Below are 72,089 nucleotides of genomic sequence, written 5' to 3'. Positions count from 1 at the left end.
CCTGCCCTGTGTCTCATCCGTGCCCGCCTGCCCTGTATCTCAGCTGTGCCTGCCTAGGTACCAGCCGTGCCTGCCGTGCCCACCTGCCTGCTTGACGAAGTGTCCTGTCCCCGAGTGGGATCAGCAGTCACAGCCAGACACCACCCTGGAGTGGCACCTGGCAGCTGCCTGCAGCACAACCATGACCTCACCATTGGAGGCTCCAGAGAAGACCAAGGCAGCTGTCTTAGTCACGCCCCTTCCAGGGTAGTCCGGTCTGTGGCACAGTGGGGCCACAACCTCCCAGCTCGCGCCAACCCACCAAGGCATGAGAGTGACAGGTATTTTCTGTTATATTGACCCCTCAAACTCACTTCAAATGCGAGGTGGTCCCAAAAAAATGGTTTTGTAAATTTTGTTGGAAAAATAAGAAATCACTGGTCAAATTTTAACCCTTATAACGTTCTAACAAAAAAATTATGTTTCCAAAATTCTGCTGATGTAAAGTAGACCTGTCATGATCCAGTGTTGGATCTGGCGGTATTAAAAGCACAAAGTGAACTTTTTTTACTTTGGTTAAGTTCAAAGGTGTTTTGACTGTCCCCGGTGGTGGTTGTGGTATTGCACTTTGGGTTTTTGTGCACTTAATTAGGTATCAGGTGTGACACCCTATAAAGGTGTGCTAGAGGTGTGCAATCACTGCCTGTGATATTGTGAGTTTGTTTTCACTCGGAGTTGGAGAGCCTGCAGGAAGGATGGAGCTGGTGAGGAGTCCTGCACTGCTTAGCCAGGGGGGACGTGTTGCAGCTATGGTGTCTGGACGAAGGGCTGGCATAGCGTGGTGGGGTCACAGTAATGGTGTCAGCGGGAAGTGTCTGCATGGGCTGGTGGAGTGGCGACTATGGAGAGTGGCACTCACCATGTGGGACTTGGTTGCTGAGCTGGACTCAAGCATGCTTGACTTTGTGGCAGAAGCTGAACACTTCCTTGGGACTCTGGTACTAAGCAGCTGCAACTGGTGGTGGACTCTGCTCCTAGGCTGCACTAAGGTGAAGGATCCTGTCATGGTGATGGATCCAGGTGGAGGAGAAGACGCACTCAGGTGGAGGGCTCTGTTGCTAGGAGCGCACGCAACAGAGCAAATCTAAGTGGTGTTTCCCCTGTATTGTCTCTTTCCTCGTGTGTTATTAGTGCAGTGGTGGGATTAGTCTCCGCACCGACCCATTCCCTAGTGAGGGTTTAGGGTCAGGGTGAGCAAGGGCGTTAAGGTACGCGTGCGGCGACAGGTTCGGAGCCTGTATAGGGAATGTCAGGAGTGCAGGGACACTGGCTCAGGGGAGCTTAGGAGGTCTCCACGTCCCTCATTCCCTATCACAGGGCCCACCATTGTTAAAGTTTCCCAGGTTCCCCCTTTATTATTTAAATTCGCCGTACTGGAGGCGGGGTTTCCAGATTTTATGTATATAACGTGTAATACCCAAATTCGCCAGGTGGAGGCGGCGTATCCACCTGCACGTTTTATTATTTAAATGCGCCCCACTGGAGGCGGTGTATCCAGGGTCACGTGTGTCACATGGGTTCGCCTTGCGGAAACATCTGCGTCCTGACACACGTGACCATGACAAGACCTGTGGGAAATGTTATTTATTAACTATTTTGTTCGATATGACTCTCTGATTTAAGTGTACAAAAATTAAAAGTTTGAAAACTGCAAAATTTTTGCCAAATTTCCAATTTTTTCATAAACACAAGTTATATCGAATAAATTTTACACTAACATGAAGTACAATATGTCATGAAAAAACAATCTCAGAATCAGTGGGATCCATTGAAGTGTTCCAGACCTCATAAAGTGACAGTGGTTAGAATTGTAAAAATTGGCTTGTTCATTAAGTACCAAATTGGCTCTGCCACTAAAGGGTTAAAATTACAACATGTAAGTTGAAAAACAATGTTTAATTGTTGCATTACTTTGGACCACAAATTAAAAAATCCTGAGAATATAACTTTGATACATTTCCATTTGTTTATGAAGATATTGTACAGTCTATGAAAAAAATCACGGGGTGCCAATAATGGTGAGCTGCACAGTAGAAGGTTCAAAATGATTAAACGTGGTTTCAATACTATATTGGACAATAAATTGTAGAGGTCTTCAATGTCAAAGATGAAATGTAGCACTCGTGAAATTAATAAAGTAATTGACTTCTTAACGAGGTTTGTTTTGACTAAGCTACATTACAGCATAATTATGCAACCAAAATTACAGTTGTGAGAAAAACTGTTTGCCCCATCCTGATTTCCAATTCTTTTGCATATTTGTCACACTAAAATGTTTCAGATCACCAAATAAATTTAAATATTATACAAAGGTAACACAGGTGAACACAAAATGCCGTTTTTAAATGAAGGGAAAAAGAAATCCAAACCATGTGGTTTATCACATCTTTTGTAAGCTGAGGTTAAATTCCCTAGCCACACCTGGGCCTGATTACTGCTACACCTCTTTTCAATGAAGAAATCACATAAATAGGACCTGCCTGACAAAGTGAAGTAGACAAAAAGACCTCAAAAGATAAACATCAATCCAAAGAAATTTAAGAACAAATGAGAAACAAAGTAATTGAGATCTCTCAGTCTGTAAAAGGTTATAAAGCCAATTTCAAAGCTTTGGGACTTCAGTAAACCTTCCCAGTAGTGGACAACCAACCAAAATTACATTAAGAGTGCAGCGATGACACATTCAAAATGTCGCAAAAGACCCACAACAACATCCAAAGAACTGCAGTCCTCATTTGCCTCAGTTAAGCTCAGTGTTCATGACTCCCCCATAAAAAGAGACTGGGTGAAAATGGTCTACATGGCATAATTCCAAGAAGAAAACCACTACTGTGCAATAAGAACATATAGGCTCATCTCAGTTTTACCAGAAAACATGTTGGTGATCCATAAGACATTTGGGAAAATACAGTGTGGACTGGCAAGACAAAAGTTAAACTTTTTGGAAGGTGTATGTCCCATTACATCTGGTATAGAAGTAACACAAGATTTCTGAAAAGGAACATTATACCAACAATAAAATTTGATGGTGGTAGTGTGATGGTCAGGGGCTGTGTTGCTGCTTCTGAACCTGAAAGATTTGCTGTGGTAAATGGAACATAAATTCTGCTGTCTACCAAACAATTCTGAAGGAAAATATCCAGCCAACTGTTCGTATCCTCGAGCTGAAGCGCACTTGGGTTATTCAGCAGGACAGTGATCCAAAATACGCCAGCAAGTCCACCTCTGAATGGTTTAAAAAACAAAATTAATTTGGAGTGGCCTAGAAAAAGTCCTGACCTTAATTCGATTGGAATACTGTGGCATGACTGCAAAAAGGCGGTAAATTCTTGGAAATCCCCCAATGTGGCTGAATTACAAGAATTCTGCAAAGATGAGTGGGCCAAAATTCCTCCAGAGCGTTGTAAAATACTCATTGCCAGTTATCTCAAATTATTGCAGTTGTTCCATCTAAGGGTGCCCCAACCAGTTATTTGGCTTAGGGGGTATACTGTCCTCATACATGTTAGCAGGGTGTGCAATGAGACATGTAGCTAAACCCCCTGTCTTCTTTAAGAAAAGAGGCTGTAAAATTGTAACCTTCTTTTATTGATTGCAGATGTGACAGGAAAGGGTGAAACTATAGGATGCAATAACAGGAGCATTTCAGAATATATAACTGCACAGAGCATAAAATACAGATAGTCTGCAATACACAGTAAAATGAGGTAATACATAGGTTCCATGAGGTAACACATAGGTAACATGAGGTAATACACAGGTACCTTGAGGTAATACATAGGTACCATGAGGTAATACATAGGTAACATGAGGTAATACATAGGTACCTTGAGGTAATACATAGGTACCTTGAGGTAATACATAGGTACCATGAGGTAATACATAGGTAACATGAGGTAATACATAGGTACCATGAGGTAATACATAGCTGATGATTACCTATTTAATACAACAAACGTTATAAACACGGGATTATAACACCTAGATAGTGCTTACCAACTATGCTTAGAGCAGGCTGTTTAAGAAGCATGAAGAACACGAATGGTGTAGTTTCTCCTAAGACACGTGGAGGAATAAAGGCTGCTGTTCCCCTCACAGTGTCATAAACAAGACTATGATGTAACAGGAACAATCCCACAATACATTGCAAATTAAACTAGAATCTATGCAGTAAACGGCCAGCAGGTTGCTGTTACCTTACAGTATGAAATATATGAAGGATTAATACAGACAAAAATACAATGTTTGTAATAATCGAAGACATAAAAAAAATGAGTAGACCTTCTAGACAGCAATTATATGGCTGGAAAGAACAGGGGGCAATCACTTCACACCGGGCCCTGTAGGTTTGGCTTTCTTTTTCTGTTAATAATAAAGACCTTCATTTCAAAACTGCATTTTGTGGTTACTTGTGTTATTTTTGTCAAATATTTACATTTGTTTGGTGAACGGAAACTTTTAAGTGCAAGAAACATGCAAAAGAATAGGAAATCAGGAAGGGGGCAAAAAATTTTTCACACAACTGTAAATCCACAGTGTCACGACTCACACCATTGTGCTTTGCCTATATGTAGCCTACATGCTACCAGGTCAGATTTACAGGAGATACCACTCTTAGCACCCATATCTACCAAGACCATTATGAATTTTTAATGTACTCTTTCATACCTCATGCCTGAAGAAGGGTTTTGTATGGAGTAAGATTTAGACTTGTAGTGTGTTTCTAGGATCATGACAAAATAAAACAAACTTTATTAAAGAGAAACCTACAAAACTCTGGAGTTCTAACTTTTTCTTTGTGTAGTGATATCTTGTTAGTTTAATACTGCGCCATACAGATCTATTGTATATGTCAGTGGTAAAGGCTCTTTATATATGGCTATGTTGTCTGTTTAATGTTATATTATAGATTCTTTGTAAATTATACCAACCTAAAAATCTGACTGATTTTCTTAACAGCCATGCAAAAGTCACAGTTTTATATTTGCTAATATTGGATTTTGTTATGCTTTGGGCACTCGGCACTTTCAGGCTGTAACTATATGTTCAATCTCTCCTGTCTAGACGCTTAGGAAATAATAACACTGTTATATAATGTTACACGGTCACATAAAACTGAATGATTATACGTTGTTATTGAGTTTCACATGTCTTCTGTAGAAATAAGAACAAGTGTATTTGATACATTGAAATGTGCCTCATAGTGTGCAGGCAGAAGGCATGAAATTACTTCTTTGCTTTTTTTCTGGCACTGCTTTTCTATGTTTTTTGGGCAAAAATGCTAATACCAGTTACAAGAATAAATTTAATAGCTTTTTTTTGTTTTTCTTCAAATCTTGGAAAGTGATGTAATGTCCAGCACTTATCCATCCATAGTTATATTGATCAGTGTATTAAATTCCATTTTAAAAGCTCAATGTTAGAGATGATCAAATCTTATGAAATTCAAATTCAACATATTTAGCAATTTTTTCCAAAAAGTTGCATGTGCCCTGAAAAAATGTGTACAACATTTTGAGGTCTCCTAATACTGTATCCTAGCTCTTTATATCTCTTTAACGCAAATGGAGACTTGCTAAGTCCATTCCTATGGTGAGGTAACTTTGATATTGCTAATGTCAAAGTTACCTCACCATAGAAATGGATGGTAAGCTTGTAGCAGCCAACAGCCCATTTAATAGTGGGCATTAACAGATTTTTCATTTTTTTTAAGTTAAAAAATGTTCCAAAATGTATCCCTTTTAGTAATTTATGATCAGGCAAAATGTTCTGTGCAGAACACTGACTTAAGATGATAGTGTCACTGTCAAAGGTAACATCATTCTGCTGTGACTGAAATGAGTAATGTGCCACATATTCCATCACTCCCTTTGCGTCCTCTCCATTAATATGCTAGCCGGAGGCAAATTATGGCCTGCTTTAGGTAGTATTACTGTTAGGATGGTTGATGACAGTGGTGGAAGCCATGTTTTTTCTACTGCTGCTAGTGACACCAACATTCTTAGACATTGGATGATTTTTATTTTTATTTAACACTACCGCTTCCATTTGCATTGCTACTTTTTCTGTTAAGCTGGAGTCACACACAGCGAATAAAAAATTGGTCCCATTTTAAGGGTCCGAAATCGCACAAAGGTATCTTAACCAGTGATCCGTTTTTGATGCGATTTTTCTTCATTGATGCGATTTTAATCGCATGTAAGGATCCGTTTGACATCTGTCTGGCGAGATTTTCTCGCAGGGTAGCAAAATGGACATATAATGGAGCCCAATGACAGGTTTCCCCACACAAAGAATGAATAGATCTAGACACAGTAAATACATATATATATATATATATATTATACATGTCATAGAGACACATTTATATATATATTTCAAATTAATACAGTTCTTCATTGCAGAATAGCCGCTGAAACATTTGCCGGCTTTTGTATAATCATTCTCCTGCCCGACATGAAATGACACATGGTTTACATATAGTTAACCATTTCATTTCATGTTTTTTTTGTTATGTCTATCACTATTAATTAGATGAGGGTTTGTGGGTAAAATTATGGAGGTGTAGGGGTTAATTTAAGGGGTTAATTCGTTGTATTAAATTGCAGGGACTCCTGCTGACGTCATTGAGGCTGCAGGGATGAAATGAAATGGTTAACTATATGTAAACCATGTGTCCTTTCATGTCGGGCAGGAGAATGATTATACAAAAGCTGGCAAATGTTTCTGCGGCTATTCTGCTTTGATGAACTGTATGAATTCGAAATATATGTATAAATGTGTCTCTATGACATGTATAATATATACACTCACTGGCCACTTTATTAGGTACACCTGTCCAACTGTGTGTTAAGACTTAATTTCTAATCAGCCAATCACATGGCGGCAACTCAGTGCATTTAGGCATGTAGACATGGTCAAGACAATCTCCTGCAGTTCAAACTGAGCATCAGTATGGGGAAGAAAGGTGATTTGAGTGCCTTTGAACGTGGCATGATTGTTGGTGCCAGAAGGGCTGGTCTGAGAATTTCAGAAACTGCTGATCTACTGGGCTTTTCACGCACAACCATCTCTAGGGTTTACAGAGAATGGTCCGAAAAAGAAAAAAAATCCAGTGAGCGGCAGTTCTGTGGCCGGAAATGCCTTGTTGAGGTCAGAGGAGAATGGCATACTGGTTCGAGCTGATAGAAAGGCAACAGTGACTCAAATTGCCACCCGTTACAACCAAGGTAGGCAGAAGAGCATCTCTGAACGCACAGTGCGTCGAACTTTGAGGCAGATGGGCTACAGCAGCAGAAGACCACTCTGGGTACCACTCCTCTCAGCTAAGAACAGGCATCTGATGGCTACTTTCAGCAGGATAATGCGCCATGTCATAAAGCTCGAATCATCTCAGATTGGTTTCTTGAACATGACAATGAGTTCACTGTACTCAAATGGCCTCCTCAGTCACCAGATCTCAATCCAATAGAGCATCTTTGGGATGTGGTGGAACGGGAGATTCGCATCAGGGATGTGCAGCCGACAAATCTGCGCCAACTGTGTGATGCCATCATGTCAATATGGTCCAAAATCTCTGAGGAATGCTTCCAGCACCTTGTTGAATCTCTGCCACGAAGAATTGAGGCAGTTCTGAAGGCAAAAGGGGGTCCAACCCGTTACTAGCATGGTGTACCTAATAAAGTGGCCAGTGAGTGTATATATATATATGTGTCTAGATCTAATCATTCTTTCTTTATTTAACCGGTCAGTGTGATTTTACTGTATTGGAAGAATTGCCGGCTTTTGCTAAAGGACACCGGGTGCGATTTTACCGCAAGTCACACATCTGGTCCGTTTGTAGTCCCATTTTTTCTCGCCCCCATAGATTTGCATTGCCAAATCCGATCCAAAAATCGGTGACAATCGCACCATGCTGCGATTGTCTCGGTCCGAGGATCGGATCCGATCAAAAATCGCATGATGGGAGCTGCCCCATAGAATAACATTGGGACGAATGCAATGCGATTTCTTATCGCATTGCATTCGTCCGATTTAATCGCTAGTGTGACCCCGGCCTTACCATACATTTTGTTCAACATTATAGTTAACTTTTAACAATCTTTTCAACCCAATTAATAAACCTGTGTACCATGTACAGAAAACAATATGTGGTAGCAGGCCACAGTATAGATGTGGTGTATGTAGTTGCTAAATTGGACTAGTAAAACAGGTGCAAAAACATACATGCATAGTTAACGCCTTTATGACCTTGGACAAATCCATACATCCAGGTTGGCTGGTTCTTATCAAATTTGGACATATGGATACATCATGGCAACAACTCATCCCGCAAAAAACAAGCCCTCACATGACTCTGTCAGCCTAAATATGGAAAAATTATAGCTCTTAAAATATGCATCTTTCAGTGTGTGACAGCAGCCAAACAGAAATACGAGATATAAATTTGGTATCTCTGTAACTGACCTGAAGAATAAAGTTGCTAATTCACTTATACCGCACGAGTCTCTATGGGGCAGCTCCCATCAGCCGTATATTTCTCGCATGCTGCGATTGTCAGCGTATTCCGGCCGAAATACACCAATGCAAGTCTATGAGTGCGCAAAAAATACGGATTACACACGGACCACACGTGTGACTTGTGAGAAATACGCACCCGGTGTCCTTTAGAAAAGCTGGAAATTCAGTGCTCGATACAGTAAAATCACACTGACAGGTTTAATAAAGAAACAAAAGAATAGATATATACACATAGAATACATATACATTATATATATATATATATATATATACACATGTCATTGAGACACATCTAATATATAAATCTCAATGTGTGTGTATGTATGTATGTATGTATGTTCGGGATTGGCATCCGCACCATCGCAGCTACAGCCACAAAATTTTGCATAGTCACACGTCTGGACCCCGAGAGCATCATAGGCTATGTTGTGAGGCGAAATTTTAACCCCGCGCGTTCCAATTCACCAAACAATTTTTCCCCTATCTACATAATGGGGAAAAAGTGTATGTATTGGCATCTGCACCGTCGTAGCTACAACCACAAAATTTTGCAAAGTCACATGTCTGGACACCGACAGCATCATAGGCTATGTTGTGAGGCAAAATTTTAACCCCGAGCGTTCTAATTCACCAATCCATTTTGCCCCTATCTACATATGGGGGGAAAAGTGTTGGAGGCAAATTGACAGCTGCCAGATGTGAACAAGGGGGACTTAAAGAATGAGAGCGATGGCACCAAAGAGTATATGCCGTACAGTTGCTAAGGTGGGGCCCTGACATGGGATACTCACCACACACGGGGATATGAGCCCACACACTAAATGCGCCACACACTACCACGTGCTTCAACACATATACCACCCTCAGCACACATTTCACCACACATACACCAACCTCGCCACATAAAAGTCGAAACACAAAAGTCACCACTCAAAACTCGCCACGCTGTCCCAGAGCTGTTTAAAAGATGAAAAATGAGCTGTGATTGGTTGCTATCAGCAACAGTTTTCTTTGTAGACAGTTGTGGTAACTGAGGCCTATTAGTCTTATCATTTCTATGGTGTTATCGTCCTTCTGTAAAGCTGGAAATAACACAATTTATTACCGTGCCAACACAGACCACCCTCTGACACAGACTGCAGGGGGAGCCCAGTATCACACAGGATAGGATTAGATACACAGCTCAGCAGTCAGTATCACACAGGATAGGATTAGATACACGGCTCAGCAGTCTGTATCACACAGGAGAGGATTAGATGCACATCTGAGCAGTCAGTAACACACATGATAGGATTAGATACACTGCTCAGCAGTCAGTATCACACGGGATAGGATTAGATACACTGCTCAGCAGACAGTATCACACAGGATAGGGTTAGATACACGGCTCAGCAGATGGTATCACACAGGATAGGATTAGATACACTGCTCAGCAGTCAGTATCACACAGGATAGGATTAGATACACGGCTGAGCAGTCAGTAACACATGATAGGATTAGATACACAGCTCAGCAGAAAGTATCACACAGGAGAGGATACTTGGGTAATCGTTTAGTTAATTTGTGTTGCAAATCTGTAGTTTTGAATATATGATGTGAAATGTTTTTATGTGCAATATAATCAATATAATTTGTTATAACTAACCACGGTTGGTTACTATGCCCAGGCAACGCCGGGCTCTTCAGCTAGTATATATATATATATATTTCATAAAGTTCTACACAGTAGAATAGCTGCAAAATCAGTTGCCGGCTTCTGTAAAATCATTCCAAAACCCGACATGAAATGACACATGGTTTACATACAGTAAACCATTTCATTCCATGTATTTTTTATATGTCCCTGACTAATAATTAGATTAGGGTTTATGTGTAAAATTTGGGACGTCTAGGTGTTAAATTAAGGGGTTAATTCGTTGGAAAAAAAATGTGTGGGCTCCCGTGGCAAAGTCACAACCACAGAGGTAAAGCAGGTGAGTGAGGGCAGATTTTAATAGCCTTGAGAGGGACCACTGTTTTTGGCCCCCCTGGCTTCAAAAATCTGCCCCCAGACACCCCAGAAAAGGCGCATCTATAAGATGCGCCTATTCTGGCACTTAGCCTCTCTATTCCCATTGCCCTGTAGCGGTGGCTAATGTGTTAATATGAATGGATTAATGTCACCTTGCATTTGGAAGGTGACATTAAGCCGATTAATAATGGAGAGGTGTCAATTAGACACGTATCCATTATTAACCCTAGACTATTAAACGGTTAAAAAACACACACAGACATTAATTAAAAATTATTTTAATGAAATAAAGACACCTAGTTTTTGACAAGATTTATTACTCTGGTAATCCAAAAATAAACCATCGACCTGTAACAAAAATAAAACAAAAAAGCAACCACATCCTTACCTCTCCGCTGCTCAGTCACTTCCCTGCTGCAATCCATCAGAAGGGGTTAAGTGGTTTACATAGGGAATGGTGCTAATGCGACCAGCCCCATGTAAACCACTGCCAGAATAAATTATTTCATCTTTGCACAGCCTCCCTGGCTGCCCGGAGATGAACTAATAAGTGTGGGAAAGTTTTTGCATTTTTTCCCACGATCATCAGTTCACCTCAGGTCAGCCAGTAATGTCAGTGAGGCTGCGCAGAGTCCCCTGGCTGACTTGAGGTGAACTGATGAGCATGGGAAGCTGTACATAGATGAAATAATTTAATCTGGCAGTGGTTTACATGGGACTGGTCGCATTAGCACCGGTCCCTACCGCTACAGGGCAATAGGAATAGAGAGGATAAGTGCCAGAAAAAGCGCATCTTATAGCTGCGCCTTTTCTGGGGTGTCTAGGGTCAGATTTTTGTAGCCGGGGGGGGGCAAAAACAATGGTCTCTCTCAAGGCTATTAAAATCTGCCCTCACTCACCTGCTTTACCTCTCTGGTTGTGATTTTGCCGCGGGAGCCCACACATTTTTTTCCAACGAATTAACCCCTTAATTTAACACCTAGACGTCCCAAATTTCACACACAAACCCTAATCAAATTATTAGTCAGGGACATATAAAAAATACATGAAATGAAATGGTTTACTGTATGTAAACCATGTGTTATTTCATGTCGGTTTTAGAATGATTTTACAGAAGCTGGCAATTCAATTAGCGGCTATTCTGCTATGTAGAACGCTATGAAATGTAAATATATATATATATATGTGCCTCAATGACATGTATGTGTATATATATATATATTCTATGTGTATATATCTATTCTTTCATTTGGGTTTTAACCTGTCATAGGAATCCATTATATGTCCATTTTGCAAGCCTGCGAGAAAATCTCAGAGTACGGATGCCATACGGATGCCATACAGATTACATACGGATGCTTATATGCGCAAAATACGCGACCACACCTTGATTACAGATAACGTATGGATCACTATTTAGGGGACATTTTTCCATATTACGCATGTAAAATACGGACTGTATTTCTCATTGGTTAGTGTGACCCCAGCTTTAAGTTCACATACAGATGAACACTTTAGTCTAATAGAGGATTGTCATAGAAATTACAAAGCTTCTCCTATACTTTTTCAATTTTAAACACGTATAGCACACGGATGGCACATGGATGCCATTTGTTTGCTGTACATTTTTTGCATGGACCCATAGACTTGTATTGGCCCAGTTCACCCACAGTACAGGTAAAAAAAACGGACATGTCTCCGTTTGGGTTAGAAGGACACAAGATCCATGTAAAAACACAGACATGTGAGCAGTCCCATTGGTTACAATGGGTACGTGTGGGATCCATGAAAAAAACGGAAGCCACTCTTACTAGAAACACAGTCATGTGAAGGGGGCTTACTAGTCCCAGCAGTTATGATAAAGGAGAACTCAAGGCTCATTCACCTGCAATCCATTTTTATCAGCGATAGGTGGCAGAGACCTAAGACCACTTTATCTTACTCTTGGTTGCTAATGATTCAGTGCATGTAGAATTAGGAATAACTGCACAGATTATATGATCTGTATGTTATCAAGCTAAGTTACAAATCTCATTCCGTAGGAAACAAAAACTAGTCCAGCTAGCCATGGTCCAGAAGAAACCATTTCTTTTACACCCCTTCCCTTAGAATCATAGAATCATTGAATCGTAGAGTTAGAAGGGACCTCCTGAGCCATCTGGTCCAACCCCCTGCTCAAAGCAGGATTCCCTAAATCATCCCAGTCAGATGTCTGTCCAGCCTCTATTTGAAGACTTCCATTGAAGGAGAACTCACCACTTCTCGTGGCAGCCTGTTCCACTCATTGATCACTCTAACTGTCAAAAAGTTTTTTCTAATATCTAATCTGTGTCTCCTCCCATTCAGTTTCATCCCATTGCTTCTAGTTTTTCCTTGTGCAAATGAGAATAAAGATGATCCTTCTACAATGTGACAGCCCTTTAGATATTTGTAGACAGCTATTAAGTCTCCTCTCAGTCTTCTCTTTTGCAAACTAAACATTCCCAAATCCTGCAACCTTTCCTCATAAGACAGGGTTTGCAGACCGGTCACCATTCTGGTCGCTCTTTTCTGAACTTGCTCCAGTTTGTTGATGTCTTTTTTAGGTTATTAAGGTTAGGTCATTAGATCTCGTTAGGTCATTAGGTTTAGGTCATTAGGTTAGGTCCTGGAAACAAGAATCGCCTTAACGTGGCTTCCAGGTACACATGAATTGGCCAATTTATGCGCTAAGCATTTTCAATTTTTCATATTTCTAGTGCAGTAATGCAATTCAGAGTGCTGCTTTATTTGTTTGATTTTATATGAGTTGGTGACTCTAGGTAAGCACTTGCTCAGACCTAGCTTATGTTTGCATTTGCACCCTCCTATGCCAATCTTTTCCTGGGACTGTGGGAGAGGGACCACTTCCTGTGGAATCATCAGGCGTCAATGGACCGCATCCCATTTTGGATGTGGTATATCGACGATATCCTTCTGATCTGGAAGGGTCCGAATCAGGACCTGGAAGATTCATGATGGACTTGAAAAGCAGTGACCGTAACATTCACCTCACCTTTAGGTAGAACCCCGATAGGGTTGAATTTCTTGATGTCATCATTAAAAAGGGCTGAAATAGCACAGAAAGAGGACTTAAAAATCCTCCAATAATAGAAAACAGCAAAAGCGCAAAAAGGTTTACCCGTCCAGGCCTCCAGACAAATGCACTCTCAGGATGCAGTGGACCCATATAATTAAGATGGCAACACAGGTGCAAGAATACCGAAACAACTGTTCACAGCCTACCAATACATGGAGGGAGCAGTTGCCTGGTATGTTAATGCACAATAAAAAACTTGTATGCGGCGCTGTTCACTCTATGGCCATGCACAGCATCCAGGCCAGCCTAGTTGTGACACCCTTCTATTAGCTCAGGCGGGCTGCTCAGCGCTATCAAAATGCATGCCATGTGAACAGACACCGCAGTTTACAAGACCAAATGGGCCAAACTGAACCCTGAATATAAAGTGTGAAAAACACATTAAAAAATGTGGAGTATCAGCTGATATTTTGGCCAAAATACGTGAGCCCGTAACCTGCGCCAAAGGTCTCCATGTTTACGGGTACCTAACACTAAATCCTAACACTGAAATAGCACAGAAAGAGGACTTAAAAATCCTCCAATAATAGAAGAAAACAGCAAAAGAGCACAAAGGTTTACCCGTCCAGGCCTGCAGACAAATGCACAGGATGCAGTGGACCCATATAATTGCCTGGTATGTTAATGCACAATAAAAAACTTGTATGGGTCCACTGCATCCTGATAGTGCATTTGTCTGGAGGCCTGGACGGGTAAACCTTTTTGCTCTTTTGCAGTTTTCTATCATTAAAAAGGGCCCAAAAGGGATCTTGACATTAATATATTCAGGAAGCCTACTTCTGTAATCCGAAACACATGATTAGATTAGTTTCCATTGGGCAGTTTCTTCAGTTACGCCGAATATGTTCAACAGATTTTAAAATACAAGCAGAAAGATTGAAAAAACGGTGTCTGGAGCGCAGCTATAGTAGACGTATATTTAAAAGGGCATATCATAGGGCCAAATACTCTGCTCATAATTGTCTGATATATGAAAAGAGAGATAGTAAAAAATCCATAAATAATGAATTGGTCAGATTTGTTACCTGCTACCACTCACTGTCTGATAAGGCACAAGCTGCTTAGGAAAGATCTTGGCCAATACTTAAGACAGATCCAACAATTAGTAAATTTCTACCAGACAAACCCAACATTACGTAAAGACGCTCAAAAAACTTACGGGACCACCTTGTTCGAAGCCATTATTCAGGTGAACAGAAAATTACGATTTTGGATAATTTTAGGCCGAAATTTGGCTGTGTTCTGTGCGGCCACTGTGTAGCCTGTCCCAATATTGACTGGTGTGACTCATTTATGGATTTGACAGGGGTAAAACAATTTAGAATACGTAAACAAATTTCATGTTCCTCCCACTATGTCATCTATTATCTGACATGCTCCTGTGGCCTGATCTATGTGGGCCTTACCACAAGACAGATAAAAGTTCGAGTGAGGGAACATGTATTGGGTATTCAGGCAGCAGCAACACAGACACAACTGCATTGAAAACACTGCCGCGTCATTTTAAGACTTTTCATAGCTGCGACAGTGCACTTTTGAGGGTTAGGGGCATTGAACTTTTGGAAATTGAAATTTGTAGGGGGAGGGGGGACTATTCCAGCACCTTGCCAGACTAGAGGCTAGGTGGATATGGACCCTCCAGACTATCCATCCACGGGGCCTAAATGAGAACTTAGTTTTGCCCCTTTTTTGTGATCACCATTCTGCTGCATACTTTACAATGTGACATCCATACAGTTTTTTATGTTGTTTTTATCATTTTTTAGTGTCTTTTTTCTATCATTAATTAATGTATATGTATTTTAGGTTACACGCATATACTACGTGCCCATCAAGCGTTTCCCGTGTCTACACCTTGGATATTTATGGACATTAACTCAGTTTTTATCTCTACTTAATGTACATGCTGGAGACTATCCATCTGTTTACATTTCACTATCCACTCCATTATCATCTGTTGTTGTCATGATAGGTCATAAATAATATATGTGTGACGTCCGCCTGCAGGTCTGGGCTGCAGCCAGGCAACACCCCGAGAAACACTGATACCCTTTACCCCTATACAGGGATCTGGATTTATAGCAGAGCCCAGGAGGCGCTGTCTGAGTAGGAGCAGTGACCAGAGCAGGACGGTCGTCAGAAAGGTGTTCCAATACAGGACACAAACGTGGAGATATGCGGGTCTAAACCAGTCGGGCAGCAATGGTACAAAAATGGTAGACAGAAGCAGAGTCAGATTCAGGCCAAGAGTCATAAACCAGGAGAGTAGCAGAGGTACAGAATCGTTAGGCAGAAGCAGAGTCAGATTCAGGCCGAAAGTCATAAACCAGGAGAGTAGCAGAGGTACAGAATCGTTAGGCAGAAGCAGAGTCAGATTCAGGCCGAAAGTCATAAACCAGGAGAGTCGCAGAGGTACAGAATCGTTAGGCAGAAGGAGAGTCAGAAGTCCAGGCCAAAGTCAGTCAGTCAGAAAGTAATTCACACAGCAACACACAGGGGAACCAAGAATATATCCGGCGGCTTGCAAGACCAGTCCCAAGGTATTTCAGGGATCAGGTCACCCCTCATAGGTTCCTGGACTGATGATGTCATCAGTACCGCCCCCAGGACCAGGCCAGATGGAGATGCAGTAACCTCTTGATGACTGACAGAGGGGTGGAGCCTGCGTCCACCAGATGCCTGCGCAGGTGCCCTTACTCTGTCAGCACCATAACTCCCGGGCGAGCCATGGCGCCTCCTAGTGACCGCGACAGGAGCAGCAGACCCAGAATTTAACGGCGACGTGACAGACCGGCGCCTCCTAGAGGCTAAAGCCGGGACAGTAGGCTCTGAGCCTGACGTGACAGAACCACGGCCCCTTCCAGTGGCCGAGGCAGGAACAGCCGTCCCTGAGTCTGACGATAAAGTGGCGGTCCGGCGCCTCCTAGTGGCCGCGACCGGAACAGCAGGCCCTAAGTCTGGCGGAAACGTGACAATATGTTGATATGATTACTAATACTACTAAAATATTGTGGCCCTGTTACTATATTTGTAATGCATCTTTTTGTATTATATAATATACAGTGATCACTTATGACAACTCATAGCCATTCATTATAATGGTGCTTACCTTTAACCTTTCCATATCTTTTATGGGTGAATACATATAAGTGTGCATACATATGCACATTAATCTTGGGTTTACTCTATTTTGTCAGCTTCTAAAATGTATCTTTGTACTATGTGGTCTGTTTGCGCATGCGCTAGACACTCTCTGTTGCACTCAGTGTTTTCTGTATCCGTGCCCAGCGCAGGTTCACGTGGGGTCCTGCATGATCCTGGCGTCGGCCACTGTGTGGTGCAGATATTTGGGGTGCTTCAGAGATGGGCGAATACATGGTTCCATTATATTTTTGTGTCCATCAAGTATTCTATTTTGCCAATGATACTGCCAGCCTTCATGATGGCGGTTTTGTTGCCACTCTCATGTGCGCATGCATTGTCCTTCTCTCACAGCTCGCCGTGGCTTCCGTGTCAGCTGTGCGCCTGGCATCGGATCACGTGGAGCCCAAATGTTTTTGGCACCGGCTGTCTGTTGGTGCGATCGCTGGGTCACGCGGGGGTGTCTATGACAATGCAACACTCACCTCTGTTATCTACTTCCGGGACACAATATATATAAACTTCACGCCTACTGGAGATGTAGCGCCTCCAGAAGAAGGAGCTCAATTTGAAATGTGCATTGGGGTGGGCAGGCGTACTGCTGGGCTGTTTGGGTGCAATCTATGAGGTAATAACCGGCCATGTGATACTATGTTTTTTATTGACAATGATTGTCCTTTGGCATTATCTCACCCTACTACTGTGCTGGGTAATGTTCTTGTACCCCTATAGATTTGATGATATGAGCTGCCCATGGGGTTCACCATGCCCCTGCATGTTTAACTGAATGTGTGTCAATTTTACCCTTTGTCTGTCCTTACTTGCAACTCTGCTAATAATGATTCAATACAAAATTTAGAATTTTATGGCCATTTTGATCCTCTTTTGGTGGATTACCCCTGTTCCCTATCAGGCATTGTATGTGGCATACTTCATTGCATACCGCACGAGGGTCCATTCCATTACTGTCTGCTGCTGCTGCCTATTACAGATATTTATATACATAGTCCCAGGTATCAGTGGCCAGGAATAATTTTTTTTGCATCTTATTCCTGATTATTTTCTTCAAAAGCAATCTAGAGACCACTTTTTTTGCTCCATTTGCTTGTTGGCATTGCAGAATACAGCCAGACCCTTTAAATATTACAGCGTGAAAATCCAGTTATTTTAAACAGGGGTTTGGCAGTCACAGTGATCACATCTGAGTGTGCAGAAAATGCTGCCATTTCTAGGCTACTGTCCCCCGAAGAAGCAAGCCGGTAAAAACGTGCGCATCGGGGCTGGAGGCTCCAAAGAATCTCCCACTGGCACTCTATTTGGTCAGGTAAAAATTCTTGATTCATACCCTTATGACCCCAATGAATTTAAACCACTATGTTTGCAAAACTTTTTCATGCATTTGAATAATGATATAGTACATGTGAGGCTGGTTATTTAATTAATTGTTGGATTGTCTCTATGAACTATGTTGTCATCTTCCTGATATTTTGTGCCTTTTGTGAGATAGAAGCAGCATATTTCTTTTCATTTTCAAGTTTACTCATAGCTATTACTTTATATAGCATTATGTTATGGCAGCAATGCCACCTAGTGGTACATGTCTAATAGTGCACGGGCTTTAAAGGAATTATGTATATTTTTTCACATTTATTTTTTTGCACTATGCACTTTAATCTATATATTGTTTACAGCCATAGCACTTTACTTATGGTCTAAAGAGGTCTAGCCTATGTCAATTTTTCAGAGAAAAGAATGAATTGTGTTTTTACTATAATTTTGGTAGATTTTTTCAGCCTCAATTTTTACTGTGCCTAATATTTCTGTAAAAATTCTGAGTTAATATTGTGTACGGAGCAATAAAAATTCAATATTTTGAAAATCTTTTTTCAAGTCACTTCATTTTTGTTTTTGTTCCCAAAACATACATTGGGGTATACAAAAATAATTGTGCAAAATTTACTGTCAAATTCTGCTGGAGCGTCTTATACAAGTTATTGACACCAGTTTGCTGACAAAAGAAATAGTTACCTACAGGCCAGCTATTTTAAACTCAGCCATTTGTAGTGACCGACCGTGCAAAATATTGTCCTCCATTTAAAATGGGCAAGGCGATGGTACATGCAGAGGCCGAGGCGGAGGCCGTGGGCAAGATGAAATTGTGCCACAACAAACACCCACATCTTCTCACCCAACCTTCCTGTCCCAATTACTAGGGGACTGCAGCAGCACACCACTATTGAACCCAGAGCAGTGTCAAAAGGTTGTTGGTTGGATAGTGGATAATGCTTCCAGTCACTTTGCCACCACCACCACCCTGCCTTCCACACAGTCAAGTCTGAGTAGCCGTGAGTCTGGACCGTATATTCCTCACCTTGATCCCCCATCCTCCCACCATGCTGAGTGCCCAGAGACAACTGATCCCACGTTTGGACACTCTGAAGATCTGTTCACTTTTCCATTTATAGATTCGGGACTCTGGCCCGGTCCACTTGAAGTGGGGCAAGAGAAGATAGCATGTAGCTATGCCCAAATATTTGAGCAGCCACGGTCACACGACGGTGATGGTGGGAACGTGTCATAAGAGGTGGACGATGATGAGACACAATTGCCAGAAAGTCAGGAGGAGGACCATGGTGCGAAAGTGGAAGATGAGGTGGTAGATGACATGATAACTGACTCGTTCTGGCAGGAGGACATGCAGAGCGAGGGCAGTAGCACACAGGGGGAGGGAGGCATAGCACCACAACAGGCAGGAGGAAGCAGTGTGGTGGCCGCAGACAGAAGGCGGGCAACCGTTCCCCGTAACACCAACACGATGGAAGCTGCCAGTCCAACTATTATGTCTTCCCGAGTCCCGTTGTTTTTAAAGACTGCCGATAACTCCAAAAAGGCCATTTGCACCACATGCCAGGCCAGGATCAGCAGGGGTAGTAAAACTACCAGCCTGACCACCACCAGCATGAACAGGCACATGGCAGCAAAGCACCCGACTTTGTGGGCCCAATCCCAGGGTCCACGACCAGTGTCTGTGGGTGACACCACTGTTTCTTCAGCTGTTGTGCGTGAAAGCCAATCCCCTGTCCATGGTGCATGCTAATATGGCTCCTGCCCTACATCTGTCATTGCCCACACTCAACTAGCACCATCATCAAGCACGTTCACGTCCTTGTACCAGCGCAGCGTTCAGTTGCCCCTGTCCTTGGAGCGCAAGTGCAAATATGCAGCCAACGCCCCACTGGCCACACTACTAAATTCATATATTTCTCATCTGCTTGCGCTCAAAATGTTGCCTTTAAGGCTTGTGGAGACGGAAGATTTCTGCAACATGATGGCGGTGGCCGTCCCTCGGTACTTGGTCCCCAGCCGCCACTATTTCTCCCAGTGCGCACACAAGCACGTGTCTCACAACATTAACCGTGCCCTCAACAATGCAGCTGCTATGAAAGTCCACATAACCACAGACCAGCGGACAAGTGCTTGTGAGCAGGGACGGTACATCTCGCTGATGGCACACTGAGTTAACATAGTGCAAGCCAGGACCCAGTCGGACCTTGGGATGGAACACGTCCTCCCAACACCTAGGATTGCGGGCCCTATGGCAATCAGGGTTGCCCCCACAGTCTACAGCTTCTGTACCTCCTCCTACTTCTCTTCAGCCTCCATCTCCGAAATGACCACATCAGTCACAATTTGGAAGCACTGCCTCAGCCAAGCGGCAACAGGCTGTACTGAAGCTAATATGCTTAGGTGATAAACCACACAATGCTGAAGATTTGTGGACACTTTTGTGCTCTGAAAGAGCAGGCTGATCTATGGCTGATACTGATGAACCTACAACTAGGCATTGTCGTGTGTGACAATGACCGGAACCTGGTGGCGGCTTTGAGGCGAGACGAGCTCAAACACGTACCATGACTGGCCCATGTGCTTAACCTTGTTTAACGGTTTCTCAAAAGCTATCCGGAGCTGACGGATCTGCTTGTGAAAGTGCGCCGCCTGTGAGCCCATTTTAGAAAGTCAGCTACAGCTTCCGCTGCCCATGCCGTGCTTCAGCAGTGTTTGCAGCTGGAATTCTACACTGCATATCTTGGAAAGAATTTGTGAGCAGAAGAGGAGTGGACATGGATGTCATTCTGGGAAGAGGAGAAGAGTCGCCTTAATCTGATCGATCGCTGGGACTTGCCGGGTCCCGCTGTTTGAGGACATCGCAAAACCAGTCGCCTTAAGCTGATCGATCGCTGGGACTTGTCGGGTCTCGCTGTTTGGGGACATCACAAAACCAGGGATTGGAGAAGCAGGAAGCTCATCTGCTTCTTTCCGGTGCATTCTGGGAAGAGGAGAAGAGTCGCCTTAAGCTGATCGATCGCTGGGACTTGCCGGGTCTCGCTGTTTGAGGACATCACAAAACCAGGGATTGGAGAAGCAGGAAGCTCATCTGCATATTTCCGGTGCATTCTGGGAAGAGGAGAAGAGTCGCCTTAAGCTGATCGATCACTGGGACTTGCCAGGTCTCGCTGTTTCAGGACATCGCAAAACCAGAGATTGGAGAAGCAGGAAGCTCATCTGCATATTTCCGGTGCATTCTGGGAAGAGGAGAAGAGTCGCCTTAAGCTGATCGATCGCTGGGACTTGCCGGGTCTCGCTGTTTGAGGACATCACAAAACCAGGGATTGGAGAAGCAGGAAGCTCATCTGCATATTTCCGGTGCATTCTGGGAAGAGGAGAAGAGTCGTCTTAAGCTGATCGATCGCTGGGACTTGCCAGGTCTCGCTGTTTGAGGACATCGCAAAACCAGGGATTGGAGAAGCAGGAAGCTCATCTGCATATTTCCAGTGCATTCTGGGAAGAGGAGAAGAGTCGCCTTAAGCTGATCGATCGCTGGGACTTGCCGGGTCTCGATGTTTGAGGACATCGCAAAACCTGGGATTGGAGAAGCAGGAAGCTCAACTGTATATTTCCGGTGCATTCTGGGAAGAGGAGAAGAGTCGCCTTAAGCTGATCGATCGCTGGGACTTGTCGGGTCTCCTGTTTGAGGACATCGCAAAACCACACACCTAACGGCGCGCGAGTTTCCACCCATCAAAGCCTGCATCAGCAATATGGGAGAGAAGAAAATCCACATGGTCACCTGCAACACATGCTACATGTTTACGGATCTTCCGGCCCAAAAACTCAACTTTACCTGTCAGAAGTGCAAACTTGTTGCCCTCTTAGAAGAAAAGGTGCAGGGACTGGAAGAAAGAATAGCAACATTGAAGGTAATTAAAGAACATGAGGACTTCTTAGATGAGGCAGAAGCAACCATTCAGGATTTGGAAAGTGAGAAAAGAGCACATACAGAGGCTGAAAAGTGGAGCCATGTAACGAAAAGAAGCAAACGCATCAAATAGTCATCATCACCCACACAGCTTAGCAACCAATATGAAGCCCTCATGCTGGAGAACGAAAATGGCACAGCTCAGGATGATACCGTATCTACAAGAGAAGACACACTATCAACAAAAGTTTCTCTGTCAACAAAAGCGGAAACAAATGACACTCAAAAACACTCACGAGCAACAAGCAGTGCATCCAGAAAGAAAAGAAGAGTGGTAGTTGTGGGCGACTCAATACTAAGAGGCACGGAGGCAACTATCTGCAGGCTGGACAAAACCGCACGAGAAGTATGCTGCCTCCCAGGAGCAAAAATCAAGGATGTGGCCAACAGTATACCAACTATCCTCAAATCCAAGGACGACTACCCTTTCCTACTGATACATGTAGGCACAAACGACACAGCAAGAAATGACCTACCAACTATATGCGAAGACTTTGAAATTCTGGGGAAGAAAATAAAGGAACGGAACGTACAGGTTGTTTTCTCATCAATCCTCCCAGTCGATGGCCATGGCATCAGAAGATGGAATAGGATACTAGAGGTGAACAACTGGCTACGACGGTGGTGCAGGCAGCAAGGATTTGGATTCTTGGACCATGGCGTGAATTACCTCTATGATGGACTTCTCGCAAGAGATGGGATACACCTCACAAATCCTGGGAAACACACATTCGCCAAAAGACTTGCCACACTCATCAGGAGGGCTTTAAACTAGAAGAAGAGGGGATGGGAGGAAAAACAGCAGACAAGAACATGCAGCAGAAGGAAAAACTAATCAAGGATACTAGATGTGGTACAGAGGACCCAAGACAGGGTACTCAGAAGGAAGCTAAGAAAAAGGAAGCAAAACTTCTTTCCTGCATGCTGACCAACGCAAGAAGCCTGACCAATAAGATTGAAGATCTGGAGTTGGTAATGTATGAGGAAAAATACGACATAGTAGGAATAACTGAGACATGGTTAGACGACAGCTATGACTGGGTGGCTAACTTGCAAGGATATGATTTGTTTAGGAGGGATCGTAAAAAAAGGAAAGGGGGTGGAGTCTGTCTATATATAAAGTCCAGTTTAAAGCCCACACTAAGAGAAGATATACAAGATGGAAATGAAGAGGTGGAGTCTCTATGGGTGGAGATACAAGGAGGGAAAAGTAATAAAATCCTAATAGGGTTTTGTTATAAGCCACCAAATATAACAGAAACCACTGAAAATGTATTAGTGAAACAAATAGACAAAGCAGCAAATCACAATGAGGTGATTATTATGGGGGACTTCAACTACCCCGACATAGACTGGGAAGCTGAAACCTGTGTATCTCAGAAAGGAAACCAATTTCTGTCAGTGACCAAGGATAATTATCTGTCACAACTTGTGCAGGGCCCAACTAGAGGGACAGCCCTTCTGGACTTAATTTTAAGCAACAGGCCAGATAGAATAGCAGAAGTACGAGTCGATGGGCACCTAGGGAACAGTGACCACAATATAATACAATTCCACTTGTCCTTCAGTAAGGTGCCCTGGAAGGGGGTTACAAAAACGCTGAATTTCAGGAAAGCAAAGTTTGATCAGCTTAGAGAGGACCTTCTCCGAATTGATTGGGCCAATGTCCTCAAAAATAGGAGCACAGAAAATAAATGGGAAATATTTAAATCAGTTTTACACACCCACTGCTGGCTAGCCATACCGTACAGAAATAAAAGGGCTAGGAACACCAATGTGGCTAAATAAGGATGTAAAAAGGGCAATAAATAACAAGAACAAGGCATTTAGGAAGCTAAAACAAGAAGGCAATGAAGAAGCATTAAAAAGTTATAGAGAAAAAAATAAAATGTGTAAAAAACAAATACATTTAGCAAAAATGGAAACTGAGAGACTCATTGCTAAGGAAAGTAAAACAAACCCCAAACTATTCTTTATTTATATAAACAGTAAAAAGATTAAAATTGTTGGTGTTGGCCCTTTAAAGAACAATGAGGGTGAAATCATAGAGAGCGATGTGGGAAAAGCAAATGTTTTAAATACTTTTTTCTCAACAGTGTTCACACAGGAAAAGGATTTGTCAGGGGAAATGCAGGGTGATAATGTAAACTCCCCATTAAGTATTACCTGCCTAACCCAGGAAGAAGTGGAGAACCGCCTTAGTAAGATTAAAATTGACAAATCACCAGGCCCTGATGGCATTCAAGGCAATGAGAAAAAACTATCCTTAGTCCTTTTTTTATTATTTTTTCAATATCTGGATCTTCTTTTAAAATTGCCAGGTTATCCTCAACTATTTTTTTAATATTGGAAAACTGATTACTAAATTGTAACACCATTGTTATAGGATTAGCAGAATTTTTGGACAGTTTATTGTGTTCCCAGCTGTCTCCTTGCGATATGTACGAGTAATAACGGATTTGTTAGGTATGCCAGTCAGATTTAAATCTAAAAAATCATTTGTCTGACGTCCCCATTTGGAATGCTCCAGTATATGATGGGCCAAATGGATCATGCTCCAGTGTATAATGGGCCCCATATATCATTCTCCAGTGTATATTGCTTCCCATAAAATGCTCCCAACATTTAAAAAAATTAAATACCTCTCCTCGCTGGGCACTGCTCTACTCTGGACTCCTCAGCATTGCCATTTTAAAGCTCTCTGCACTTGTACTGTTTCGGTAGAGGGCATACAGACGTGATGTAACCTGAATGTCACTGTCAGGAAAGACGGAAGACGTCACGGCGGAGGAGCAGGGAGAGGTAAGTATTGCAAGTGTTGTGGCCCTGAGCAAGTATGGGGGGCCCACTCGTGGGTGACGGCACTGGCACAGGGCCCCCCATAGTAAGCCAGTGTTTTTGATGGTGAGTGGGCCCCCCCACCGTCAGAGACACTGTATTGTACTATAAGAGGCCCTGTGTCAGTCCTGTTGCCCAAGGCCACACACCTGTTCAGGGCAACAGCACTTGCCCGGGTGCGGCAGGTGCTGACCCCGGGCCTGGGGTGGGGGGGAGCCCATTTCGGGTGGTTTAAAAAATGGCATATGTTGATTTGTAGGCTGGACTTTCAGCTGCTGCAAATGGAGGAATTGGAGAAGGAAGAGGAAGAGGAGGACAAAAGCGAGCCTTTTTTCTTGCAACCTATGTGTTATCAGGGGAGGGTGGGACAAAATCTTTTGAAACCCATGCATGGTTCATTTTAATGAAGGTTAGATCATCAACATTTTGGGTCGGCAGACGGGTCATTTTTTCTGTCAGGATTGATTCAGCAGCACTGAAGACTCTTTCAGATAGCACACTACCAGCAGGGCAAGCGAGCTCCTGTAAGGTATATTGTGCCAATTCAGGCCATGTGTCCAGTTTTGAGGCCCAATAATTAAAAGGGAATGACCTGTGAGGGAGAACCTCGATATGGGAGGAGAAGTAGTTTGTAACCATAGTTGACAACTGCTGTCTCCTGTCACTTGCAATCGATTTTGTATTAGCTGTTGTGTGCACAGGACTTGAGAAATCAGACCACAACATGGTGAGGAAACTCCTGTCTCCAACGTCAGTTCGGCTGTGTGCACCACGAACACCTCTTCCATTTTGCCCACTACTGCTCATGGGAGAACCAGCTCCGCTGCTGTGTGCTGGGAATGCCTCAAACAACCTGTTTACCAGAGTTGCTTGTTTGTTAGCCAATATTAGCTCTAGGTTCTCCTGTGGCATGATGTTGTGGAAATTTGCCTTTATAGCGTGGATCGAGGATGCTGACCAACCAGTAGTCGTCATCCCTTATCATTTTGGCAATGCGGGGGTCCCTTTTTAGGATCTGCAAGGCATAGTCACACATGTGGGCCAATGTTCCAGGTATCAATGCTGCACTGGCAGTGGTGGGTGGAGGATCACTTTCTGGCAAATCCACATCCTTCCAGTCACGCACAAACCCTGTACCTGATCTTGGCACGCCCACATGCTCTCTTGCCACCTGAGAAGCATCCTCCTCCCCAAAATAATCATCCCCTCATCCTCCTCCTCCTCATCTTCCTCTTCTTCCTCCACCTCGTCCATGCCAGGTCCCTGACCAGACAATGGCTGACTGTCATCAAGGCTTCCCCCCTCCTCCTCCTGTTGCTCCTCAGCTGCAGACGCCTGATCCTTGATGTGCGTCAAAGTTTGCATGAGCAGACGCACAAGTGGTATGCTCATGCTTATGATGGCATCTGTTGTGAGTTCATTCTCGGGTTCACCAGTTGTGAGTTCCCCTTCTGGACTCCCTCTGGTGGTGATGGGAGGTGGTGCGGCTGGTTTGATCGGTGGAGATCTGTCACCTGAGAATGAGGATGATGATTGGATCTCAGGATTCTCAGATTGGATTTAAGACAGCCGACGCCCTACTCAGTTGCTGGTGATTCCTTCTGGCTTGTCAGCTCTTGGTTTTCAGCTCTGTTCCAGTCATCTAAAGCTAAGTTTTTCTGCTAATGTTCACACTTGATTTTGTTGGTCTATTCAGCTTTTTGTGTGGTCTGCCAGCCCCGGCAGGGGGCTGAGCTGAATTTCCACTTTTATTTATCAGTATTTTGCCAATTGGCTTTTTGTCCCTTACTAGTTCGGTCTCTTTTTGCTCTGTCTTAGAATATTTCAGAGTGCTGATATAGTGGGAGAAGTCTAGTGACTTCAGGGTTAATTTTGCTATCAGAAGTGTTGGACATTATTTTTGTAGGGTTTTTTGCAGGTTGCAGACAGTGTCTTCCCTTTCCTTTCCTGTCTAGTTAGTTTGGGCCCCATCATTTGCTCAGCCTATTTTCCTGCCTGTGTTTGTGCCTTCATCTTGTTTCACCGTCAATACATGTGTGGGGGCTATCTATTCCTTTGGGGTCTGCTCTGGGGCAGTTTTCCCTTTTCTTGCTTTAGGCTTATGTAGTCCTCCGGCCGTGACAAGGCGTCTAGGTTCATCGTAGGCACTCTCCACGGCTACTGCTAGTTGTGTGGTAAGATCAGGGATCTGCAATCTGCATAGTTACCAACCACTCTGGTTTTCTGTGGCTTAGCTGTTTTGCTTTTTTCTCCTCGGTGACCCATTCATAACAGGCATTGTCTGCGCTTACTAGCCATGTGCATTCCTCAAAACACTGAAGGACTTTACAGAGGTCTTTAACCACTGCACACTCGACAATTCCTTGTCTGCCCTCAATCTGTCTGCCCGTGTATCCTCCCATAAATGCATTACAGCCTGCCTCTGTTCGCACAGCCTCTCAACCATGTGCATGGTGGAGTTCCATCTTGTAGCAACGTCTATGATTAGGTGGTGCTTGGGGAGGTTGAGTGATCGCTGCAGCTTCTGCATACGACTGGAGTGGACGTTTGAGCGACGGATGTGCGAGCACTGTCTTCGCACCTTATGGAGCAGGGCTGTTAACTCCGGATAATTATTTAGGAAGCACTGCACCACCAGGTTCAAGGTGTGAGCCAGGCAACGTATGTGTGTGAGTTTTGCTATGACTGCCTCAAAATTCTGCCCATTATCACTGACTACCTTCCCTGGCTCAAGATGTAGACTGCCCAGCCATGACTCAGTTTGTCAATGCAAGTAGTCGGCCAGTACCTCCACGGTGTGTCTACTGTTGCCCAAAGGCATCATTTTTAAAACAGCCTGCTGCCGCTTACCACTAGCTGTTCGATAGTGGGACATCTCGTGTGCAACACTGACTGATGTGGATGGAGTTCTCGTGTGACTGCGCTCTGTCCATGAACTTTCTCTTCTGGAGGAAGAGGAGGGTCAAACGCCTACAGCCAACTGTTTCCTATACCGTGGGCTAGGCAGCACTGTTCCACCGCCGCTGTCCCCTGTGGAGCCTGCATCCATCACATTAACCCAGTGTGCAGTGATGGACACATAATGGCTCTGGCCATGCCTACTGGTCCATGCATCTGTTGTGAGGTGCACCTTTCCACTCACTGATTGTTTTAGTGCATGGACAATGCAGTCTTTCACATGCCGGTGGAGGGCAGGGATGGCTTTTCGAGAAAAGAAGTGCTGACTCGGTAGGTCATAGCGTGGGACAGTGTAGGCCATGAGCTCTCGGAAAGCTTCACTTTCTACCAAATGGAAGGGCATCATCTCTAATGAGATCAGTTTGGCAATGTAGGCATTCAAAGCCAGTGTATGTGGATGAGAGGATGAGTACTTTCTTGTCCTACTCAGAGTGTCTGTTAGGGTGAGCTGGACTTGAGAGCTGCATATGGGGGAACTAGCTTTGGACATGATGGACTGAGAAGGGGTTGGTGAGGGTGTTGATGGCCTAGCTTCAGTGTTTCCTCACGAAAATATTGTGATTGCCTGACTGGTTTGGCCTAGCGACAACACCTCAACATTTCTTGATGGTGGTGTGCTTAGCGGTGGCCTTACAGTGGGGAAAGTGATGGAGCGTTGCCAGCTAACTTCATTTGGAGCAGGTGCACATGTGCTACCTGAGCTTTTGTAGTCCGTCCACGCTTGCAAGTGCATATTGGTTAAATGTCTAAGCATGCAACTGGTATTCAAATTTCTTACATTTTTCCCTCTGCTAAAGGTCCTTCGGCACTTCTTATAGATAACCTTTACGTCATCAGTAGGATTTTGTTCAAAAAAGTGCCACACTGCACTCTTCCTACTATGGTAAGAATTTTTAGGGCTTGCACGCTGTGCTAATTTGACCGTCTGGCCAAGCTGTCCTGCAACTCTTTTAGTCTTCTTGCCAAGTTTTTTGACAGCTATGGGCCTGCCGGATAACCGCTGCTGCGATGATGATGCCTACCGCGGATCCTTCTCCTGTTCTGACCTATTGTCACCAATACCCTCTTCCCCCAATAGATTCCAATCCGGATCAACAACTGGGTCATCCATGACCTCATCTTCAATGTCATCTGCATCTTCCTATTTACCTTCCTCTGTGTCACCGTGTAAGGTGGTATAGTATGCAGGAAGGGGAACCTGAGTTTCATCAGGGTCTGATTCGGGCTCAATACACTGCGAGGACAATGTAGTGCAGTGGGTGAATGTACCAGCAGATTCATCTTGCAGTGGCTGTGCATCAGTGCACTCCATGTCAGATTCATCTTTTGGACTTGGGAATTCTGGATTTGACTTGATAACCCAGGAATGGTATGTGAAAAGAACTCCATGGAGTAATCTGAAGTGTGTGCCGCAGCATCCTTCACTTTTGGTGTGGGTGAAGGACACAACGAAAGGTGTTGTTCCTGACCAGAGGCCTGCACTGACGACTCTGTGCTTGAAGTTTTTGTAACTTCAGAAGAGGAGGCAATAGAGCTGCAGGCTGGTTCGGCAATGTAAGCCAAAACCTGTTCCTGATGCTCCGGCTTTAAAAGCGGTTTACCTACTCCCAGAAAAGGGAACCTTAAAGGCCTTTTGTGCCAGATGATGATGCAGGCTCAACACCTCCTGCCCTAGCTGCTATTGTGCTTTTGCCAGAACCAGCCGATGCACCACCACCACCATCAGTACCAGCTGCGCCCCCCCGCCCATGTCCGTGGCCCCTTCCACCAGACTTCCTCATGTTTGGGAAAATGTACCAAAAATACCAGCAGAGAAATGGTACTGTATGAGTAGCATACAGCTGTGTAAGTCACAGACGCTGACCCAGCACGTATTTCACCATAATCCAACAAGCAGATATACGGTACTGTATCAGAGAGAATCGGACTGCTCAATACGTTGTATAAAGAAATGGAAATGTCCGTATATGTATTTATGGAGTGTCACACACACGCTGACTCTGTGTAGATGTGACCGTAATAAGAACATCAGATATCCGATACTGTTTGTTGATCGGACACCTCTATACGGTGTAGGTATGGAAACATGTTAATCTCCGTGTATTTTTTTACGGAGTCACACACATATAGCATGTATTTGTCCGTGATACCAGCCAGTACACGGTAGTGTGTGAGGCGCGTACACCTCTATACGGTGTGTGAAAAATTTACGCTCAGTATCTACTGTGCAGAAAAAAGGAAAAAAATGATTTTTGCTTTTAAAAAAGCACTCTGCACAGCAGTGTGCAAACAGCAATGCAGCTATCAGGGAGCCTTATAAGGCAGCCTAATAACCAACAGAGCTTCTGCACACAAATATATCCTCCCCTGTCACTGCACACTATACTGTTGTGTTGTACAGTGACATTCGCTATCAGAAGAAGCAATTAATTTTTTTTTTGGCCTGCCTAAACACTCTCCCTATTGAGAACGAGCAGCAGCAACCTCTCCCTATGCTAAGATCGGCAGAAGTTAGATGGCGGTCGGCGGTCACGGCCTTTTATAGGCACTGTGACGCCACAAAAAGCCAGCCAATCACTTCAATGCCCTTCTTTAACATGGTGGGGGCTGCTGCCTATGTAATTGCGTTGCCCACAGTGTGCGTCCTTGATGATTGGATGAGAAAAGGCGCTGGAACCATTGCGAGTAACGCGACTTTGGCGCACGGGTCAGCGACCACATGGCCGACCTCACGATATGGTCAGGTTTCGATCGGCGAAACCTGACTTTAGCCAAAGTCAGCGGATTCTGAATTTGGCGGACCCGTTTCGCTCAACTCTATCAAAGAGGATACATTGCAGTTGGAGCATGATGAGACGGAGCAAGGAACCATACAGGGTGATTACACACAGCCCAGCCTCATCTCATTCCAATGTGGATTGGGTGACAATGAGGAAGAAAAGGAGGAGGAGGAAATACAGGAGCTAGTTTCATGCACTATAGATGTTACTACAAGCACACCTGTCATACCATCTGTTCAGTGTGGATGGCCTGAGGACAGGGCAGGGGAGGAGGAGAACAAGGTCAGTCGTCCTCTTGGTGAGGTCACGGAAGTCTTGTCTGTTAGCAGTCTGGCACGTATGGCTGAGTTTATGTTACGCTGCCTTTCCCGTGACCCTCGCGTTCTCAAAATTTTTGAGTGACAGTCATTACTGGTTGGTGACACTTCTAGACCCACGCTACAAGGAGAACTTTCTATCTCTTATTCCAGAGGCAGACAGGTGTACTAATATGGTGCTGTACCACAGGACCCTTGTTACAGGATTATTAAATAAATTCCCATCTGAAAACGCTGGCTGCAGAGGTCACAGCTCGTTGGAAAACCAAGGAGTACAGGGAGAGAGACACAAGTCCAATCCAGCAGAGGCAGGGGAACACTGGCAAAGTTATGGGAGACTTTTCTCAGACTCTCTCATCAAACTGGTCCTGAGGCGTGGGATACTTTCACAAGAAGTGTAAAGTTTTAGAAGATGCTGAGAGGAGTACCTTGCTGACTGTACCAACGTCCTCCGTGATTCCTCTGTGCCTTTTAATTATTGGGTATCCAAGCTGGACATGTGGCATGGACTGGCTCTCTGTGCCATGGAGGTCCTGGCCTACCCTGCCGCTAGCATTTTGTCTGAGCGGGTTTTTGTGCCGCTGGTGGAATTATAACTGATAAGCGCATCTGCCTGTCAGACTGACTCTTATAAAAATGAGAAAGGGCTGGATTGGGAAAGACTTCTCAACACCACCAAATGATAGCTGCGTAACTTAATCTCAAATCCAGTGTCTTTTTTTGAGAGCTCTATTCCCAGGCACCTCTTCACACTCACACATGGGTATACGCTTCCTGATTTTGACAATTTGCTGTTGTCTTCCTCCTTCGCCTCATCCTCATCCTCCACCACTATATCACCAGGGTGTCCGTGGTCCGTGATGCAAAACCCACATAATTTTTTTAAAGGGTGTTTATGATGTCCGTAAAAAAAATTGTTATACAGTATGTTCATGTATACCCCCAGGGGTAAATGTTTGTCAGCTCACACACTTAGTGCATGGACTTTGTAAGTATAGGAGACCCGCTCCTTTGTAATGGAAAGGAACAGATGTTTAAGAGGCCCTCCTCCACGTCTCTTCATCCACCACCACTATGTCACTAGAGTGACCGTGGTCCTTGACACAATATCAACATTATTGTTTTAGAGGGTGTTTATAATGCTCGTAACCAAATTTTTTAGACAGTATGTTGATGTATAACCCCCAGGGGGAAATGTTTGTCAGCCAATACACTTCATTTTTCAGCTTCAACACTGACATTCTCCACTGCTGGCAAAACAAGGAGAAGAAAAAGACCAAACAAAAAATGGCATCCACACTAGTGTTGAGCATTCCGATACTGCAAATATCGGGTATCGGCCGATATTCGCTGTATCGGAATTCCGATACCGAGTACCGATATTTTTTCTATATTGGATACCGGAATCGGAAGTTCCCATAATGCAATGAGCCCGCTCGATTTGATTCAGCCAATGCGAATCCTCAGAAGTGTGGGCACATCCTGTTAGGCATGTAGGCATGTTAACTATTGGCTTGGCTGTGATTGGCTGATTAAATGATGTCATCATGATGCGCGGTCTGGGCGCATCATGATGCGCGGTCAGTGCGGGCCTGCCGGTGGTCTGTACGGGCCTCTCGGGAGCCTGTGCCGGCTGTCGGTGGTCTGTGCCGGCTGCTGGTGGTCTGTACGGGCCTCTCGGGGGCCTGTGCGGCTGTCGGTGGTCTGTGCCGGCTGCCGGGGGCCTGTGCCAGCTGCCGGTGGTCTCTGCGGGCCTGCCGGTGGTCTTGTGTGTGTGTGCAGGCATCGTCCGATGGGACTACAAGTCCCATCGGGCGATGCCTGCTACACTGACAGTGATTGACACATTAGCCAATGATGGGACAGTAGTAGTCCCATCATCCGGCTAATGTGTTGAATGTAAAATATATATATATATATATATTGTGGGGATGTGGCTCGCTTAGGTGCAGCGGGAGACAAATGTGAGACAGGTTCTTCCACAGTGCTTGCAGTTTATTCACGGCATAAACGTACAAGGCAACGTAACAGCAAACAAATAGCCATTTAGCTCAGGCAAAATAACACAATGTCCATAGTTGTAGACTCAGAGCAGGAGTCTCAGCACACATGGGAGGCTTAGTCCTCCCCACACACAACTCCTTGGTTCAGGAGCAGGCCACATTATAAGGCTGTAGCCACACCCACGTTCCCAGCAGCTGACTGGTCACCTGACTGTGACCTCACCACAGGTCCTTCAACAAAAACAATAACAATATCTGTTATGCTTTACTTCTGCCTTACATTATAGAGACAAGTCATTTATGAGACACATATCTCCCATCGATTACACGACCCTTAGCCCTGCCACATACCTCCCCCCTCTGCCTAAAGCCGTGGGGCTTGGCACTTTCACCTACCAGGCAAGGGATTCTGGAGAGGGCATCGGCATTCCCATGTAGCTTCCCGGCCCTATGCTCTACATGGAAGCTGAAGTCTTGTAGGGCTAAGAACCAGCGGGTGACCCTAGCATTCTTGCCCTTGGTTTCCCTCATCCACCTGAGTGGGGCATGGTCGGATATTAACCTAAACTTCCGTCCCACCAGGTAGTACCGTAATGTGTCCACTGCCCATTTTATGGCCAAACACTCCTTCTCTACAACTGAGTAATTTCTCTCACAAGAAGTCAACTTCCTACTCAAGTAGAGAACAGGATGCTCCTCCCCACGTATCTCTTGGGAAAGGACAGCTCCTACCCCGACATCTGAGGCATCTGTCTGGAGGACAAATTCACGTTTAAAGTCTGGGGCCACCAAAACGGGTTGCTTACAAAGCGCTCCCTTCATTTCTTGGAAGGCTGACTCTGCTTCTTCGGACCAGCTGACCATCACTGACTTTGTCCCTTTAAGCAGATCAGTTAGAGGTGCAGCCATTGTGGCGAAGTTTGGGATAAACCTCCTGTAATATCCCACAATCCCCAGGAAGGCTTTAACTTGCTTCTTTGACAGAGGTCTCGGCCATGTTTGAATTGCCTCCACTTTATTGATTTGGGGTTTGATCTCGCCACGCCCCACTACATATCCGAGGTACTTGGCTTCTTCTCTCCCCAAGGCACACTTCTTCGGGTTTATTGTAAACCCTGCCTCTCTTAGAGCGTCAAACACTGCTTGGACCTTTTCCAGGTGAGTCTCCCAGTCCGGGGTAAAGATGACGATATCATCCAGGTATGCAGCAGCGTATAGCTTATGAGGTGCAAGGATTCTATCCATCGCCCTCTGGAAGGTTGCTGGAGCTCCCTGTAGGCCAAACGGCATCCGGACATACTGGAAGCACCCGTCTGGTGTGGAGAATGCCGTCTTCTCCTTGGCTTCCTGTGCCATGGGGATCTGCCAATATCCCTTGGTCAGATCCAAAGTGGTTATGTACCTGGCAGGTCCAAGTCTCTCGATGAGCTCATCAACGCGTGGCATGGGATAAGCGTCGAACTTGGAGACCTCATTCAGCTTCCGGTAATCGTTGCAGAACCTCCATTCACCATCAGGTTTTGGGACCAGGACAATCGGGCTCGACCAGCCGCTCTTGGATTCCTCAATGACCCCGAGCTTCAACATACGCTGCACCTCCTTGGAGATTACCTCTCGCCGGGCCTCAGGAATACGATATGGTTTCACGTTCACCCGCACATGTGGCTCGGTCAGAATTTCGTGCTCCACCACCTTCGTGCACCCCGGCAACTCTGAGAACAGGTCCCGGTTTTTCTGGAGTAACTCCCGGCACTGCTGCTTCTGGGCCTTCGATAGAGTCTCCGCTATGGTAACGGCTCCAACCTCCCCTTCTAGGTTGCCCAGCAAGCACGGAGTTACCGCTGGCTCTCTATCTTGCCACGGCTTGATAAGGTTAACATGGTAAACCTGGTATGGCTTCCGTCTTCCGGGTTGGTGGATCTTGTAGTTTACGTCTCCCAGTTTCTCCACCACCTCATATGGCCCTTGCCACTTGGCCAAGAACTTACTTTCCACCGCCGGGATTAGCACGAGAACTCGGTCTCCCGGATTGAACTGCCTCACTCTGGCTGACCGGTTGTAGACCCTGGCCTGAGCCTCTTGTGCCTGGCGGAGATGTTCTTTAACAATGGGCATCACCTTTGCAACCCTCTGCTGCATCAGTGCCACATGCTCAATGACGCTTCTGTGGGGCGTGACTTCGGCTTCCCAGGTTTCCTTGGCTATATCTAGGAGACCTCGCGGATGCCGGCCGTACAGAAGCTCGAAGGGGGAGAACCCCGTGGAGGCCTGGGGAACTTCACGGATAGAAAACAGTAAATACGGTAAGAGACAATCCCAGTCTCTACCATCTTCCTCTATGACTTTTCTCAGCATGCTCTTCAGGGTCTTGTTAAACCTCTCAACAAGGCCATCTGACTGTGGATGGTACACTGAAGTCCTCAGCTGGGAAATTTGCAAGACTCTGCACAATTCTCTCATCACCTTGCTCATAAAAGGTGTCCCCTGGTCGGTCAGGATCTCCTTCGGCAAACCCGTCCGGGAAAACACATGGACCAGCTCACGGGCTATACTCTTCGCAGAGGAGTTTCTCAGGGGAATGGCCTCAGGATAGCGTGTGGCATAGTCCAGGATGACTAATATATACTGATGGCCCCGAGCTGATTTAACTAAGGGACCGACCAAGTCCATGGCAATTCTCTCAAATGGCACCTCAATAATGGGCAGTGGCACAAGAGGGTTCCGAAAATGAGATGTGGGGGCAGTTAACTGACATGTCGGGCAGGACCTGCAATAGTTTACTATTTCCCGGTGACACCCAGGCCAATAGAACCTCTGTACAATCCGTTCCTGGGTTTTTTTCCACCCCCAGGTGTCCCCCCAAGATGTGTGAATGGGCCATGTCCAACACTTTTCGTCTATAGGGGCCTGGTACTATTAACTGCTCTGCCACCTCCTCCCTTATTTTCGTGACCCGGTACAACAATTCCCCACTCAACATAAAATGGGGAAACCTTGTGTCTGCTCCCGGCTCTTGTGCAACCCCATTAATGACGGTGACATTGTTAAAGGCTTCCCTTAGTGTGGGGTCCCTATGTTGGGCAGTCCCAAAATTCTCCCCGGCCACCCCTAACTCCGGGATGTCAGGTACAGGGGACCCTTCCTCTTCATCCCCAACAAGGACACATAAAGGGAACTCGTCTGCCTCTGGTGGTGGCGATACCTCAGTGGGGTGGATTGGTTCCCTGCTCTTGCTAGCACACTCAGAACCCATCCCCCACAGATCCCAAAACAGACAGAAATCCCGGCCAATAATTATGGGATGCAACAAGTCTCGAACAACGCCAACTTCATGCGACTCGGTGCCATGCGCCATTTCAATCTTCACCCTAGCCATAGGGTAGTCCTTTGCATCGCCATGTATGCACCGAACACCAATCTTTTTACCCGGGAGTATGTTTAGAGGAAAACTGGCCCTCACAAGGGTCACCAAGCTCCCGGAGTCCAGAAGCGCCATTACTGCTCGACCGTTCACCTTCACGGGACACGCTTGTGGCCCCTTGTTAGGTAGCGAGTTCACACTGCAAGCTGGATATGCGTAGTATGAACTACGGCGTCCCATGCTGCAGTCCATCTGCTCGGTGGTCTGGGGACAACGGGCCGCTATATGTCCTGGCCCATGACACTTCCAGCAAATAACACCCGAGGGGACCTTGGGCACCGCCTCCCCCGCCCCTTTTGACCTTGGACGCACCACCCCTTTTTGTGACTCCGCCCCCTGCTGGGACCCCCAATATGGAATGGGCTGCTTCCCCAAGGAACCTTCCATCCCCTGGTATCTCTCGACCAGCCCAACCAGTTCATCAGCATTTTGGGGATCACCCTGGGCAACCCAAGTCTGTAGAGGTCTCGGCAGAGAATGCACAAACCGATCCATCACAACTCGCTCTACCATCTGTGCAGGGGAAGCCGACTCTGGCTGCAGCCATTTCTGGACCAGGTGCAACAGGTCAAACATTTGGGAGCGCGGGGGTTTGTCCCGGTGATAGGCCCAACGATGCACTCTCTGTGCCCTGGTAGTCATTGTTACCCCCAAGCGGGCGAGAATTTCCGCTTTTAATTTGGGATACTCTCTGGCATCTTGTACCGTCAGGTCAAAGTACGCCTTCTGGGGCTCCCCCGTTAGGTAAGGGGCCAGTACCTCCGCCCACCGCTCTGGCTGAAGTTTTTCCCTCTCAGCCACCCTCTCAAACACCGTCAGGAAGGCCTCCACATCATCCTCAGGGGTCATTTTTTGTAATGCGCGTCTTACCGCCTTCTCGACGTCGGTGGCATCAGCCCGACCTGGGGTTGGGGCGCTCGTCCTGCCCTCCTGGATGGCGGTTGCCAGAAGCTGCATCTGCTGCCGTTGTTCCTGCTGGCTTTGCTGGAACTGCTGCCGCTGCTCCTGCTGGCTTTGCTGGATCTGCTGTAACAACAGCTTGTTGGTTTCCTGCTGCAGTGCCTGGGACTGGACCAGGTGTTTCATGAGGTCCTCCATGATTCCAGGCAATGCTTGTTGCCCCGCTGCAAACTTCATCCAGGACATGCAGCAACTGTCTCAAGTCTCTGCTGGGACCGCTGCCCGCACGTGTACCACCAATTGTGGGGATGTGGCTCGCTTAGGTGCAGCGGGAGACAAATGTGAGACAGGTTCTTCCACAGTGCTTGCAGTTTATTCACGGCATAAACGTACAAGGCAACGTAACAGCAAACAAATAGCCATTTAGCTCAGGCAAAATAACACAATGTCCATAGTTGTAGACTCAGAGCAGGAGTCTCAGCACACATGGGAGGCTTAGTCCTCCCCACACACAACTCCTTGGTTCAGGAGCAGGCCACATTATAAGGCTGTAGCCACACCCACGTTCCCAGCAGCTGACTGGTCACCTGACTGTGACCTCACCACAGGTCCTTCAACAAAAACAATAACAATATCTGTTATGCTTTACTTCTGCCTTACATTATAGAGACAAGCCATTTATGAGACACATATCTCCCATCGATTACACGACCCTTAGCCCTGCCACAATATATACATACTACATACATACTACATACATACTTCATATATACTACATTCATACAACATACATACTACATATATACAGTACTACATTCAGACAACATACATACTACAGATATACTACATACATACTACATTCATACAACATACATATATACTACATACATACTACATATATACTACATTCATACAACATACATACAACATACATACTACCTACATACTACATATATACTACATTCATACAACATACATACAGTATATACCACATACTACATACATACTACATATATACTACATTCATACAGCATACATACATACTACATACAACATACATGCTACATACTACATACATACTACATATATACTACTTTCATACAACATGCATACATACAACATACATGCTACTACATTCATACAACATACATACATACTACATACAACATACATGCTACATATATACTACATTCATACAACATACATACATACTACATACATGCTACATATATACTACATTCATACAACATACATACATACTACATACATACTACATTCATACATACTACATACATTCTACATATATACTACATTCATACAACATACTACATGCTACATACATATATACTACATTCATACAACATACATACATACTACATACATACTACATATATACTACATTCATACAACATACATATATACTACATACTACATACATACTACATACATACTACATATATACTACATTCATACAACATACATACATACTACATACTACATACATATGTACTACATTCATACAACATACATACATACATACTACATATATACTACATTCATACAACATTCATACAACATACATACATACTACATACTACATACATATATACTACATTCATACAACATACATACATACATACTACATATATACTACATTCATACAACATACATACATACTACATACAACATACATGCTACATACTACATACATACTACATATATACTACATTCATACTACATATATACTACATTCATACAACATACATACATACTACATACAACATACATGCTACATATATACTACATTCATACAACATACATATATACTACATACATGCTACATATATACTACATTCATACAACAGACATACATACTACATACATACTACATATATACTACATACAATACATTCATACATTCATACAACATGCATATATACTACTTACATACTACATACATACTACATACAATACATTCATACATTCATACAATACATACATATAGACATACAGTACATATAACATAGAGTACATACTCACCATCACTTGTCACTTTGATCCCCGAAGCCAGTGTCATCTATGAAACAAATTAGAAAAAAACAAACCACCAAATACTCCCTGATCCGCAGATATCCACGAGTGAGTGTCCCATGCTGATTTCCCGTGGAGAACAGCAGCATCAGCTGATGCGACCGCTCTCTAGGGGCTTCAATAATCCAATGACGGAAGGTCGGTATCCTTCCACACTGTATTCCTCCGCCACTTTTAAAAAAATAGTCCTTAGTCTCACTTTATGGTAAAAACTGCCTGGGAACTTTCTCACACAGCTTTTGCCATAAAGTGAGACTAGGGACTATTTTTTTTACAGTGGCGGAAGGATACCTACCTTCCGACATTGGATTATTGAAGCCCCTAGAGAGCGGTCGCATCAGCTGATGCTGCTGTTCTCCATGGGAAATCGGCGTGGGACCCTCGTGGATTTCTGCGGATCAGGGAGTATATGGCTTGTTTGTTATTTTCATATTTTTTCATAGATGACACTGGCTTCGGGGAACAATGTGACAAGTATTGGTGAGTATGTACTCTATGTTGTATGTACTGTATGTCTATATGTATGTATTGTATGAATGTATTGTATGTATTATGTATGTAGTATGTATGTATGTTGTATGAATGTAGTATATATGTATGTAGTATGTAGTATGTATGTATGCTGTATAAATGTAGTATATATGTAGTATATATGTATGCTGTATGAATATAGTATATATGTAGCATGTATGTTGTATGTAGTATGTATGTATGTTATATGAATGTTGTATATATGTAGCATGTATGTAGTATGTAGCATGTATGTGTGTTGTATGAATGTAGTATGTAGCATGTATGTTGTATGTAGTATGCATGTATGTTGTATGAATGTAGTATATATGTAGCATGTATGTTGTATGCAGTATGTATGTATGTTGTATGAATGTAGTATGTAGCATGTATGTTGTATGTAGTATGTATGTATGTTGTATGAATGTAGTATATATGTAGTATGTATGTAGTATGTAGTATATATGTATGTTGTATGAATGTAGTATATATGTAGTATGTATGTAGCATGTAGTATATATGTATGTTGTATGAATGTAGTATGTATGTAGTATGTATGTATGTTGTATGTAGTATGTATGTATGTTGTATGAATGTAGTATGTAGCATGTATGTTGTATGTAGTATGTATGTTGTATGAATGTAGTATATATGAAGTATGTATGTAGTATGTATGTATGCATGTTGTATGAATCTAGTATATATGAAGCATGTATGTAGTATGTAGTATGTATGTATGTTGTATGAATGTAGTATATATGTAGCATGTATGTAGTTTATATGTATGTTGTATGAATGTAGTATGTATGTTGTATGAATGTAGTATGTATGTATGTAGTATGTATTTTTTTTTTTACATTCAACACATTAGCCGGATGATGGGACTACTACTGTCCCATCATTGGCTAATGTGTCAATCACTGTCAGTGTAGCAGGCATAGCCCGATGGGACTTGTAGTCCCATCGGACGATGCCTGCACAGACACAAGACCCCTGGCAGGCCCGCACAGACCGCCGACAGCCGGCACAGGCCCACGGCAGGCCGGCACAGACCACCGGCAGCCGGCACAGGCCCCCGAGAGGCCCGTACAGACCATCGGCAGCCGGCACAAGCCCCCGGCAGCCGGCACAAGCCCCCGGCAGGCCTGTACAGACCCCTGGCAGCCAGCACAAGCCCCCCGCAGGCCCGTACAGACCCCCAGCAGCTGGCACAAGCCCCCGGCAGGCCCGTACAGACCACCGGCAGCCAGCACAGGCCCCCGGCAGCAGGCACAGACCACCGACAGCCGGCACAGGCCCCCGAGAGGCCCGTACAGACCACCGGCAGCCGGCACAGGCCCCCCGAGAGGGCCGTACAGACCACCGGCAGCCGGCACAGGCCCCCGAGATGCCCGTACAGACCACCGACAGCCTGCACGGGCCCCACCCGCACACACAGACACGCACAGTGTCCGCCCACGCACCGCCCACACTCTTCCCCCTCCCGAAAGGGGCTTTTTTAATTCCGATATTTCTGTCCCATTAACTTGAATGGGACTTCCGGGATCGGAATCGGCGATACCCGATACTTTTTTTAGATCGGCAGATCCGATATTTTTCAATATCGGGTGGTATCACTCAACACTAGTCCACACCTAATATAAGACAATATTACAAAATCTTTATTGCAAAAACCAAGGACAAACAACAAACATTAAAAACATCTAAAACCGGGATACGGTATGATGATCCAAACATACCCCTGAAAATGATATCTCTGGCATGGGACAATATTTATACAAGGCTCCACAAACATTAAATAGTAACACCAGAAAAAATCATAGACATCCTCTTTCCAGAAATACTGGTAACTGATCATACTGCACAACCCTATAAGGCTAACAATATATAATCACTTGAAAATGAGCCTAATAAAAAGTTGTATAGGAATTGCATGATATGAATATAAAAAAAGGACAAAAACATGTTTATGTGCATGCTGGTGTTGCAAGTAAAGAGTACAAAAGCACAAGCTGAAACACACTAATAGTTCTGAAAATAAAGCTTCATGAAGAGGAATGTTAATATAATGATAGCTCACAGCAAAGGAGCCATCATAAAGCCCAGCTAGGCAGTCAAGCCACATGCACCAGGGGTATGTGGGAGAACCCCTCGCATATCGCTGTGCAAGACAGCTTTGTCAGGAGAAGTTGTATCGGGTCCTGATAACAACCATTAAATAGAGACAAATTAATGAGCCTAAGTGTTTACTAGTGTGCTGAAAGTCTCCCATTAGTGAGGATCGGGATGTGTAGTAACACTTAGGCTCATTAATTTGTCTCTATATAATGGTTGTTTACAGGACCGGGTACAGACTTCTCCTGACAAAGCTGTTTTGCACAGCAATACACGTGGGGTTCTCCCATATACCCCTGGTGCATGTCTTTTGACTGCCCATTTGGGCTTTATGATGGCTCCTTTGCTACGGAGATTAATGATCTTGTGTCTGGGGTGAAACAGACTGAGGGAAGCATACCCGTATTAGAGCTGCACAAAGAAATTACTGAGGAACCGTCATGGATGGTCTGACCCGCGCCGTGTGATCACGAGAGTAACACAGGGACAGAAAAGGAACATTGTTTTATGAAGCCTGTTATAAAAAGTGTGAAATCTTTGGATGCGCTGTGTAAAGAAACCAGTAAAGATGTTATTGTTGAAGTTGAATTGGACTGTGTCTCAGTTTCTTCTGACCAATCTGGAGAGGATCTCCCACAGCAGAAAAGGGAATTCGAAGAAGCTGGTCCTTAAGGCACACGTATGCTGACAAATGATGAATATGGTTCTGTGATGGGAGGCCAGGACACTAAATCCCAGGTGTCCTCTGCCATGACTACGGTTCTGGCCAAACCTTACAACTACATGCAATCTAATCTTGCCTCGCTTCAAGTGGATTGGACGAGAGGCCCGAATCTATAAATGGAAAAGTGAACAGCTCTTCGGAGTGTCCAATTGTGGGATCAGTTGTCTCCGGGCACTTGGCTTGGCGAGAGGAAGGAGGATCAGGGTGAGAAATATGCGATCCAGACTCATGGCTAATCATACTTGATCGTGTGAAAGACAGGGTGCTGGTGGTGGTGTCAAAGTGACTGGAAGCATTATCCACTATCAAACCAACAACCTTTTGACACTGCTCTGGTTTCAATAGTGGTGTTCTGCAGTCTCCGAGTAATTCGGTCAGGAATGTCTGGAGAGAACATATGGGTGTTTGTTGTGGCCCAATTTCAGCTTGCCCATTGCCTCGGCCTCTGCATGCACCATCACCATCAAGTCCACTTCCCTGTCCCTTGCCACGCGCCTTGCCCAATTTAAATGGACTACAATATTTTCCATGTTCACTACAAATGGCTGAATTAGGAGTGAACTTATATGTGATCCGTGTGCGGGAAAACCACAGATTAAAATATCTGGACTATAGGTAAAAAAAAATTTTGTTTTTATAAAACTGGTTTCAAGAACTAGGGTAAAACAAAGCAAAACCAGTTGAATGGAGGCCTGAAATGCAACAATTTGTAGCCCACAGAAAGCTGAGGTGTCATAAGGAGATACCAAACTGTCCAATATGTGGCCTGTGTTTTTCGTTGTAACCGCAAAATAGTGTATATAATTAGGGTCACAGAGAGCCAAAACAGTTGAATGGAGGTCTCAAATGCCACAATTTATAGCCCACAGATAGATGAGGAGCCAGACGTAGATAGCCCATTTTCAAATATCTGGCCTGTTTTTTTTTGTTAGTTTTTTTTGCCCAACTAAATTGTGTCAATAAGTAGGCTAAGGCACAACAAAAAAATTCTATGGAGGCCTGAAATGACACAATTTTGAGCTCAATGATATGCAATCCGTGTGGCGGACAAAACCCCGTGTAAAATATCTGCCCTGTAGCTAGATATTTTTTGGGAAGCTAAATATTTTTTGAGCAGCAAAATGGTGTCAAGAAATTTTATACAACACTACAAAAAAATTTAACAGTACCACAAAAAATGGTTAAACATTCTGCGCACTCAAATATGATAGTTGGGATGGGGAAACCCGTCTAAAATAGCTGGATTTTCATCTGTACTATGAAAAGGATCTGGCTGTATTCTGCAGTGTCAGCAAGCAAATGGAGAAAAAAAGGGGTTCTGGATTGCTTTGGAATAAAATAATCAGGATTAAGATGCAAAAAAATTATTCCTGGCCACTGATACTTGGGGCTACGTATATATGGTCAATATATGTAATATGCAGCAGCAGACAGTATGGACCCTCTTGATGTATGAAATGACATCTATATACCCACATACAGTGCATGCACTGATATGTATATAGCCACATACACCCCCTGCCTACCTAGCGCTGCAATCTATATACCCTGTAATTAGTCACTAGAAGGACTGTTGGTTTAGCTGGATTTGTGCATTCTATGATGGTATACCCACACTAACTTATAAACCCACAAATCAGACCCTCTCTTGGCAGCAACTCTCCCTACACTGTCCGAATCCGGGGCTGAATGCCACGAGCAAGGCGGCGGCAGGTCTCTTATAGAGCTGATGAGGCTGTGCAGCCAGTCAATCACTGTAATACCACAAACAAAATGGCTACGGCATTACAGTGCATGGCAGACAATCCCTGCATGTTGATTGGCGCTTTTTATAGCATCAAACATGCAGTTAGGGGACCCGAATTCCCGCCGCGCAAACCCAGAAATGCTCAGTGCTCGCCGAGTACCGCGAGTACAGCGATGTTTGGGCGAGAAACAAGCAATACCAAGTATGCTATCTCATCACTAGCTATGACAGTTGCTCCATTGGGATCCGGAGGCAAAAATGAAATGTGGAGCTCACAAAATGCAGGTTTCACAGCACCTGCTGACACTCTGTTAATTGTCAGCGAGGCCTGCCCTGCACAATGACATGATGGTGGACATGGTGGTGGTGGCGAGCAAAGTCCAAAATTGAAATGGGCATATTTGAAATGGCATTGTAAAGCGATGGGGAATTTGTATTCCACTATCTTGCTAAGTATTTGGCATGAGGGAGGGCCCTTCCGAAAGTAGGAGTGAGAGCTCTCCCAAATGTATGATACAGGGCCATCTGAGGTCCCTTCCCAAACTCAGGTTTCACAGCACCAGCTGACACTTTGTTAATTGTCAGCGAGGACTGCATAATGACATGGCGGTGGACATGGTGGTGGTGGCAGGCTAAGCCCAAAATTCAAATGGGCATATTTAAAATGGCATTGTAAAGGGATGGGGAAGAAGTATTCCACTATTTTGCTAACTATTTGGCATTAGGGAGGGTCCTCCCAAATGTAGGAGTGAAAGCCCTCACAAATGTTAAAGTAAAAAATAAAGCCAAAATGCTCCGTGTGAACATATGCTAAAGGGGAGGTATTTTTTTTTTATTATTTTTATTTTGCGTTATATACATGTAATTATGAAGGAAAAAATGTTTCTTAGCATTCTTCCCTTAAAAAAAATTTTGGTTTAGTTTGGAAGGTCTTTTTAACCCCTTAATGACCGCCGATACGCCTTTTAACGGAGGTATTTAAGGGTACTTAAACCACAGCGCCGTTAATTAACAGCGCTGTGGAAAAAGTGTATAGCGCCCCCCAGAGTCGGATTTTCTTAGGGGTCTCGGCTACCGGGGGTAGCCGAGACCCCAGAGAACATGATTCGGGTCGGTTTTTACCGACCCCGCTTTTGCGATCGCTTTTATTAACCGTATAACGGCGACCAAAAAAAAAGTCATATGTGTCTTTTAATTTCTCTCTCCTCTGATGTCATTGCACATTAGAGGAGAGAGAAATAGGGTCCCCCCCCGGTATCTTCCGGTGGCCCTCGGCCCACGCGCTCCCCCTCCATGAGTGCCGCCATCTTCTTCCAGGAAGAAAATGATGGGCGCATGCGCAGTGCAGATTTCTTTCATTCAACGTACATTTTGATCACTGTGATAAACCTTATCACAGTGCTCAAAATAAAAAATATTGTAAATAACCCCCTCCTTCATCACCCTCTTAGATAGGGAAATATATTTATTTTCATTTTTCCATTAGGGTTAGGGATAGAATTAAAGTTAGGGTTGGAATTAGGGTTAGAATTAGGGTTATGGATTAGGGTTATGGTTGGGATTAGGGTTAGGGGTTTGTTGGGGTTAGGGTTGAAGCTAGAATTGATGGGTTTCCACTATTTAGGCACATCAAGGGGTCTCCAAACGTGACATGGCATCACCATTGAATCCAGCCAATTTTGCGTTCAAAAAGCCCAGACGTGTGACCAAACAGTGGTTTACCCCAACATATGGAGCATCAGCGTACTCAGGAAAAATTGCACACCAACTTTTGGGGTCTAATTTCTCTTGGGAAAATAAAAAATTGTGGGCTAAAAAATCATTTTTGTGGAAAAAAAATGATTTTTTATTTTCACGGCTCTGTGTCATAAACTTTTGTAAAGCACTTGGGGGTTCAAAGTGGTCACCACACATCAAGATAAGCTCCCTGGGGGGTCTAGTTTCCAAAATGGGGTCACTTGTGGGGGGGTTTCTACTGTTTAGGCACATCAGGGGCTCCGCAAAAGCAACATGATGCCTGCATAACATTCCATCAAAGTCTACATTCCAAAATGGCACTCCTTCCCTTCCGAGCTCTCCCATGCACCCAAACGAGTGGTTCTCCCCCCACATATGGGGTATCAGTGTACTCAGAACAAATTGCACAACAACTTTTGTTGTCCAATTTCTTCTGTTAGCCTTGTGAAAATAAAAAATAGCAGGCTAAAAAATCATTTCTGAGGAAAAAAATGATTTTTTATTTTCACTGCTCAGCGTTATAAACTTCTGTAAAGCACTTGGGGGTTCAAAGTGCTCACCACACATCTAGATAAGTTCCATAAGGGGTCTAGTTTCCAAAATGGTGTCATTTGTTGGGGGGTTTCCACTGTTTAGGCACATCAGGGGCTCTCTAAATGCAACATGGCATCCGATCTCAACTCTAGCCAATTCTGCATTGAAAAAGTCAAATGGTGCTCCTTCCGTTCCAAGCCCTGCCATGCACCCAAACAGTGGTTTACCCCCACATATGGGGTATTGGCATATTCAGGAGAAATTGAACCACAAATCTTGTGGTTCATTTTCTCTTTTCACACTTGTGAAAATAAAAAAAATTGGTTTTGAATTAAAATGTTTGTAAAAAAAAGTAAATGCTATATTTTTTCCATCCACATTGCTTCAGTTTCTGTGAAGCACGTAAAGGGTTAATCCACTTCTTGAATGTGATTTTGAGCACCTTGAGGGGTGCATTTTTTAGAATGGTGTCACTTTTGGGTATTGTCTGTCATATTGACCTCTTAAAGTGACTTCAACTGTGATGTGGTCCCTAAAAAAATGGTTTTGTAAATTAAGTTGTAAAAATAAGAAATCGCTGGTCAACTTTTAACTCTTATAACTTTCTAACAAAAAAAATTGGTTCCAAAATTGTGCTGATGTAAAGCAGACATGTGGGAAATGCTATTTATTAAGTATTTTTGTGTCATCTCTCTGATTTAAGGGCAAATAATTAAAACTTTGAAAATTGCAAAATTTTAAACATTTTCGGCATATTTCCATTTGTTTCATAAACACAAGTCATATCGAAGAAATTTTACCACTAACATGAAATAAAATGTTACAAAAAAAAAAATCTCAGAATCAGCGGGATCTGTTAAAGCTTTCCAGAGTTATAACCTCATAAATTGACAGTGGTCAGAATTGTAAAAATTGGCCTGGTCATTAAGCTGCAAATTGGCTCCGTCACTAACGGGTTAACCCCTTTCCGACGTTGCGCATAATAGCACGCCCACGTCGGACTCCCTCCCTTTGATGTGGGCTCCGGTGGTGAGCCCACATCTTTCCCGGCAAAACAGCTGACATGTGCCTAGAACAGCCGTGGGTGGAATCGCGATCCACCTGCGGCTATTAACCTGTTAAATGCTGCTTTCAAACGCTGACAGCAGCATTTAACATGCATTTCTGGCAATCACTCCAGAAATCCGTCCATTGGTGACCCCCGTCACGTGATCGCAGGTCACCGATGGGTTGGCATGATAACCAGAGGTCTCCTGGAGATCTCTATGGTTGTCACTGCCAGATTGCGATGAGCGCCACTCGGTGGTCGGCGGTCATAGAAAGTGAGGTATTTTGCTACATGCAAGTGATCTGATCATAGCTTGCATGTAGCAGAGCCGATCGGGTTATGGCAGCTTCTAGTCTATCATGGAGACTATTGAAGCATGACAAAAGTTAAAAAATATTTTTAAAAATATAAAAATTTTTTTTTATAAAAGTTCAAATCACCACTCTTTCGCCCCATTCAAAATAAAACAATAAAAAGAAACATACACATATTTGGTATTGCCGAGTTCAGAATTGTCCAATCAGTAAAAAAAGATTAACTTGATTGCTATACGGTGTAGCGATAAAAAAGTCAAAACATCAGAATTACATTTTTTTGGTCAATGTGACATTGCATTAAAATGCAAAAGCGGGCGATCAAAACAATGTATCTGCATCAAAATGGTATCTTTAAAAACGTCAGCTCGGTGTGCAAAAAATAAGCCCTCACCTGACCTTAGATCACAAAAAATGGAGACGCTACGGTTATCGGAAATTTTTTTTTCACCACTTAGATAAAAAAAGAACCTAGACATGTTTGGTGTCTATGAAGTCATAATGACCTGGAAAATCATAACGGTAGGTCTGTTTTAGCATTTAGTGAACCTAATAAAAAAGCAAAACAAAAAACAACTGTAGAATTGCACTTTTTTGCAATTTCACCGCACTTGGAATTTTTTTCCTGTTTTCCAGAACACGATATGTTAAAACCAACGATGTTGTTCAAAAGTAAAACTCGTCCTGCAAAAAACAAGCCCTCACATGGCCATACTGACAGAAAAATAAAAAAGTTATGGCTCTGGGAAGAAGGGTAGAAAAAAGCGATAACGCAAAACCAAAAATACCTCCAATCATGAAGGGGTTAAAAATCCGTAAAGGCTGCAAATAGTCTGACAACATTATTCCCAGATACAATATGTGAGTCAGAAAGGCATGCAGGCATCTTCTCAATGCTGTTCCTATTTACTTTTAGCTCTTTTCCATCAATTTCAGCTTTTTCCCATGTCCCCAGATCTGTTTGTTGGGTCCAACAGAAAACTATTCAGCTTTCCCATTGACTTGCATTGGATTTGTTATTCGGTACGTATACAAGGATATTAGAAATCATTTGTGACAATTTTCCTGAATCTGAATATTTCAATATTTGATCATCACTAGTTATGATATTTTTTCCCGCAATGATATGAGTACAAATATTACAGCTACCAGAAGAGTATGTACCCACCAATGTGTACCCACAGATGACCCTGTTGATAATTTTTTTTAACAAGAAAAGTCCTAAGTTAATAGCTAAGAGGGCTAAAATTCTGAAGGAATCTCTCTCTTCCAGACACTTTAGCCTCTCAAGTGTACAGAGCAATGCTGTGTCCACTGGACAGTCTGTGGCCGGGAGTATGCATAATGCGTACATACCCTCCGGTACCAACTCAGAAACCAGTGATTCATAAGTCTGCAGTAACATAAAGTGACTGCAGACTTATCAGTTTGGACCAGACAACCCTTTAAAGGGGTAAGGAGACATTTGGCAGTTTGAAGCTCAGGCAAGGGATGTCTTGTTGAAGACAAAGAATTTGGGGAAGAAACAAGAACCTTGGATCAGGCCATAAAGTCCATCTAAACCATTCAGAAGTTTGCCCATGGAGAGCAGAAGATCCACTAAAGGGGAATTGAGAATGAAAGGAATTGAATTCATGGGACTTTAGTTGACAGTTGTCTGTATTGGAAGGTCACCATATTGTTACATGAATTTTCCTAGAGCAGCAGATTTTCAAGGTACTATTGAGGAGTTGTACAGACATTCCTCAGGAAATGGGGTGCTTATTAGAGATGAGTGAGCATTGAAATGCTCAGTTGCTCGTTGCTCGAATCGAGCAATTGCTAATGCTCGAATACTCATTTTGAGAAACAAGTATAATGGTAATCAATGTGAAAGCCAAGCTTATTTCCCCGCACACCCTACAAAAAGGTCCTGGGGGCAGTGAAAATGTTTAAATGGATGGGAGGAGAACAATATGGGGAAGACGCCTGAAAGTATCTCTAATTTCCAGATCACTGCTGAAAACAATGAGGTCACACTTTTACTCTACTTTAAGGAGTGACAATACAACATTCCAAATCGATGTGAAATTGCATTTTAAAGTGTATCCCTGTCTCTGCTGTGCCTGTTATGTCTCTCCCTCACCTTTCCTCCTTGGTTGGGCCAGGAAACTTGTCCCCTTGCTGCTAATGTTGTCTGATGGGAATTTTTTCAGCATATTTTCCACAATGACCCTTTGGTATAGCACCATTTTAGAAGACCTCTCTGCCTCAGGAAGAAAAGATGCAAAGTTCTCCTTGTAGTGTGGGTCTAGCAGGGTGAACAACCAGTACTCTTTTGCGGCCAAGATGAATGTAATGTGAGGTTCACGGGAAAGGCAACGGTACATAAAGTCAGCCATATGTGGCAAGGTCTCTACAGCCAAAACTTTCCTGTATCCACCATGATGACGACTCTTCAGCTCTTCCTTTTTCTCCATCTCATCCTCCTCTCTGCTGTCCTCAGTACAGGAGACCCAGCGAAGCTTCCGTGGGAGCTGGCCTCTGTTGTGCTCAGCTAGCTCCTGTTCCTCTTCCTCTTCTTCAGCCTCCACCTCCTGAATTGTTACCCAATCTGTGCTGAGCAGATGAGAAAAGATGAGACTGGGCAGTATCTCCTTGTCTCAAGTCTTCCTCCATCTCAACTTGGTTCGCTTGCAAAGCTTAATGTTTAATTGTCAGCAGCAAAAGTTTAAGTAGGCACAGAAGCGGGAATGTTGTGGTGATTTATATATGTGTTGGGTGGGCACCACTATATTTAACACATGAATAACTATGCTGGGTGCAGCACAGTGCCAAAAATACCAAAGAAGGAAAAAAGAAAAAAGAAGCACAGAAAATGAGCGCTCTCACAGCTGGATATAAATATGCAAAAAATACTTTTATTGTTTAAGCAAATGCCAGGAAGGCCAAGTGCATAATAAAAACAGTTAAAAAACACTAAAATGGAGATTGTGGACAGGTGAAGTAAGAGCATACATATACATGCAAAACATGATGTAACAATAACATAGACTCTCAACAATGCTCTTTTCTCCCAATAAATGAAAGGGTTAATATATCAATCAATCAATCAATCAAATTTATTATTGCCAAGTACATATTACATATATACAAGGAATTCTTTGTGGCAAAGAGGCAACATAATATATAACAACAGATACAACAAGTAACATCTAACAAGACAGATACAGTATATAGTCTACACATGACGATTTAATTGTTGAACAGAGAGTGGATAGAAGCTGTTCATATGGCGGTTGGTGCTGCATTTGGGGACTCTGAAGCGACGTCCTGAAGGGAGTAGTTGGAATGAGGAGTGTCCCGGGTGAGAGGGATCGGATGAAATTTTCAATGCGAGGGATCGAATACTCTTATCATAAAGATCCTGGATTTTAGGCAGGGGGGAACCTATAATTCTCTCTGCTGTTCTGAATGTCCTTTGTAAGCGGAGTTTGTCATGCGCAGTGGCTCCCCCATACCAGACTATCAGAGAGGAACAAGTCACAGATCTGATGACAGCATTAAAGAATAAGATCAGCAGATTCTTAGACAAACCATATCTTTTCAGCTGACGCAGGAAGAACATCCTCTGTTGTGTGTATTGAATGCCTTGAATTATTTGTCTCTTGTCTCAAAGAATAAATGAAAAAGGACCAAACTTTGGCTAATGAACAGTGTGTAATTTCACAATGAAGTGAATAATTACGCCAAGTGGACCTGAATCTTAATACACAGAAGGCATTGTGCCTGATGCAAATATATGGGTGAAAAGAGACAATGTCAATTTACATAGTAATGATTTATTCAGACAAAGCCATACAATAAACAATTACCATCCCTTGCATGTGGGGAAAGAGATAAAGATAAACAATAAGAATCACATAATATTAACCAAGGGAGACCACTCTGCCCACAGATGCCCAACTCGTGTCGCTTCACCCTGCAGCTTCGTCAGGGGTAGTAGCCAGTTGTATCCACAGGCCCCTTATATAGTGCAATTGCAATCACATCAGCAGGCGGCCGCTGTGTGATGAGGGTAACATGTGTATATGCCAGGTTACCGTGCATGCCCAAAGAGTGAATCTGTGTTCCAGACACAGGAAGATGACGCGCTTACATAATGAAGGCAATAGAAGTAAGTGCTGAATTGCCGCGCATGCGCAGGGGGCATGCCTGCGTGTCAGGCCCTGAGCGATGACGCGGAGGCAGACCTGCGTGTCAGGCCCTGAGAGATGATGCGCTTGTGGTCCACCAACAGGAAGATGACACGCTTACATGATATAGGCAATAGATGTAAGTGCTGCGCATGTGTAAAGGACAGACCTGTGCGTCAGACCTTGAAACATGATGTGCCCGCGGTCCAAAGACAGGAAGCCATACATTCCAAACGGTGCGGAGAAATATCCACACATAATGTTGTGGTGATTATGACATTTTCACTGCTCACTATCTTTGTGGAGTCTTCAAAGCCTTGTAGAACCACATAAATATCATACATCCATGCCCATTCTTCAGTTGTTATTGTGCAGGCTGACCAGAATACCAACGGGCGTGTTGGAGCTGGTTTTCCACAACTGGCCTCTGCTACTTACAAAGCTTTGCCAGCATGCACGGTGTAGTTCCAACTAGAGGGCAAGTCGCACACCTATCTGTGAGCTGGCAATTGTATACATTACCACAAAACTGATATAGCAGTGGCTGCTGTAGCCGACTTGTGGAAATGGGTGCTGACACTGCATGCCTTGACCAGAAGCTCTGGCAAATCTGGGTGTGCTTTCAGAATCAGCTGAATTACCAAGTTGAGCACATGTGCCAAGCATGGTACATGTGTGAACTTGCAAAGCTTCACAGCAGCCAAGATATGCCTATTATCACACATGACCATGCCTGGTTGGAGGTTCAGCGGCATAAACCATAGAACTGTCTGGTCTGTTATTTCTTTAAGTAACTCTGCTGCCGTATGCACTTTATATTCTAGACAAATTAGCTTCAGCAGGGTCTGGTGCCGCTTTGATGAGGCAAGTCAAGTAGATCAAAAGTGGTGCACTCTAAATGCAAGGATGGTGCTCAAGGGAAAGTGGAGCAATATAATATAGAACGATGACCTTCGGCACTCAGTAAGTCACAAAGAAGTTCTATTTCAAAATAATTTCCAATTTAATTCAGAGCCGACATAATAGGATATACAGACATCAATCCATACAACATTTTGGCATCATGGCGTTTATCAAGGGTGTCTGTAAGGGGTAGCTGTCGGCGTGCTCTTGGTGCTTCAGTGCGGTATTATGGAGACAGAGCCAGGTTGCAATGTTTAGGCTGTGTGCACACGTTGCATTTTTTTGCATTTTCGAGGCGTTTTTCTGCTGCGGAATCATCGCAAAAACGCAAAGAAAATGCATCCTATGCAATCCTATGGGATTCCGCAATGCTGTGCTAATGCTGCAGATTTTTCCGCTGCGGAATTGCATAGGGGAAAATCATGCAGCATGCTCATTCTTTTTGCGGAATCACGGCGATTCCGCACTCATAGGATTGCATTGAAATGCTCACTTTACGCATGTGGCTACGCCCATCATGCGTAAAGTGAGCGCTCAATGCGCGGATGGTACCCAGGGTCTGGAGGAGAGGAGACTCTCCTCCAGGCCCTGGGTACCATAATCCTGTAAAAAATAGAATAAAAATAAAAAATATAGATACAATCACCCTCCGGCGGCCTCCGAAGTCTTTCTCGCCTCTCTCCACGCTCCCGGCATCTTCCGGTCCCAGTAATGCTTTGTATGAATGACCGCTGATGATGTCGCGCTCTCGGGGGCCGTCGGAAGGTGAGAATAACAATATTTTTCATTTTTTTTAATTATTTTTAACATCTATCTATCAACCTATCTTTTACTATTGATGCTACATAGGCAGCATCAATAGTAAAAGTTAGTCACACTTGTCAACCACTATGCTTGACAAGAGTGACCAACCTGTCAATCACATTTCCAAGTGATGCTTCGAATAACGCTTGCAAAACACTTGTTTTTTTGCGGGAAAATGCATGCGAATTCGCATACGTTTTACCTGCAGCGAGAGTTTAGGAAATGTTGCAGAAATTTCCGTGTGCACATAGCCTTAAGTACAGCACTTACGCTGTAATGGGTATCCGTCGGTGTGCTCCCATACACGGCACTTAAGCATCGTTCCCAAGAAGACTCATGGAGGGTGCTTCTAGTCAAAGTTGAGCAAAGGGTCTGAATACTTATGACAGTATGCTATTTCAGTTTTTCTTTTTTAATAAATTTGCAAAAATTTCTACATTTCTGGTTTTTCAGTCAAGATGGGGTGCAGAGTGTACATTAATGAGAAAAAAATGAACTTTTTGAATTTACCAAATGGCTGCAATGAAAGAAAGAGTGAAAAATTTAAAGGGGTATGAATACTTTTTGTATCCACTGTACACTCTAAAATATTGTTTGCATTTGCCTCTTGACATTGAGTACTACTGCTCAGCTTACTTGTAAGCAGAATACCCAAGTCCTTCTCCTGTTCTGTAGTCCCAAGCATGGTCCCATTTAAACGGTTTGGAGATCCCTCTTTTCTTGATAAGCAGCCAAGAAAAAGCTGAGAAATGAGAGCTGCAGCCTGTAGTGGTCGGCTTTACATGCACTTGTTATCAAAAATAGAGGATACTCCACAATTTATTTTTTAATATATGTATCTTCTTTATACAGTGCTCAGACCAATCACAGCCATGCCAATACTTGACATGACTGTGATGGGGCCGGAACTGCTCATGCAGGAAAAGTTTGTTGATTAGCTGATGGTTTAGAATGGTAAATAATACATTTTGAAAATTTGGATAAAATTAGTGTTTTTTTCACAGTAATGTACCTAGAAATTTAGAGGGAATGCTGGCGGATTCTGACACATAAAATGTAGCTAAATCTTTAGAAAACTTTTCGAATGGGTCAGATACTGAAACGTCGACTGATCACTAAAAGAGAGGGGCAGAAGAGCTTGAAAATGTGCTTTCCTTTTGACACTGAAAGTAAGGTTAAAAAACAGTCTATGGACCCCATGTCCATTCTTAAATAAGAGCAATACTCAGTTTCCATTTTACCAGTCGGTGAAGATTTCAGTAACCAGATCCCACAGGCTAAAACTTTAGACATGTCCCCATGATATGTCAAACAATTTCAAAAAGTGTTTTTATTTTTTAAAAGAATAATATCTAGCATCAGTTTTGATAGTATTTTATTTTCAACTCATTCGAGAGCCTTTTGATAAACAACATTTTTGGTTTTTCCTTTTGGCGCAAAGATGAACAGATTTTTGGCAGTTCCAACTCTTGAACAGGCCATGTAAAGTTGACCATGAGAAAAAAATGGAGATTGCAAATTGATCCCTACTACTTTCAAGCACTGTCCCTGAGCCTTGTTAATGGACATTTCAAATGCCAGTTGAAGTGGAAAATGGAGGCGTTTAAAATCAAATGGCAAATCAGATGGAATGAGTGGAATTCTTGGAAAGAAAATGTCCTCTACTTTGACACATCCTGTTGCTGAGCTATGTATCTATTCCTATCCTGTGTGATATAGTCTGCTGAGCCGTGTATCTAATCCTATCCTGTGTGATACTGGGCTGTGTAGCTCATCCTATCCTGTGTGATATAGTCTGCTGAGCTGTGTATCTAATCCTATCCTGTGTGATACTGGGCTACCTCTGCAATCTGTGTCAGAGGGTGGTCTGTGTCAGCACGGTAATAAATTGTGTTATTTCCAGCTTTACAGAAGGACGATAACACCATAGAAATGATAAGAATAATAGGCCTCAGTTACCACAACTGTCTACAAAGAAAACTGTTGCTCATAGCAACCAATCACAGCTCAGCTTCTTTTAAACGGCTCTGGTGAAATGAAAGATGATTAGTGATTAGTTGCTATGTGGAGTGGGCGTGGCTGATACACTCATTTTTATATATATAAACTATTATGTTTTTTTATAATATTTTTCTATATGTTTTCTATATGAGTCATTTCTTTCAGGATAGTAAGTTCAATAAACTAATTATTTGTTCACACATTTTATCATGTCACCAAATGTATTGGCATGGAATACACAGCCACATATTATACCAGTATGAATTCACACAAAACATTTAATGCCTTCAGCCTGAGACTGATATCCTCTGAGCATGATTTTGCACACTTATTAAAAAGCACCTCAAGAACACAGAATATTTGTGTGGAGGAGTGATATCAGGAGAGAGCACCAGAATTCTGCTATTTGCTCTAGGGTTTATGTATTGAGTTATGCTAAATAACCGTCTGAGTGGTATTAATAATGTTATGTTTAGCTAGCCTGATGGGAGAATTCCTGCAGGACTCTCCGGCTCCAGAAGGCATATAGTTATGTTACTGTAATGTATCCCTAGCCATAACATGCATACTGACTGTCTACCCTACCAAAAGGCTACTTCATAAGAAAATGTAAATGTACGGAGGAAATTAAAAAAAAAAAAAATGAAAAAGAAGACAATGACATACGTGCCTACGGAAATTCTATTTCAATGTGTTAATAACCCACTGTCAACCTTAATATTAATTCAATAAATCTAATTTGCAGAAAGCCGTGCTACCTAGATTAAATTAGTCCTAGAATTCTGATCAGAATCACGTGCTTAGGAAAGAATTTCTTTAAGACTTAGTTCACACAATCTGTAAATGCTGTAGATTTTCTACACAGAATGTTGAACTGAAAATCCACAACAGCATAATAAACCCAATATATGAAAAACAAAAAAAATTGGTATACTCACCCTCTGCTCACCTCTCTGGCCTCTTTGCTACTAACCACCACACGTCTGGTCTTTGCCACATCTTCTGATCCCCCACCAGTTGCATGGGAATCTTCAGTTCTTTGGTCTTCTACCAGAACTCCAGATGTCATGGAAGTGTGCAGGAGGTCAACAGTGTCATGACATCACAACGTGCAACATGACTTTCCTCAAGCATGTACAAAATAGTCCTGGGCGCCATGACACCCGGAGGTCCAGCACATTGCGAGAGGCCTAGTCAAGAACTATTTATATAAGCTTGTTAAAAAGCAGAATGTTCAAAAAATGAGAAGTCATGCTCACTCACTTTGGTTTTGACGCTTTCAGAATTCCTACCTGTCTCATTACCTCCAAGTGAAGCTTAACCACAAGATTGCTGCAGTTAATAACTGGGTGCAGCGGTCACATGTCTAAATGGTTCATGAAGTCTCTGTACTTCTCTACAACTGCACTTACAAGCGCAGGCAATAGCTCAGTTACTTTCAACTGTACATTTAACGCATCAAAATTAATGTTAATATTGGCAAATGAAAACAATCTATGTATATAAAAATGAGAGTATGTGTGTGTGTGTGTATCAGCCATGCCCACTCCACATAGCAACCAATCACTAAACATCATTCATTTCACCAGAGCTGTTTAAAAGAAGTGGAGCTGTGATTGGTTGCTATGAGCAACAGTTTTCCTTGTAGACAGTTGTGGTAACTGAGGTCTATTATTCTTATCATTTCTATGGTGTTATCGTCCTTCTGTAAAGCTGGAAATAACACAATTTATTACCATGCCGACACAGACCACCCTCTGACACAGACTGCAGGAGGAGCACAGTATCACACAGAATAGGATTAGATACATGGCTCAGCAGACTGTATCACACAGGATAGCATTAGATACATGGCTCAGCAGACTATCACACAGGATAGGATTAAATACACAGCCCAGTATCACACAGGATAGGATTAGATACACAGCTCAGCAGTCAGTAACACAGGATAGGATTAGATACAGGTTCAGGGCAGGGTGCATGCTAGGAGCCACACCAGGGTTCAAGGCAGGGTGCGTGCTAGGAGCCACGCCAGGGTTCAAGGCAGGGCTGCGTGCTAGGAGCCACGCAGGGACGCACACCTCACTGGCCAATGCACATGGCTGTAACGCCAGCACGAGGCACGACTAAGGCACAGGAGGGGGCAAAGGAACCTTCGTGCTAGGAGCCACGCCAGGTTCAGGGCAGGGTGCGTGCTAGGAGCCACTCCAGGGTTCAAGGCAGGGTGCATGCTAGGAGCCACGCCAGGGTTCAAGGCAGGGTGCATGCTAGGAGTCACGCCAGGGTTCAAGGAAGGGCTGCGTGCTAGGAGCCACGCAGGAGGCACGCCAAACTGGCCAGGGCACACGGCTGTACACAAACACGAGGCACTTACCACGGCACAGGAGACAGCCAAGGGGAACCCACGCCGGGGTTCAAGGCAAGGACAAGGCAAGGAACAAGGCAAGACTAGGCAAGAAACAAGGTACGGAACACGGAGCGGAACATAGGCAGAAACAGAGCCAGGTCAGAACGAGGACAGAGTCTAGCAGCGGAGTGTAGGTCGAAACCCAGAGCCGGGCCAAGGGAGAACCTTGGGACTAGACTTGGAAATGTGCAAGAGAGCACCAGAGGACAGAGTGTGGAAAACCAGGCTGAGACAAGAACATGAGAAGTACTACAAGGCTCAGAATAGCAAAGACCAGACATGGCGAAACAGAGAGAACAGAGGAAGGACTACAAGTCAAATAATAGCTAAGGCGAGACATAGCAAAACAGACTAAAGCAGAGAACAGCGGAAGGACTACAAGGCAAAGCAAGGCAAAGACAAACATGGCACGAAAGACAACACAAGACATGGCACAAGACAAGAGGCGGAATACGAGCACGGAGCGTGTGCAGAGAAGCACTACAGAGCAAAGTGTAAGGGCACAGAATAGAGGGAGCAACCCCAAAGACCAAGAGCCGTGCAGGGAAGCAACACAATAATCAGGCCCTGAGCATAGGAAGGGGCGGTCTAATATAGGGCATAGCACCTCCTCTTCTGGGTCAGAACCAGGGTTTAACTTCCAGTTCAGATGCTCCAGGATCACAGAGCGTAGTCACATGATCAGGGTTTCAGACATGACGAGATGATCACCGAACCAGACAGTGCAGGATCTTAGGAAATGTAGGCATCTAGCAGCTCAGCAGACATGAGGTGAGTGTGCACACTGCTCTAGGGAACAAGCAGGATAGCAGACACAAGGTGCGCGTGCACACCGCTCCAGGGGTTCATGAGGCAAAACAGACATTGCGGACGTGACAGTATCACACAGGATAGGATTAGATACACAGCTCAGCAGACAGTATCACACAGGAGAGGAATAGATACACAGGTCAGCATAGTACCTGCAACCGGGCATAGTACCCAGGACCTGGGCATAGTAGCTAACTGTGGTTAGTTATAACAAATTAGAATGATTGTATTGCACATAAAAATATTTCACATAATATATTCAATAGAGTTGAGCGAAATGGGTCGAAAAAATTGAAAAGTCGCCGACTTTTGCCAAAGTCGGGTTTCATGAAACGAAACCCGACCTTAGCGTGAGGTCGGCCACGAGGTCAGCAACTTTAGTGCCAAAGTCGCGTTTCAAAAGATGCTTGAGCGCCCTTTTTGCAGCCAATCGGGAAGAATGGACACTGTGGGCAATGTGATGACATAGGCAGCGGTCACCACCATCTTGGAGAAGGGCATGCAAGTGATTGGCTTGCTTTGTGGGGCGTTACAGGGGGTAAAAAAGGGCGGGGACGCCGACCGCCATGTTACTCATGCTGATCTCAGAATAGGGAGAGCTGTTGCTGATTCTGTAGGGAGAGTGTTAGGCAGGGAAGAAGATACCAAAAACTGATTCTGCTGCTAGCGATTTTGCCTGTACAACACACCAGTCACTGTGCAGTGCAAGGGGAGGCTATATTTTGGTGCATCAGCTCTGTTGGTTATTAAGCTGCCTTTTAAGGCTACCTGGTAGCTGCATTGCTGTGTGCCCACTGCTGAGCAAACTGCTTTTTTCAAAGCAATCCAGATTTTATTGTTTTGTCCTTGTGAGTTACTGAGCGTTCATTTTTCACACACCGTACAGCGGTGTACGCTCCTCTCTCAGTACCATGTATCGGCTGTTATCACGGCCACAGTGTGTGTGTGACTCTGTAAGGATAAGTCGAGGAGTTGTTCCATTCTTACAGACCTCCACCATATAGTTTTGTCTGGTTTTCAAACAGTTTAGTATATTTGCTGTTTGATTACATTCAAAACTATAGAGAGACAACGTGTGTCAGTCCGTATACTAAAACACGGAGCTTGACAATTTTACATACACTGAACAGCGGTGTACGTGCACGCTCCTCTCTCAGTACCGTGTAACGGCTGTTATCACAGCCACAGTGAAGCTATCTGTGTGTGACTCTGTAAGGATAAGTCGAGGAGTTGTTCCGTTCTTACAGACCTCCACCTTATAGTTTTGTCTGGTTTTCAAACAGTTTAGTATATTTGCTGTTTGATTACATTCAAACCTATAGAGAGACAGCGGGTGTTAGTCCGTATACTAAAACACGGAGCTTGACAATTTTACATACACTGGACAGCGGTGTACGTGCACACTCCTCTCTCAGTACCGTGTAACGGCTGTTATCACGGCCAGAGTGAAGCTATCTGTGTGTGACTGTAAGGATAAGTCAAGGAGTTGTTTCATTCTTACAGACCTCCACCTTATAGTTTTGTCTGGTTTTCAAACAGTTTAGTATATTTGCTGTTTGATTACATTCAAAACTATAGAGAGACAGCGTGTGTTAGTCTGTATACTAAAACACGGAGCTTGACAATTTTACACACACTGGACAGCGGTGTACGTGCACGCTCCTCTCTCAGTACCGTGTAACGGCTGTTATCACTGCCACAGTGAAGCTATCTGTGTGTGACTCTGTAAGGATAAGTTGAGGAGTTTGTCCGCTCTTACAGACCTACACCTTATAGTTTTGTCTAGTTTACAAACAGTTTAGTATATTTGCTGTTTGATTACATTCAGAACTATAGAGAGACAGCGTGTGTCAGTCCGTATACTAAAACACGGAGTTTGACAATTTTACATACACTGGACAGTGGTGTACGTGCACGCTCCTCTCTCAGTACCGTGTAATGGCTGTTATCACGGCCACAGTGAAGCTATCTGTGTGTGACTCTGTAAGGATAAGTCAAGGAGTTGTTTCGTTCTTACAGACCTCCACCTTATAGTTTTGTCTGGTTTTCAGTTTAGTATATTTGCTGTTTGATTACATTCAAAACTATAGAGAGACAGCGTATGTCAGTCCGTATACTAAAACACGGAGCTTGACAATTTTACATACACTGGACAGCGGTGTACGTGCACGCTCCTCTCTCAGTGCCGTGTAATGGCTGTTATCACGGCCACAGTGAAGCTATCTGTGTGTGACTCTGTAAGGATAAGTCGAGGAGTTGTTCTGTTCTTACAGACCTACACTGTAGGGAGATTCCAGTTCTGCCCAAGTCTATATACACCTTGTAGTTTGTCATACACTAGGCAATTTCTGCCGGTCACGTTGCGGTCTTAAACAAACAGGGCCTGACAGAATCCGACAGTGTCCTGAACTGTAGAGACATTCCAATTCTCCACAGTCCTCTATACACCCTTCTAACAGCATAGAGAATCTGCCTGTCATATTGCGGTGTTAAATAAACAGGGCCTGACTGAATTCCACAGTCTCCTGAAGTGTAGAGACATTCCAATTCTACACAGTCCTCTATACACCCTTCTAACAGCATAGATAATCTGCCTGTCATATTGCGGTGTTAAATAAACAGGGCCTGACTGAATCCCACAGTGTCCTGAAGTGTAGAGACATTCCAATTCTCCACAGTCCTCTATACACCCTTGTAACAGCATAGAGAATCTGCCTGTCATATTGCGGTGTTAAATAAACAGGGCCTGACTGAATCCCACAGTGTCCTGAAGTGTAGAGACATTCCAATTCTACACAGTCCTCTATACACCCTTCTAACAGCATAGAGAATCTGCCTGTCATATTGCGGTGTTAAATAAACAGGGCCTGACTGAATCCTACAGTGTCCTGAAGTGTAGAGACATTCCAATTCTCCACAGTCCTCTATACACCCTTCTAACAGCATAGAGAATCTGCCTGTCATATTGCGGTGTTAAATAAACAGGGCCTGACTGAATCCCACAGTCTCCTGAAGTGTAGAGACATTCCAATTCTCCACAGTACTATATACATCTTGTACCTTGTTTTACAGTACCAGAGAGTTGGTGTAAATCTGGGTAAATTTTTCCAAAAAATGAGGAAGTGTGGTGGAAGAGTCCGTGGAAGTGGGCGAGGGTTGGCAGCTGGTAATGATGGTGTTGTTGTTGGTGAATCTTCTGGTAGTGGCAAAAGCAAAATAGCACCTAATACTGGAGGTGTCGAGGCTGCGTCATCGTCTGGCTCCACAAGGCCTCGAAGGCTCGTTTTTCTGGGAGTAGGTAAACCGCTTCTAAAGCCGGAGCTTCAAGAACAAGTTTTGGCTTACATTGCTGACTCAGCCTCCAGCTCTATCGCCTCCTCTTCTGAAGTTTTAAAAAATAAAAGCACTGAGTCACCATTGGAGGCTCATGGTCATGAACCACACCTTTCCTTGTGACCTTCACCCCTACCAAAATTGAAGGATGCGGTAGGCCACACTACAGATTACTCCATGGAGCTGTTTTCACAAACCATGCCTGGGTTATCAAGTCAAATCGTGAATTACCCAGGCCAAGATGAATCTGACATGGAGTGCACTGATGCACAGCGACTGCTAGATTTATCTGCTGGTACATTCACTCAGAGCACTACATTGTCCTCGCAGTGTACTGAGCCAGAATCTGACCCTGATGAAACTCAGTTGCCCCCTCCCGCATACTATACCACCATACACGGTGACACAGAGGAAGGTGCACATGACATTGAAGAGGAGGTGATGGATGACCCAGTTGTTGACCCAGATTGGCATCCATTGGGGGTAGAGTGTGCCGCTGCCCATAGCTCAGAAGAGGAGGAGGAGCATCAGCAGCAGGCATCGACATCGCAACAGTTGTTATCTGGAAGGCCCGAAGCAGTCCAAAAACAGGTTACAAAAACCCAAAAAATTGCAGGACAGCTTGGCCAGACGGTCAAAAGAGCACAGCGTGCAAGGCCTCAAACTGTCTTCCCTAGTAGGAAGAGTGCAGTGTGGCACTTTTTTGAACAAAATCCTAATGATCAGGCAAAGGTAATCTGTAAGAAGTGTGCAAAGACCTTTAGCCGAGGGAAAAATCTGAGAAATTGAATACCAGTTGCATGCTAAGACATTTAACTACCATGCACTTGCTAGCGTGGATGGACTACCAAAACTCACGTACCACATGTGCTACTGCTCCCAAAGAAGGTAGTCAGCAACACAACATTGTTTCCCCCACTGTAAGTCCACCGGTTAGCACACCACCAGCAGCAAATGTTGAGTTGTCGTCGCAAGGGCAAATCATTCAGGGAATCACACTGTTATTGCAACGAAAGACTGAATCTAGGCCATCAGAAAGAACACCAACTCCATCACCATCATCAACCCTCTCTCAGTCCGCCATGTCCACCGCTACTTCCACCATATCCAGCTCCAAAATCCAGCTCACCCTACCAGAGACTATGAGTAGGACAAAAAAGTACTCATCCTCTCACCCGCGTACACTGGCTTTGAACACCCACATTGCCAAACTAATCTCGTTAGAGATGATGCCCTATCGGTTGGTTGAAAGCGCAGCTTTCCGCGAACTAATGGCCTACGCAGTTCCACGCTATGAACTACCCAGTCGGCACTTCTTTTCTCGCAAAGCCATCCCAGCCCTCCACCTTCATGTGAAAGACCGCATTGTCCATACACTCAAGCGGTCAATGAGTGGAAAGGTGCACCTCACAACTGATGCATGGTCCAGTAGGCATGGCCAGGGCCGTTACGTGTCCATCACTGCGCACTGGGTTAATGTGGTGGATGCAGGGTCCACAGGGGACAGCGGTGGTGGCACAGTGCTGCCTAGCCCATGGTATAGGAAACAGTTGGCTGTAGGCGTTCGACCCTCCTCCTCCTCCTCCTCCAGAAGCGAAAGCTGGTCCACAGAGCGCAGTCGCATGAGCACTGCATCCGCAGTTGACAGTGTTGCAAACGAGGTGTCCCCCTATCGATCAGCTAGTGGAAAGCGTCAGCAGGCTGTGTTGCAGATGATGTGTTTGGGCAACAGACACACCGCAGAGGTACTGGCCGACTACTTTCAGTGACAAACTGTTAGTGATAACGGCCGGAATTTTGTGGCAGCCATAGCCCTTTCAAAACCCAGACACATACCTTGCTTGGCTTTGCCAGAAAGTGCTCCCGCACCCAGCACTCGCAGTGCGGGAGAACGGCTGCAGAGCTGTTAAGCAAGCTACAGCACCTGTGGTTTGGACACGTAATGTTTTGCATTTTTTCTGGAATGGCGGTTAGGCCGAAATCAGGAATTGCTGTTGACCTGCACTTACTGGGAAATCATCGTTCACAGCGAATTATTGGAATCCCGGATCCCCATCACTAACGGTGTTCAGCAGGTTATCTGCACCTGTAAGCGACAAAAGATGGTCCTTTCAGTGTAGCGCGCATGTAGCCCCGGACATGGAAGGCCATGATAGCCGTGTGATTGCTCGATCGCGCGTGCCAGAGCCTCGCGTATCCCTCTAGTAAGCTTTACGCGTACCGCAGGGGCATGCCGAAGTCTCGTTCGTTAATGGAATAAAGCTGACAAATCGCTATCACAACTACAAACGGACATACCACACCACACACACACAATCGACAAAGCTTTCAATGTGTGCATCTTTTTTTGAGGTGGCATGGTTGTGGTTTCCCAGGTGGAGTCCAATTAAGCCGCAGGCTCCACTTATGGTGGTGCCCTTTTGGACATTCCTTTAAGGTTCAGCAATCATACTGCCCCCGGAAAGCAAACACTTTAGCTTCATGGACGCTGTTTGGAGGTTCATGGGAATAACGCCGCCCGATCGCCAGTTGCCATAATTTATTAGTGGGAAGGAAGTACGATGGTATATGATCTTGTTCGTTTTCAGATTTTGGATTTTTGGGTTTTGTTTTTACATTTTTAGTCCAGACTTTCTTGACTTCATAAGGGCATGACAAGCCTTGATCTGTGTCTCCTCCACCTCCTCCTTTTACTCCTCCACCTCTTTTGTAAATGTAGTTGCCCTTTTCCATATGTTATTTTTGGCTTCTGAGCATTTTGTCGGCTTTGGGACACCTTTTAAGGTGTTTTGTAATTGTTTGCTATGTGTTAGTATGTGTTTGTGTTTGCCTGCCATTGTTTTCAGTGTGGTTCGACAAACATTCGACGAACTTGCCTCCTGTGCGACGAACCAAACCACTAGCGGGGTGGCTTAACACTACTCATGATATATAGATGTACATTGTTAATGTTTAAACTATGCTATATATACCTGCTATCTGATGATACTGTACACTTTGTCTACTTTTTATATTCTTGTCTAATCCATACTGAGCCTGGGAGTGTCTCTGTGTGACTGATGGAATATATATGGAGATTGATAATTATCCTTTGACTGAATAGAGCTGTACGCTTCTGATACAGTACCATATATGTGATGTTATTTTGTGTCTATTTTGTGCTAAATTTGGAAGTTTGGTGGAAGAGGCCGCGGACGTGGGCGTTGGGGGGCCAGCTGGTGCTGATGGTGGTGGTGCATCTGCTGGTAGTGGCAAAAGCACAATAGCAGCTAAGGAAGGAGGTGTTGAGCCTGCGTCATGGTCTGTCTATGGAACGCCTGGAAGGCTCCCTTTTCTGGGAGTAGGTTAACCGTTTTTAAAGCCGGAGCATGAGGAACTGGTTTGGGCTTACATTGTCGAAACAGACTCCAGCAAATATGCCCTCCTCTTCTGAAGTTTCAAAAAATGCAAGGACTGAGTCGTCAAGTGCTGGCTCCTGGTCACGAAGAACCCCTTTCCTTGTCTCCTGCACCCCCACCCAAAGTGAATGATGCAGCAGGCCACACTTCACATTAGTCCATGTAGCTCTTTCTAATATACCATGCATGGGTTATCAAGTCAAATCGTGAATTCCCCAGTCCAAGATGAATCTGACAAGGAGTGTGGGTGGCCAGGCAGGGCAGTGGGGTTAATCGGTACCGGGACGGTGTCTCCCTGGGATGTGTCACAGTGGTGGTGACCCGTTCCATGGCCCTGGGCGTCCATGCAAAGGGTTGAATTACGTTTATAGGTGAATGATACGTGACGCCACCTGTGGTTTCTGAGTAGATTGACCAGCGCTGCAGTGGCGCTTCTCTGGGACAGAAGCTGTGGTGCAGCAAAGATGTAGAAGCACATGAAAGAGTTGTTAGATGGTGTGCAGTGCAGGATGTAGCAGAGCCGTGTGCCAGGCGCAGGAGGAAGAGGACAGACACAGTCGTGCAGTTCCTTTACCTGTACTTGGTAAGTGCCGTCCAGGACCCAGAGTACAGATGGAGAAGGAGATGGTCAGCCTGGGGACAATTTGGAATTCTCTCTCTGCTCTCTGCAGATAGGTAGTGTGGCCTCCGTTCTATCGCTTATCTGAGGTACTCGCAGTGCTGAGTTCAATGAAGTTCCCCCTGTTGACTCTCTCTTGGAACTTTCTCGTATGGCAGGCAGCCGTAGCCTTTTCCTTCTGGCTCCCACACGTCGCTGCTGGGGCCTCCGAACCTTAGTTGGGTACAGAGCATTTACAGCTGCTACTTCCTACGGTTTCTGCTGCAGGAACGTCAGTGTCCCTGCAAACTCGGAGACCGGAATCTGGACCATGCGCTCAAGCTAGGAGTGAGCCTTAACTCTGCTCATCCTCCAGCTGCCCTAACTTATCTCCTCCCGACCACAGAAAGCAGCTCCTCAGCAGTCAGGTTCAGAGGTCTCCCTGCTGGCCTGGAGTGGGAAATGTGTTGTGTGTTGGTTTAACTGCTGGAGATATCCTTCGTTGCTCCCAAGCATAACATCACACTCCCTAGGAGGAAGGTAATGCCACTGTGGCGACCGTACTCCTGGGGGCGCCACAAGTGCACTGAGGCCCAGCCACTGCTAGATGATTCTGCTGGTACATTGACCCAGACCACTACATTCCCCTCGCACTCTACACAGCCTGAATGTGACCCAGATGAAACTCAGGTTACCCTTCCCATATACTGTAACACCTTACACGGTGACAAAAAGGAAGGTGCAGCTGAAAGTGTAGGTTCGACCCACCCGCCGTCAGACACACCGCCATACTATGAGGGGCCCTGTGCCAGTGCCGTTGCCGACGAGTGGGCCTCCCCTGCTTGCTCTGGATCACAGCACTTGCAAAGTTGAAATACTTACCTCTCCCTGCTCCACCGCCATGACGTCTTCCGCGTTTCCTGACAGTGATATTCTGATCAGAGAGCGCAATGACATCATGTCTGTACGCCTAGACTAGTACAGGGATTCCCTAGCGAGGAGACATATTTGAGGAGACTTATTTAATTGTTTTCAATGTTGGGACAGCAATTTTTGGGGAGCACTATACTCTGGAGAATTATATATGGGGCCCACCATACACTGGAGCATTTCAAAGGTGGATATCAGACACTGGAGCAGCATTTACAGGGCCCATTATACACTAGAGCATTAGAAATGGGGCCCATTATATATAGAGCATTATTTGGGCCCATAAGACAGTGCAGCTTCATCCATGGGGACCAACATATACTGTAGCATTATGTGGAGCTCATCATATACTGTTTCAAACATTATATGGGACCAATGATTCTGTATGGTGAAATATATGGGCCTCATTACTCTGTATAGCGCACTATGCGGTGGCCATAATACTGTATGGAGTAAGGTACTGTCCGTTTTTGGAGCTATTGGAGAATTTAAAATGGATATCAGTCATGAGATGTAAAAAGTGAAGTATTTTTCATTGTACTATACAGCTATTTCTCTGCCGTATCGGAGCATCATGAGTTGTGGTATGTATTAAAGGGGCGCTCTTTGGCCCAGGGCACATGAAAACCTGGAGCCAGCCCTACCCCCCCCCACAAATTTAGCCAAATAACCCCCATTTTTCAGTGCATAGCTAGTATTATGAAGTAAATTAAGGTTGAAAAGCTTCAGTAATAAGATTTGATGTTTTTGGCATTCAAAAGGGCACTGTAGGTGTGTTTCCTGGCCTCCACTCCCTGCCGACTTTGCTTCCCCATTGACTTGCATTGGGTTTCGTGTTTCAGTCGGCCTTCGACTTTTCACAAAAATCAGCCGATTTCGTTCGACCCGACTTCTGCGAAAGTCGGGTTTCATGAAACCCGACTCGACCCAAAAAAAGGCAAAGTCGCTCAACTCTATGGTTTAGTATTTTCAATATGACTATGGCCAAATAAAAATAAAATATTGGAAAAGTGGTTTAAATGGATCCCAAGTAATCCCCTCTCCTCTGGATAGGGGATAAGTTTCTATTTCCTGGAGATCGGACAGCTATGACCCCCATGATTCAGAAAATCAGAGCACTGTAGATGTCATGTTGGACACTGTTCGCACCAGGGTGTCCGGCAGACAGCGTTAATACCCCATCCTGCCACTTTGTTCTCAGCGGCGCTGGTTGGTCTTCTGATCCGGCTTGGATTGGGTTAACCAGGTTGTCATTCTGGCTGAGGGCTTAGCCACTCCCTCTGTCTTTAAATTGTCCTGCGTGACTATGGGCATCGCCGACTATAGCTCTTGCCTTGTGCTAGCGATACCGGTCTGGAGTGGTTGTCTAAGGAGCATACTGTTTCTGGTGTAGTATATTCTGTTGTTGCCATTTTGCCTCCCTGTGTTGTATTTTTTGGTTGCCCTTGCACATTATTGCATTCTCCTGTGTGTATGCAGTGTGGTGAGTTTCCTTTATCCCTGTCCATACTTATTTGTGGGGTCTGGTGTTTGGTCTCCTCACTGGGTGGAGGGTGGTGGGTTCAGCTTAGGGCTGGACAGGAGACAAGGACAGGGTGGAGGCACAGACAGGCACACCTTCAGTGTAAACCCTGGGTTGAGGGACAGACAGGGTTTCCCCTAGTCTGAGGGACACTGCAGGGGCCCTTAGGTTTTAGCCTATAGTTACCTAGGCTTCCCATGACATTATAGTCGGCCCAAATTTTATTTACCATGGATCCTATAGTCTCCATAACCAAGCAGCTGGAGGCTCTGTCCATACAGGTCACTGAACTGAGGGGGGCGGTCCAGCAACAAGGCCTGTCAGTTCCTGCTGTGCAAGCTGAGGCAGCAGTCAGGGCAGCTGAACCCAAGTTACCTCTCCCTGAACGATTTTCTAGTGATCGCTGTAAGTTCGTTGTATTTCTTGAATCCTGCAAATTGTATTTTCGTAAGCGTCCACTCTCCTCAGGAAATGAGGCTCAGCGTGTGGGCTTGGTAATTTCCTTGCTGAGTGGTGATCCACAAGCATGGGCCTTTTCATTAACTTCTGATTCACCTGCATTTGAGTCCGCAGACTTTTTTTTTCTGCTCTTGGTTTAATCTATGACGATCCTGACAGACTGGCGTTAGCAGAGTCTAAAATACGCTCTCTACTCCAGGGTGAGCGACTAGTGGAGGATTATTGTACGGAATTTCGTCGCTGGGCTGTGGACACTCAATGGGATGACCCTGCACTAAGGAGTCAATTTTTGCATGGGGTTTCTGGAAGGGTTAAACAAGCTCTGCTAACGTATGAGACTCCCACCTCTCTGGAGGCTGCTATGGTGCTTGTAGTACACATTGATCACCGCTTTCATCAGAGGTCGCAGGAAACATTGCCTGTGGGGGGGGCAGTTTCTGGTGAGGTTGCCTCGGGTGAATCCATGGAACCTATGCAGATCGCTGGTATATCACATACACATAATAACAAGCATAAATGTCCCTTGCCCAGAAAGCAAGGGGTCTGTTTTTTTGTGGCAAAAAAGGACATTTTATTAATGCTTGCTACCTGGTACCTAAGAAAGACGTGCCGGCGGAAAACTGGTAGGCTCAGAGGGTTTGGAGGAGTCTAATCTGAGCCATTGCATATCCTCCATGCTGGTCTCCCAGTGTATGCTCCCTGCCAAGGTAGTAGTCGGGGGCCAAGAGCTGTCGATTACTGTATTTGTAGATAGTGGTTCAGCCGCTAATCTCATTGATGAAAGGTTTGCGCGTACAGCGGGATTTAAGGTGGAAAAGCTGCCTAATCCTATCCGGGTGGTTACCATCAATGCCTCCCCTCTCTCACAAGGGGAGAGTAAAGAGTTTATGGCTGATGTAAAACTCCACATTGGGTTCCTACACTCTGAGCGGGTAACATGTAAGGTGCTCAGTAATTTACCTGCTCAGGTAGTTCTGGGGTTTCCATGGTTGTCTATGCACAATCCGGTGATTGATTGGAAAACCCAGGACATAATCCAGTGGAGCATATATTGCCAGGAGAGTTGTCTGGACACGTGTATCTCCGCTGTGACTCCCAGCATCCCGGAGCCACTGCTGGAATTTGCTGATGTATTTTCTGAAAGAGGTTGTTCAGAGCTGCCACTGCACCGACCCTATGACTGTGCTATTAGGTTAAAACTGGGGGCCAAGTTACCGAAAGCCAGGATGGTTAATATCTCAGGTCCTGAGAGGCAATCTCTCAAAGAATACATTGCAGAAAGTCTAAGCAAAGGGCACATCAGGCCTTCATCATCTCCACTGGCGGCGGGGTTCTTCTTTGTCAAGAAGAAAGATAGCGGATTACAACTGTGTCTGGATTTCAGGGAACTCAAACAGATTACGGTTCGTGACCCATACCCGATGTCACTGATACCCGATTTGTTCAACCAGATGTCTGGTGCCAAATGGTTTTCCAAGCTTGACCTCAGGGGGGCGTACAATCTCATAAGAGTCCGTCAAGAAGATGAATGGAAGACGGCATTTAATACCCCTGAGGGTCATTTTGAGAATTTGGTGATGCCATTTGGGTTGACGAGCGCGCCAGCAGTATTTCAACATTTCATAAATGATGTCTTTTCTCATCTCTTGGGGAAATTTGTAATTATATACCTTGATGACATTCTTATTTACTCACGTGACCGTGATGCACACATAGAGCGTGTTAGGCAGGTATTGCAGTTGCTCAGGGAGAACAAGCTCTATGCCAAGCTTGAGAAATGTGTATTTGTCGTCCAAGAATTATATTTTTGGGTTACGTAATTACCACCTCAGGGTTTAAAATGGACACCGCTAAGGTGCAAGCGGTGCTGCAGTGGGATCGGCCTGATAATCTCAAGGTGCTTCAGCGATTCCTGGGCATTTCCAACTATTATAGGAAATTTATTAAGAATTTTTCTATGATTGCTAAACCGCTCACTGACATGACTAAAAAAGGTACCAATTTTTCTGTCTGGTCTGAGGCTGCTGTGCGCGCATTTGAATTCCTCAAAAACAGTTTTGCTTCAGCTCCCATCCTGGTTCAGCCTGATGTCTCCCTACCATTTACCGTGGAGGTGGATGCATCTGAGGTTGGAGTGGGGGAGTGGGACAGTACCGTCTCAGGGTCCATCCTTGGGCAAATTGCATCCGTGTGCCTACTTCTCCAAGAAACTGTCGCCTGCCGAGCGTAATTACGATATTGGTAACAGGGAATTGTTGGCCATCAAGTTGGCATCTGTGGAATGGCGACACTTCTTGGAGGGGGCTGTCCATCAGATTTACTGTTATAACAGACCATAAAAATCTGCTTTATTTAGAGTCTGCTAAATGCCTGTCCCCCAGACCTGCTCGCTGGGCGTTATTCTTCACCCGGTTCAATTTTTTTGTGACATACTGACCAGGTTCTAAGAATACTAAGGCGGACGCCTTGTCCAGATGTTTTCCGGGTGGAGAGCCACGTGAGGATCCGGTGCCTATCCTCCAAAAGGGAGTTGTGGTCTCGGCTCTCACGACAGAAGTTGAGGCAG

This window comes from Dendrobates tinctorius, unplaced genomic scaffold, assembly GCF_039654945.1.
Source record: "Dendrobates tinctorius isolate UK_male_01 unplaced genomic scaffold, ASM3965494v1 ptg000103l, whole genome shotgun sequence".
NCBI lineage: Eukaryota > Metazoa > Chordata > Amphibia > Anura > Dendrobatidae > Dendrobates > Dendrobates tinctorius.
This window is presented reverse-complemented; position numbering follows the sequence as displayed.